The sequence below is a fragment of the Phocoena sinus genome, chromosome 13, assembly GCF_008692025.1.
Source record: "Phocoena sinus isolate mPhoSin1 chromosome 13, mPhoSin1.pri, whole genome shotgun sequence".
In the NCBI taxonomy this organism is placed as follows: Eukaryota; Metazoa; Chordata; class Mammalia; order Artiodactyla; family Phocoenidae; genus Phocoena; species Phocoena sinus.
The window spans coordinates 33,725,251-33,797,339 of NC_045775.1; positions in this window are offsets into that span (position 1 = coordinate 33,725,251).

Consider the following 72,089-nt stretch of genomic DNA (forward strand, 5'->3'; position numbering starts at 1 on the left):
AAGGCCTGAGACCCAGGAGAGCCGATGGTGTAGCTCTAGTCCTAAGGCCAACAGGCTCAAGACGCAGGAAGAGCCTACTTTTCAACTAGACTACAAAATTAGGGAAAAACCCTCCAATGTCCAAGCTTAAGGCAGTCAGACAGGAAGAGTTTCCCTTTTACTGTCAGGAGAATCATCAGCCTTCAACTGATTGAATGGGGCCCACCCACACTGAGGTGGGCAATCTGCTTTACTTAGTCTAACAATTTAAATGTTAATTTCACCCCAAAACACCCTCACAGACACCTTCAGAATAATGTTTGACCAACTATCTGGGCACCCTGTGGCCCAGTCAAGTTAACACATAAAATTAACCATGACACAAAATAACAGATAATTAGTAGCAGATCTGAGAACAGAATTTAAGCCTTCAGGTTCAGTTCCAAAATGTACATTTGCTCTGCTCTTCAAAATAAGAGGTGGTAGGTCATTTGTCCAGCTGGTTTTCGATAAAAATGCTACTTAGTCTTGAATAGATTATACATGTACATGGTAGAAAATTCAAAACACACTGAATAGCACACAGTGAAAAAGAAGCCTCCATTCACCTTTGAACCCAGCCATCCAGGTCCCTTCTACAGACACAATCACTGTTATTAGTTTCTTGTGTATCCTACTGGAAAGAACCTAAGCATATTAAATAGCATATAAAATATTTCTTTTTGTACAAACAGCAGCATATCTTACATGTCGTTCTGCTGTATGTTTTTGTTTTAGACGTTTTTCAAACTCAACAAAATATCCTGGAGATTTTCCCTTAATGATACACATAAAGTTCTTAGCATTCATTGTATGCTGATGGAGCTATTTATTTAACTAATGTCCTGCTACAAAGAATATTACTATATATAATTTTTGACATGACAGCATATCTATAATACCTATTATATAAATAGGATACACATTAAATACATAACACAGAAGTGGAATTACTGGATCGAATTATATTTCTTTTTGCGAGACATAATGTCTAATTGCTTTCAATAGTAGTTGTACCAATTTACTTTTCCATAAACAATGGGAAGCATCTGTTTTCCCAAACCTTTGCCAACATAGTTTGTAATCAGGCATTCTTTGCTACTCTAATAAATTCTTATTGTTATCATTGTCATTTTGATTTATATTTGTCTTATTCAGAACTTGAATGTTACTTCAAATGTTTTAAAGACATTTTTATTTCCTCTTCTCTGAATTATGTAAACACATCACTTGTCCATTTTTTCTTAAACATTTATAGTAGTTCTCTATGAGTGAAGGAAATTAACTTTTGGATGTGCAAAGAAATAAATGCATTATTAAATTCTAGTATCTCTTTTAACTCAGTATTTCTAGACTTCAAAGTGGTAACACTAGAAGCAGAGTTTGGTAGTTTTTGCTCTGCAGAGAAGGAACCAAAGTGCAGTTCTGAGCACAGGGGGAATCTGGTGGGAGTCAGGAATTAATCCATTGGCCACATTTCCAGGAAACCAATACTGTACGGGGACTGAGCACATTCCTCTCCTGTCACCAGAACTCTCTTATCTAGAAAATTCTGTCAAGAAAATTCCACTTGCTTGGCTCCTACCCATCACCTGGTTAAAGAACACCCCTTCCTAAGGTGAGGACTTAGGGGATCCACATTATAGTGAAATTGCTAAGGGCACAGGCTCTGTAACCAGGTTGTTTGAGAAACTCAGGGAGACACTACCTAATCCCAGCCATCATGGTTGCCAAGTTGCTGTCATGCACTTTCTCATAGGTTGAAATGAGAATGGCACTTAACCTTTGTGGCATTCTTCCCCCAAATCCATAAACCCAGCCTAATGAGACAAATCCCAATTGAGAGATGTTCTAAAAAATACCCAGCCACTACCCTTCAAAAGTGTCGAGGTCTTGAGAAACAGGAAAGACTGAGAAACTTGCACAGATCGGCAGGGCCTAAGGAGACATTACAACTAAATGCAATGTGGAATCAGGACTGCATTCTGGAAAAGAAAAAGGACATGCACCTTAAGGTTCATAGCAGCACTATTTACAATAGCCAAGACATGGAAGCAAACTAAATGTCCATCAACAGATGAATGGGTAAACAAGATGAGGTATATTTATATGATGGAATATTAGCCATAAAACAGAATGAAATAATGCCATTTGCATAAACATGGATGAACCTAGAGATTATCATACAAAGTGAAGTAAGCCAGAAAGAAAAAGACAAGCATCATATTACATCGCATATATGTGGAATCTAAAAAAAAAACCAAAAAACAAAAAACATACAAATGAACTTACTTACAAAACATAAACAGACTCACAGACATAGAAGACAAATCTATGGTTACCAAAGGGGAAGAGGGAGGATAAATTAGGAGTTTGGGATTAACATATACACTCTACAATTTATATAATAGATAACCAACAAGGACCTACTGTATAGCACACAGACTATACTCAGTAATTTCTAATAACCTGTAAGGAAAAAGAATCTGAAAAAGAATACATATATAACTGAATCACTGAGCTGTACACCTGAAATTAACACATCATTGTAAATCAACTATACTTCAATTAAAAGAAAACAAGAAAAAGGACAGTAGCAGAAAATCTGGTGAAATCAGAATAAAATGTATAGTTTACTTTTAAAAAGGAACAAAATCACTTGTGTATCCTTCTAGACACTTTTAGATTCATACTGCTTTTTAAGGTGCTTTTTCATTAATATATGAATATCTACATCAATAATCTCCTCCATTATTTTAATATTTCAGTAGAATTTCATTTTCTGTACTATATGTATAATATTTTTAACATCTATATTGGAGTATAATTGCTTTACAATAGTGTGTTAGTTTCTGCTTTATAACAAAGTGAATCAGCTATACATATACATATATCCCCATATCTCCTCCCTCTTCTATCTCCCTCCCACCCTCCCTATCCCACCCCTCTAGGTGGTCACAAAGCACTGAGCTGATCTCCCTGTGCTATAAACTGCCTCCCACTAGCTATGTATCTTACATTTGGTAGTGTATATATGTCCATGTCACTCTCTCACTTCATCCCAGCTTACCCTCCCCTCCCCATGTCCTCAAGTCCATTCTCTACGTCTGCGTCTTTATTCCTGTCCTGCCCCTAGGTTCTTCACAACGATTTTTGTTCTTTTCAGATTCCATATATATATGTGTTAGCATATGGTATTGGTTTTTCTCTTTCTGACTTACTTTACTCTCTATGACAGACTCTAGGTCCATCCACCTCACTACAAATAACTCAATTTCATTTCTTTTTATGGCTGAGTAATATTCCATTGTACATATGTGCCACATCTTTATCCATTCATCTGTTGATGGACACTTAGGTTGCTTCCATGTCCTGGCTATTGTAAATAGAGCTTCAATGAACATCATGTTACATGACTCATTTTGAATTATGGTTTTCTCAGAGTATATGCCCAGTAGTGGGATTGCTGGGTCATATGACAGTTTTATTTTTAGTTTTTTAAGGAATCTCCATACTATTCTCCATAGTGGCAGTATCCATTTACATTCCCACCAACAGTGTATGAGGGTTCCCTTTTCTCCACACCTTCTCCACTATTTGTCTGTAGATTTTTTGATGATGGCCATTCTGACTGGAGTGAGGTGATACCTCATTGTAGTTTGATTTGCATTTCTCTAATGATTAGTGATGTTGAGAATTCTTTCATGTGTTTGTTGGTAATCTGTGTATCTTCTTTGGAGAAATGTCTATTTAGGTCTTCTGCCCATTTTTGGATTGGGTTGTTTGTTTTTTTGATATTGAGCTGCATGAGGTGCTTGTAAATTTGGGGGATTAATACTTTGTCAGTTGCTTCATTTGCAAATATTTTCACCCATTCTGAGGGTTGTCTTTTCGTCTTGTTTACGGTTTCCTTTGCTGTACAAAAGCTTTTAAGTTTCATTAGGTCCCATTCGTTTTTTGTTTCTTTTTATTTCCATTTCTCTAGGAGGTGGGTCAGAAAGGATTTTGCTGTGATTTATGTCATAGAGTGTTCTGCCTATGTTTTCCTCTAAGAGTTTGATAGTGTCTGGCCTTACATTTAGGTCTTTAATCCATTTTGAGTTTATTTTTGTGTATGGTGTTAGGGAGTGTTCTAATTTCATTCTCTTAAATGTAGCTGTCCAGTTTTCCCAGCACCACTTATTGAAGAGGCTGTCTTTTCTACATTGTATATTCTTGCCTCCTTTATCAAAAATAAGGTAACCATATGGTGCATGGGTCTATCTCTGGGCTTTCTATCCTGTTCCATTGATCGATATTTCTGTTTTTGTGCCAGTACCATACTGTCCTGATTACTGTAGCTTTGTAGTATATTCTGAAGGCTGAGAGCCTGATTCCTCCAGCTCCGTTTTTCTTTCTCAAGATTACATTGGCTATTTGGGGTCTTTTGTGTTGCCATAAAATTGTGAAATTTTTTGTTCTAGTTCTGTGAAAAATGCCATTGGTAGTTTGATAGGGATTGCACTGCATCTGTAGGTTGCTTTGGGTAGTATAGTTATTTTCACAATGTTGATTCTTCCAATCCAAGATCATGGTATATCTCTCCATCTGTTTGTATCGTCTTTAATTTCTTTCATCAGTGTCTTATAGTTTTGTGCATACAGGTCTTTTGTCTCCTTAGGTAGGTTTATTCCTAGGTATTTGATTCTTTTTATTGCAATTGTAAATGGAAGTGTTTCCTTAATTTCTCTTTCAGATTTTTCATCATTAGTGTATAGGAATGCAAGAGATTTCTGTGCATTAACTTTGTATCCTGCTACTTCACAAAATTCATCGATTAGCTCTAGTAGTTTTCTGGTAACATCTTTAGGATTCTCTATGTATAGTACCATGTCACTGGCAAACAGTGACAGCTTTACTTCTTTTCAGAGTTGGATTCCACTTATTTCTTTTTCTTCTCTGATTGTTGTGGCTAAAACTTTCAAAACTATGTTGAATAATAGTGGTGAGTGGACAACCTTGTCTTGTTCCTGATCTTAGAGGAAATGGTTTCAGTTTTTCACCACTGAGAATGATGTTGGCTGTGGGTTTGTCAAATATGGCCTTTATTATGTTGAGGTAAGTTCCCTCTATGCCTACTTTCTGGAGAGTCTTTACCATAAATGGGTGTTGAATTTTGTCAAAAGCTTTTTCTGCATCTTTTGAGATGATCATATGGTTTTTCTCTTTCAATTTGTTAATATGGTTTATCACATTGATTTATTTGCGTTTATTGAAAATCCTTGCATTCCTGGGATAAACCCTACTTGATCATGGTGTGTGATCCTTTTAATGTGCTGTTGGATCCTGTTTGCTAGTATTTTGTTGAGGACTTTTGCATCTATGTTCATCAGTGATATTAGCCTGCAGTTTTCTTTTTTTGTGACATCTATGTCTGGTTTTGTTATCAGGGTGATGTTGTGGCCTCATAGAATGAGTTTGGGAGTGTTCCTCCCTCCGCTATATTTTGGAAGAGTTTCAGAAGGATAGGTGTTAGAGCTTCTCCAAATGTTTGATAGAATTTGCCTGTGAAGTCATCTGGGCTTTTGTTTGTTGGAAGATTTTCATTCATAGTCTTAATTTCAGTGCTTGGGATTGGTCTGTTTATATTTTCTATTTCTTTCTGGTCGAGTCTTGGAAGGTTGTGCTTTTCTAAGAATTTGTCCATTTCTTCCCAGTTGTCCATTTTATTGGCATATCGTTGCTTCTAGTAATCTCTCATGATCCTTTGTATTTCTGCAGTGTCAGTTGCTACTTCTCCTTTTTCATTTCTAATTCTATTGGTTTTAGTCTTCTCCCTTTTTTGCCTGATGAGTCTGGCTAATGGTTTATCAATTTTGTTTATCTTCTCAAAGAACCAGTTTTAGTTTTATTGATCTTTGCTATTGTTTCCTTCATTTCTTTTTCATTTATTTCTGATCTGATCTTTATGATTTCTTTCCTTCTGCTAACGTTGGGGTTTTTTGTTCTTCTTTCTCTAATTGCTTTAGTTGTAAGGTTAGGTTGTTTATTTGAGATGTTTCTTGTTTCTTGAGGTAGGGTTGTATTGCAATAAACCTCCCTCTTAGAACTGCTTTTGCTACATCCCATAGGTTTTGGGTCATTGTGTTTTCATTGTCATTTGTTTCTAGGTATTTTCTTATTTCCTCTTTGATTTCTTCAGTGATCTCTTGGTTATTTAGTAGTGTACTGTTTAGCCCTCATGTGTTTGTATTTTTTACACATTTTTTCCTGTAATTGATATCTAGTCTCATAGCGTTGTGGTTTCAAAAGATACTTGATACGATTTCAATTTTCTGAAATTTACCAAGGCTTGATTTGTGATCAAAGATACGACCTATCCTGTAAAATGTTCCATGAGCACTTGAGAAGGAAGTGTATTCTGTTGTTTTTGGATGGAATGTCTTATAAATATCAATTAAGTCCATCTTGTTTAATGTATCATTTAAAGCTTGTGTTTTGTTATTTATTTTCATTTTGGATGATCTGTCCCTTGGTGAAAGTGAGGTGTGAAAGTCCTCTACTATGATTGTGTTACTGTCGATTCCCCCCTTTTGGCTGTTAGCATTTGCCTTATGTATTGAGGTGCTACTATGTTGGGTGCATAAATATTTACAATTGTTATATCTTCTTCTTGGATTGATCCCTTGATCATTATTTAGTGTCCTTCTTTGTCTCTTGTAATAGTCTTTATTTTAAAGTCAATTTTGTCTGATATGAAATTGCTACTCCAGCTTTCTTTTGAGTTTCATTTGCATGGAATATCTTTTTCCATCCCCTCACTTTCAGTCTGTACATGTCCCTAGGTCTGATGTGGGTCTCTTGTAGACAGCAATATATATGGGTCTTGTTTTTGTACCCATTCAACCAGTCTATGTCTTTTGTTGCCAGCATTTAATCCATTTACATTTAAGGTAATCATCAATATGTATGCTCCTATATGTATAATATTATATCAGAATTTAGTCAGTCTCTACCACAGGACAAGCTATTTGTATTTTTCAGTAATAAAACAAATAATATAATGAAAATCCTTGTGATGAAATCTTGTTGCAAATCCTTATTTCTTCAGGATAAATTCCTAAATTCCTCTAAGAGGTCTTTCTGAGTCTGAGATTAGGCACATTTCTGAAGCGTTTGCTAGTACTGCCAAATTACCATTTAGATTGGTTTGAGAGTGCACATTTCCCTCAACAACTATCAGTATTTTTATTTTTGCCTTTACCAAAATAGTAGGCTTTAAAAAAAGCCTTTAATTTTTATTTATGCGATTAATAATGAGCTAGTAAACTGCTTTTTGATGATGCCAATGACTTCCCTAAAACTTTATTTTTCTTATTCAGCTATTGTTCTCTCTTCTGAATATTTTCCATTTCTTGCTTTCAAAGTTATTGTAACTTTAGTGTCAGTGTCTATGAAAGGTTCCCTCAAAGAAATCCCTGCTATGTCTCTAAAAATAACAAGAGGCACATTCCTAAGTTTCCTTAAATAATGATGTCAGATATTGTATAGAAAACTCTGACAAGAAGCTTCTAACTTAGCAAAGAATGTACATCTGCAATCCAACCTCATTTATCACTGAGCACTTGGAAGCACAGGGCACTTATTTTTAAAGATAAATCAAGACTCTTTTTTGTGAGTGAAAAAAAACAGGTTTACAGATGGAATTATAAATGTTTGGGGGAAAAGATGTATTTAGGCTGAGAGGTCACCTCTGGTGGGCATATTTGCCCTCTCAAACAGCTCCTCACATTGAGGTAGGTGTGAGTTGCTTATTAAGTGAATATAACGATACTTAAAGGCACAAATGTTAGCTAAACCTTTTTTTATTTTGGACCCTAGCAGACTGGCTGGGAGCCTCATACCATCTATTTTGCTAAGCCCAGGAATGCTGTAGAACAAACCAAGCTTCTTCCTTCAGCTGTTAACTTGGTATCACTTCCATTCCCATCACTGGTAAAAAGCCCAGTGTTAGGTGGTTAGATATGGATGACCTGGCCCAAATAATGTGCAAACACTTTATCTGAGGCTTAGATCCAGTACTTTCTTTTAATGCTAATCAGTTGTATACCATATCTCCCTTTTCTTATTGTTCTTCTAGAACTTCCTATTAGAAATAACTTGTATCCCCAACTATATGTAAAAAGCAACCTTATATTGATGGAATGCCATTCAGAAACTTTCCTTCTCATTTCCCTGGACTCAAACAAGAGTGAAACACTTTCCAATGAACACAATGAACACAAACTATTTCATACATGTAATAATAAAACTTGATTCAATAATGGTTTACACTTACTTTGCAAAGAGCTCTGGTCATATTATTGTGTATAAATAGAATGTTAATGAACTTCATTCCTAAAGAAGTGCTGCAGCTACTGCTTAGACTAGAATCCAGGAGGACCTTTGGATTCAACATCCAGTAAGACTCAGATTGAAGCCAAGATTCATTTCAGCAGAGCCAGTAGGAAGTGGTGGCTAGGAAGGAAATTGATCCCCTCGGTAATCTTCATCAACTCTTTCAATGCCATCTCCAATCAGCATGAAATCTAAATTAATAATACAGCTTAAGAGGGTGTTCCCTAAACATGCTTAACCAGATTGTCACTCTGAAGCCCCTCCTATTTAGAAGTTGCAGAGCTTCCTTTGATCACAGCCAAAGGCAATCCAGTGGGTATCCCTCAGGGACTCTCTGAGAAGCCAAGGAACATCTTGACAACTGTTACTTATACGACATGCTTAAACAACATCGGGAATTTGCGTGTTTCCCATAATTCACCAGATCAGGACTTTAACTGCCATGATCACAGCTCTCCAGGAAGCCTTTAAAATTAATGGAGGGGCTTCCCTGGTGGCACAGTGGTTGAGAGTCCACCTGCCGATGCAGGGGACGCGGGTTCGTGCCCCGGTCCGGGAAAATCCCACATGCCACGGAGCGGCTGGGCCCGTGAGCCATGGCCACTGAGCCTGCGTGTCCCGAGCCTGTGCTCCGCAACAGAAGAGGCCACAAGAGTAAGAGGCCCGCGTACCGCAAAAAATAAATAAATAAATAAAATTAATGGAGACTTATCAACTGTTCTAAAGGACCAAAAACTCAAGTCTACAATTAGAATGATTGAAAGGCATCATCTGATGCATATGCCCCACCTCCCAATTTAACTAGAGATTTCTCAGAACATTTTCAGAATTTTCTAGGGTTCCTTAGCACAAGACATAAGGTCAGAAGACTTTATTGATGTGACATGGCCCCCAAACTAGCTGAGCGATCCAGAGACTATCAATACCTCATCCCAAAAAAAGGAAAGGAAAGGAAAAAAAAATAGAAAAAGCTGGGCTTGATCACTTCTAAGTTCGTTTTGACTCTATATTTCTGTGAATCTACAAATCTATAAATCACTTAACTTTAATGTCAGCTTTTGCTTCTGAGAAGAAAAACAGAAGGATCCAGCCCTTGCTAAATTCAGGGGTTTGAGTTGTAATTATTAACTTAGAGTTGTAATTATTAATTTAGAGCTGTAATTATTAATTAATTGTCTTCTCCTAGGACAACTGCAAGATTGATTTCGTCATCAAAGAAAACAGAGCTTACACAACCCCAGGACTTACACAATAAAGGAGGTTAACTTTCTTTGAAGAATGAGAAAGTTTATTTCCAAAGGTTCCCCAGTTTCTAGTGGACCTGTGAATTAAAATACTGGGGTTCTTTTGGTTGCTTTATGTGGCATGTTGGGGTAATAACGTGTAGAATGATCCTAATGTGACCAAACAGAAAATTTGGTTCAACATTTCAAGCTATCATGGGTCAAAGTACTTGAACAATAGTGGATTGAAATAGTCCAAAGAACAATCTCTTTTGTTTTCTCAAGGAAATATTTATAGAAGGACTTTTTTGATGAAGAAAGACACCATGTAAGATTAATCATTTCATCACTAATATTTTACCACTGAGTCCTCAAAGATTCAGTGTCTCCACGGTTATTTTTCTTCATCCAGCTCTCAAAGTTTCTTTTTAATTAAAGTGATCCTATCAAATAGTAAAAATGTACTTATCATTGCAATGCGATTGTTCATTGGAAGAGCTCAGTATTGAGAAAACTGAAAACTGGTAGGCCAACTTTGTGAGCTTCTCAATCACCGAGCTGAACCGAGAACACTAAAGCTTGTATATGGTTATAGCTCTTCCTGAGTATTAAGTTAAACCACATGAAATTGTCAATACACACCCATCTCTGAAATAAAAATTTTTATCTGTTATCATAATTTATATTTTTCTTCGTGGAGAAAATAAAGTCAACTATGAAATTTCTGAACAGCAAATACACACACAGCTAAGCTAGCATATAATCTAGTAGATAAACTTGCAGAATCATAACATATTCCACTACAAACTTATTTTTAAAAACAAACAAAATTTACCTTTTTAGGACCATCAGAACCAAACTAAGGAGCACAAATGGCAAACAGTTTAAGACAAGAAAGTCCGGCGGACCTTGAAGATGGCGGAAGAGTAAGACGCGGAGATCGCCTTCCTCCCCACGGATACACCAGAAATACATCCACACGTGGAACAACTCCTACAGAACTCCTACTGAAGGCTGGCAGAAGACCTCAGACCTCCCAAAAGGCAAGAAATTCCCCACGTAACTGGGTAGGGCAAAAGAAAAAACAGAGACAAAAGAATAAGGACGGCACCTGCACCAGTGGGAGGGAGCTGTGAAGGAGGAAAAGTTTCCACACACTAGGAAGCCCCTCCGCGGGCGGAGACTGCGGGAGGCAGAGGGGGGAGTTTCGGGACCGCGGAGTAGTGCACAGCGACGGGTGCGGAGGGCAAAGCGGGGAGATTCCTGCACAGACGATCGGTGCCGACCGGCACTCACCAACCCGAGAGGCTTGCTGCTCACCCGCCGGGGCAGGCGGGGCTGCGAGCTGAGGCTCGGGTTTTGGTTTTGGACGGAGCTCAGGGAGAGGACTGGGGTTGGCGGCTTGAACATAGCCTGAAGGGGTTAGTGCACCACGACTAGCCGGGAGGGAGTTCGGGGAAAAGCCTGCACCGGCCGAAGAGGCAAGAGACTTTTTCTTCCCTCTTTGTCTCCTGGTGCGCGAGGAGAGGGGTCTAAGAGCGCTGCTTAAAGGAACTCCAGAGACGGGCGCGAGCCGCGGCTAAAAGCGCGAACCCCAGAGACGGGCGCGAGCCGCGGCTGAGGGCGCGAGCCCCCGAGACGGGCGCGAGCCGCGGCTGAAAGCGCAAACCCCAGAGACGGGCGCGAGCCGCGGCTGAGGGCGCGAGCCCCCGAGACGGGCGCGAGCCGCGGCTGAAAGCGCAAACCCCAGAGACGGGCGCAAGCCGCGGCTGAAAGCGCAAACCCCACAGGCGGGCGCGAGCCGCGGCTAAAACCGCGGACCCCAGAGACGGGCGGGAGACGCTAAGGCTGCTGCTGCCGCCACCAAGGGGCCTGTGTGCGAGCACAGGTCACTCTCCACACCCCTCTTCCGCGGAGCCTGTGCAGCCCGCCACTGCCAGGTTCCCGGGATCCAGGGACAACTTCCCCGGGACAGCGCACGGCGGGCCTCAGGCTGGTGCAACGTCACGCCGGCCTCTGCCGCAACGTCACGCTGCCTCTGCCGCCGCAGGCCGGCCCCGCACGCAGTGCCCCTCCTTCCCCCATCCCCCAACCCCCGGCCTGAGTGAGCCGGAGGCCCCGAATCGGCGGCTCCTTTAACCCCGTCCTGTCTGAGCGAAAAAACAGACGCCCTCCAGCGACCTACACGCAGAGGCAGGGCCAAATCCAAAGCTGAGCTCCTGTGAGCTGTGAGAACAAAGAAGAGAAAGGGAAATCTCTCCCAGCAGCCACAGAAGCAGCGGATTAAAGCTCCACAATCAACTTGATATACCCTGCATCTGTGGAATACCTGAATAGACAAGGAATGATCCCAAATTGAAGAGGTGGAATTTAGGAGCGAAATCTATGATTTTTTTCCCTTTTCCTCTTTTTGTGAAGGTGTACGTGTATGCTCCTGTGTGACATCTAGTCTGTATACTCTAGCTTCCACCATTTGTCCTAGGGCTCTATCCGTCCATGACTTTTTTTTAAAAATTCTTTTTCTTAATAATTAAGTTTAATTGTAATAACTTTATTATACTTTACCTTCGTTCTTTCTTTCTTTCCTTCCTTCCCTCCCTCCTTTAGACAACGAATCACCCCAAATTGAGGAGGTGGTCTCAGGGAGCAGGATTTATGATTTTTCCCCCTTTACCTCTTTTTGTGAAGGTGTATGTGTATGCTTCTGTGTAAGATTTTCTCTGTATAGCTTTGCTTCCAACATTTGTCCTAAGGTTCTATCCGTCCCTTTTTTTTTTTTCTAAATATTGTTTAATTCAATAACTATATTATACTTTATTTTATTTTTACTGTATCATCTTTCTTTCTGTCTTTTTTTCCTTCTTTCCCTCCTTCCTTCCTTCCTCCCTCCCTCCCTCCCTCCCTCCTTTCTTTCCTTCTTTGCTTCTTTCTTCCTTCCTTCCTTTCCTCCTTTCCTTCTTTCTTTCCTCATACCTCTACTAATTCTCTCTACTTTTTCTCCCTTTTATTCTGAGCCGTGTGGATGAAAGGCTCGTGGTGCTCCAGCCAGGAGTCAGGGCTCTGCCTCTGAGGTAGGAGAGCCAACTTCAGGTCACTGGTCAACAAGAGACCTCCCAGCTCCACATAATATTAAACAGCGGAAATCTCCCAGAGACCTCCATCTTAACACCAGCACCCAGCTTCACTCAACGACCAGCAAGCCACAGTGCTGGACAACCTATGCCAAACAACTAGCAAAACAGGAACACAACCCCACCCATTAGCAGAGAGGCTGCCTAAAATCATAATAAGGCCACAGACACCCCAAAACACCACCAGACGTGAACCTGCCCACTAGAGAGACAAGATCCAGCCTCATCCAGCACAACACAGGCACTAGTCCCCTCCACCAGGAAGCCTACACAACCCACTGAAACAACATTAGCCACTGGAGACAGACATCAAAAACAACGGGAACTACGAACCTGCAGCCTGCAAAAAGGAGACCCCAAACACAGTAAGATAAGCAAAATGAGAAGACAGAAAAACACACAGCAGATGAAGGAGCAAGATAAAAACCCACCAGACCTAACAAATGAAGAGGAAATAGGCAATCTACCTGAAAAAGAATTCAGAATAATGATAGTAAGGATGATCCGAAATCTTGGAAGTAGAATGGACAAAATGCAAGAAACAGTTAACAAGGACCTACAAGAACTAAAGATGAAACAAGCAACGATGAACAATGCAATAAATGAAATTAAAATCACTCTAGATAGGATCAATAGCAGAATAACTGAGGCAGAAGAACGGATAAGTGACCTGGAAGATAAAGTAGTGGAAATAACTACTGCAGAGCAGAATAAAGAAAAAAGAATGAAAAGAACTGAGGACAGTCTCAGAGACCTCTGGGACAACATGAAACGCACCAATATTCGAATTATAGGGGTTCCAGAAGAAGAAGAAAGAAAGAAAGGGACTGAGAAAATATTTGAAGAGATTATAGTTGAAAACTTCCCTAATATGGGAAAGGAAATAGTTAATCAAGTCCAGGAAGCACAGAGGGTCCCATACAGGATAAATACAAGGAGAAACACGCCAAGACACATATTAATCAAACTGTCAAAAATTAAACACAAAGAAAGCATATTAAGAGCAGCAAGGGAAAAACAACAAATAACACACAAGGGAATCCCCATAAGGTTAACAGCTGATCTCTCAGCAGAAACCCTACAAGCCAGAAGGGAGTGGCAGGACATACTGAAAGTGATGAAGGAGAATAGCCTGCAACCAAGACTACTCTACCCAGCAAGGATCTCATTCACATTTGATGGAGAAATTAAAACCTTTACAGACAAGCAAAAGCTGAGAGAGTTCAGCACCACCAAACCAGCTTTACAACAAATGCTAAAGGAACTTCTCTAGACGCGAAACACAAGAGAAGGAAATGACCTATAGTAGCGAACCCAAAACAATATATAAAATGGAAATAGGAACATACATATCAATAATTACCTTAAATGTAAATGGACTAAATGCTCCCACCAAAAGACAGAGATTGGCTGAATGGATACAAAAACAAGACCCTTATATATGCTGTCTACAAGAGACCCACTTCAGAACTAGAGACACATACAGACTGAAAGTAAGGGGATGGAAAAAGATATTCCATGCAAATGGAAACCAAAAGAAAGCTGGAGTAGCAATTCTCATATCAGACAAAATAGACTTTAAAATAAGGACTATTAAAAGAGACAAAGAAGGACACTACATAATGATCAAGGGATCGATCCAAGAAGAAGATATAACAATTGTAAATATTTATGCACCCAACATAGGAGCACCTCAATACATAAGGCAAATACTAACAACCATAAAAGGGGAGATCAACAGTAACACATTCATAGTAGGGGACTTTAACACCCCACTTTCACCCATGGACAGATCATCCAAAATGAAAATAAATAAGGAAACACAAGCTTTAAATGATACATTAAACAAGATGGACTTAATTGATATTTATAGGACACTCCATCCAAAAACAACAGAATACACATTTTTCTCAAGTGCTCATGGAACATTCTCCAGGATAGATCATATCTTGGGTCACAAATCAAGCCTTGGTAAATTTAAGAAAACTGAAATTGTATCAAGTATCTTTTCCGACCACAACGCCATGAGACTAGATATCAATTACAGGAAAAGATCTGTAAAAAATACAAACACATGGAGGCTAAACAATACACTACTTAATAATGAAGTGATCACTGAAGAAATCAAAGAGGAAATAAAAAAATACCTAGAAACAAATGACAATGGAGACACAACGACCCAAAACCTATGGGATGCAGCAAAAGCAGTTCTAAGGGGGAAGTTTATAGCAATACAAGCCCACCTTAAGAAGCAGGAAACATCTCGAATAAACAACCTAACCTTGCACCTCAAGCAATTAGAGAAAGAAGAACAAAAATCCCCAAAGCTAGCAGAAGGAAAGAAATCATAAAAATCAGATCAGAAATAAATGAAAAAGAAATGAAGGAAACAATAGCAAAGATCAATAAAACTAAAAGCTGGTTCTTTGAGAAGATAAACAAAATAGATAAACCACTAGCCAGACTCATCAGGAAAAAAAGGGAGAAGACTCAAATCAATAGAATTAGAAATGAAAAAGGAGAAGTAACAACTGACACTGCAGAAATAAAAAAAATCATGAGAGATTACTACAAGCAACTCTATGCCAATAAAATGGACAATCTGGAAGAAATGGACAAATTCTTAGAAATGCACAACCTGCCAAGACTGAATCAGGAAGAAATAGAAAATATGAACAGACCAATCACAAGCACTGAAATTGAAACTGTGATTAAAAACCTTCCAACAAACAAAAGCCCAGGACCAGATGGCTTCACAGGTGAATTCTATCAAACGTTTAGAGAAGAGCTAACACCTATCCTTCTCGAACTCTTCCAAAATATAGCAGAGGGAGGAACACTCCCAAATTCCTTCTACGAAGCCACCATCACCTTGATACCAAAACCAGACAAGGATGTCACAAAGAAAGAAAACTACAGGCCAATATCACTGATGAACATAGATGCAAAAATCCTCAACAAAATACTAGCAAACAGAATCCAACAGCACATTAAAAGGATCATACACCATGATCAAGTGGGGTTTATTCCAGGAATGCAAGGATTCTTCAATATACGCAAATCTATCAATGTGATAAACCATATTAACAAATTGAAGGAGAAAAACCATATGATCATCTCAATAGATGCAGAGAAAGCTTTCGACAAAATTCAACACCCATTTATGATAAAAACCCTCCAGAAAGTAGGCATAGAGGGAACTTTCCTAAACATAATAAAAGCCATATATGACAAGCCCACAGCAAACATCATCCTCAATGGTGAAAAACTGAAAGCATTTCCACTAAGATCAGGAACAAGACAAGGTTGCCCACTCTCACCACTCTTATTCAACATAGTTTTGGAAGTTTTAGCCACAGCAATCAGAGAAGAAAAGGAAATAAAAGGAATCCAAATCGGAAAAGAAGAAGTAAAGCTGTCACTGTTTGCAGATGACATGATACTATACATAGAGAATCCTAAAGATGCTACCAGAAAACTACTAGAGCTAATCAATGAATTTGGTAAAGTAGCAGGATACAAAATTAATGCACAGAAATCTCTGGCATTCCTATATACTAATTATGAAAAATCTGAAAGTGAAATCAAGAAAACACTCCCATTTACCATTGCAACAAAAAGAATAAAATATCTAGGAATAAACCTACCTAAGGATACGAAAGACCTGTATGCAGAAAATTATAAGACACTGATGAAAGAAATTAAAGATGATACAAATAGATGGAGAGATATACCATGTTCTTGGATGGGAAGAATCAACATTGTGAAAATGACTCTACTACCCAAAGCAATCTACAGATTCAATGCAATCCCTATCAAACTACCACTGGCATTTTTCACAGAACTAGAACAAAAAATTTCGCAATTTGTATGGAAACACAAAAGACCCCGAATAGCCAAAGCAATCTTGAGAACGAAAAAAGGAGCTGGAGGAATAAGGCTCCCTGACTTCAGACTATATTACAAAGCAACAGTAATCAAGACAGTATGGTACTGGCACAAAAACAGAAAGATAGATCAGTGGAACAGGATAGAAAGCCCAGAGATAAACCCACGCACATATGGACACCTCATCTTTGATAAAGGAGGCAGGAATGTACAGTGGAGAAAGGACAGCCTCTTCAATAAATGGTGCTGGGAAAACTGGACAGGTACATGTAAAAGTATGAGATTAGATCACTCCCTAACACCATACACAAAAATAAGCTCAAAATGGATTAAAGACCTAAATGTAAGGCCAGAAACTATCAAACTCTTAGAAGAAAACATAGGAAGAACACTCTATGACATAAATCACAGCAAGATCCTTTCTGACCCACCTCCTAGAGTAATGGAAATAAAAACAAAAATAAACAAATGGGACCTAATGAAACTTCAACGCTTTTGCACAGCAAAGGAAACCATAACCAAGACCAAAAGACAACCCTCAGAATGGGAGAAAACATTTGCAAATGAAGCAACTGACAAAGGATTAATCTCCAAAATTTACAAGCAGCTCATGCAGCTCAATAACAAAAAAACAAACAACCCCATCCAAAAATGGGCAGAAGACCTAAATAGACATTTCTCCAAAGAAGATATACAGAATGCCAACAAACACATGAAAGAATGCTCAACATCATTAATCATTAGAGAAATGCAAATCAAAACTACAATGAGATATCATCTCACACCAGTCAGAATGGCCATCATCAAAAAATCAAGAAACAATAAATGCTGGAGAGGGTGTGGAGAAAAGGGGACACTCTTGCACTGCTGGTGGGAATGTGAATTGGTTCAGCCACTGTGGAGAACAGTATGGAGGTTCCTTAAAAAACTACAAATAGAATTACCATATGACCCAGCAATCCCACTACTTGGCATATACCCTGAGAAAACCAAAATTCAAAGAGAGTCATGTACCAAAATGTTCATTGCAGCTCTATTTACAATAGCCAGGACATGGAAACAACCTAAGCGCCCATCATCGGATGAATGGATAAAGAAGATGTGGCACATATACACAATGGAATATTACTCAGCCTTAAAAAGAAATGAAATTGAGCTATTTGTAATGAGATGGATAGACCTAGAATCTGTCATACAGAGTGAAGTAAGTCAGAAAGAAAAAGACAAATACCGTATGCTAACACATATATATGGAATTTAAGGGAAAAAAATGTCATGAAGAACCTAGGGGTAAGATAGGAATAAAGACGCAGACCTACTGGAGAACGGACTTGAGGATATGGGGAGGGGGAAGGGTGAGTTTTGACAGGGCGAGAGAGAGTCATGGACATATACACACTAACAAACGTAGTAAGGTAGATAGCTGGGGGGAAGCAGCCGCAAGGCACAGGGATATTAGCTCGGTGCTTTGTGACAGCCTGGAAGGGTGGGATGGGGAGAGTGGGAGGGAGGGAGACGCAAGAGGGAAGACATATGGGAACATATGTATATGTATAGCTGATTCACTTTGTTGTAAAGCAGAAACTAACACACCATTGTAAAGCAATTATACCCCAATAAAGATGTTTAAAAAAAAAAAAAAAAAAAAAAAAAAGAAAGTCCCCCAAAATTGTGCAACAGCTGTTGATGTGTTCTGGGTGTGCAGTAGCTTTTTTTTTTTTTTTTGCAGTAGCCTTTTATAAAGGTTTTCTCTTCCATAATTTTACACACAACAGGTATAGCCAAAACTGTGTCCATCCTCAAGTATCTTTTTCCCTAATCAATCACATTCACGGTGAAAATTCACATATCTTATTGGACAATTCTTTGCAATTTATTTATATTATCACCAAGCAGGTGGCAAACTAATATGCCTTGAATAGATAAGTAAAATACCAACAAAACAATAATGTGACCACGCTATTACCGAAAGCTTTAAAACCAGTTTTAAACCAAATCTCTCAACCACTTAGATGTTAAAGCATGACTTTTCAATGCATTAGGATGCAATGATTAATTATTTCATTCTATATGGAACCCTTTTACCTCCTAGCTGCCTATTTCTATAAAACGAATTTCCCAGATATACAATTCTGTACATTACAAGATTATTTTCTATTATAAGAGACTTACTTTCTGAGTTAATTCTAAGAATGACCTTAAAAGAACCACAAATATTTTCTATTTGCTTTTTGACTGTAATTTTTTTGGTTTTATTGTTTTGCTCTCCCTAGTGAACCATTTCCTTTTTCTCATTGCAATTTCTGTTGAATTCACTTTAAAGTCTGCATGCTTAGAATTTAAATGTCACTAAGAGAATTATAATAGTACCTAACATTTATGAATAGTTTTCTCCACACTAGAACTGTGTTAAGGACAAAAATATATTATTTCAACTAAACAAATGCTGGGTTCATGCTTTATATTTTCTCATATAATAGCAAAGTTTAATTTAAACTCATTTGGAGAATCAAGTCAAGCTCACATTATAAAAAAATTCTAAGCACAAGTATACCCTACGCTTCTCAGTCATTTAATTTTTTTTTTTTTTTTTTTTTTTTTTTTTTTTTTAATGCGTTACGCGGGCCTCTCACTGTTGTGGCCTCTCCCGTTGCGGAGGACAGGCTCCGGACGCGCAGGCCCAGCGGCCATGGCTCACGGGCCCAGCCGCTCCGCGGCATGTGGGATCCTCCCAGACCGGGGCACGAACCCGTGTCCCCTGCATCGGCAGGCGGACTCTCAACCACTGCGCCACCAGGGAAGCCCTCATTTAAGTTTTTATTAGAATTGTACTAAGTCTGTATATTGCTTTGGAAATAACACTTTTGTAATATGAACTTTCTCCAAGCAAGCCCACTAAATTTATTTATTTATTCATAAAATGTTTTGTAACTTCCTTCTCACACATTTCTTGTAATGTCTACCTGGGTGTCTTATACTTACTGCTATTGCTATATGTAATGGATTCACCTATCATATTTTCTAAATATATTATTATTAATAAAACATCACAGTTTTTGAACTCCACACACTGTACTAAGGACCTTGGAGTAATTATCTCATTTTGCCTTACAAAAACCAAATGTGGGATGTATTATTATTAGCCTTGCTTAACAACTAAAGAAACCAAAACTTAGAAAATTCAAATAACTTTAGAAGGTCATAAAACTAAGACTGGCAGATTCAGTCTCTGGATACTCTTAATTTTAGCTTAAATTTTCTTAAATTTCTCAAATTTTCCTAAATTTAGCTTAGCAATGTCAAAAAATAATAATTCAACAAGTTTGCAAAAGTCAATCATTTGAGGAGCCTTATATCTGTGACAAAATTCTAGGTATATTCTATCTTTGAGGAAGTAGACTTTGCTTTCACATCAGTCATTTTACTTTAGCCACATGGACAAGGCAGATACCCAGTAATACAGACGTATCATAAAGCTTACGGTCTGAAGAAGCTGAAACATTTTCAAGTACTATTTATATCATCAAGAACTAGGATTTTCTTCTAAAACTGTGTCTTCTTTTTTTTAACATAAAATTTAATAGGGGAAAGCCATGACACCACTCACAGCTGGTAGCACACAATGGATGCTCAATGAATATTTGTGGACTTATCTCTATATTTAACAAATTTAATTACAAAAAAGCCACTAACCATATAAGGCATTTTTGTGATTTAGTTAAGTTTGTATTGGAGAGAAATATGCTTTTCCAAAATATATTTTAGCTTCCTTTGGTTGTGGGGGAAGAGGGAGATGAAATAAAAGACTGGCGAGGAGAGGATATAAGTGAACCAGAGTAAGAGGTCAAGGGAGGAACAGGTATGTTTAAATGTAATGAAGAGGATTCCAGGGCAGGATGATGGGGTCAGGAAAGAAAGGTGGATGGGAAGAAGAGGCAGGAGGGTCTTAAAAAGTTAGAAAAAGAACAAGATAAACTAAAATAGACAAGGAAGAGAAAAATGGAACCGTTTTCCCATTTATATCTCTAGGTGCTTACTGCTAGAACAAAGTAAATTATGCATATTTATTTTCTATCCAGCCATTGCACTAAATCTCATATTAATTTTTTAAATAGACTTTTTAAAGAGCAGTTTTAGGTTCACAGCAAAATTGAGTGGAAGGTAGAGAGATTTCTCATATGCCCTCTCCTCCCATATATGCACAGCCTCCCACACTATCAAATTTCCTCCCCAGAGTGATACATTTGTACTACTGATGAACCTACATTGACACATCATTATCACCCGTATTTCATAATTTATCTTAGGGTTCACTCTTGGTATCATACATTCTAAGTGTTTGGACAAGTGTATCCACCATTATAGTATCATACGGAGTATTTTCACTGCCCTAAAAATCCTCTGTGCTCCGCCTATTTATCCCTCCCTTCCTCCAACCTCTGGCAACCACTGATCCTTTTACTGCCTCCATACTTTTGTCTCTCCAAAATGTCATGCAGTTCGAATTTCACAGTATACTACCTTCTTGGATTGGCTTCTTTCACCTAGTAATATGCATTTAAAGTTCCTCCAAGTCTTTTCATAGCTTGGTAGCTCATTTCTGTGAGCACTGAATAATATTCTATTGCCTTAATGTACCAAAATTTATTTATCCATTCACCTACTGAAGGACATCTTGGTTGTTCCCAACTTTTGGCAGTTACAAATAAAGCTGTTATAAACATCCACATGCAAGATTTTGTATGGACATAAGTTTTCAACTCATTTGGGTAAATACCAAGGAACACAACTGCTGTATATATGGTAAAAGTGTGTTCAGTTTTATAAAAATAACCACCAATTTGCATTCCCCCCAGCAATGAATAAGAGTTCCTGCTATGCCACATCCTTGCCAGCGCCCGGGGTCGGTTTTCCAGATTTTGGCCACTCTCATAGGTGTGCAGTGAACTTCATTGTTGTTTTAATTTGCAATTCTGTAACGACACAAAGTTCAGCATCTTATCACATGCCTTCTATACATCTTATTTGATGAGGAGTCCTTTCAGGTCCTTTGTGTGACTTAATTTTCAAAGAAAAATTCTGTAGTTCTTCAAACTCTGTGACTTTACTGAAACTTAGAGAACTTGACTGTAAAGAAAGCAATCTTTATTGTCATTGGCTCAATTTCTGTCTGTTTGGACTCTGAATTTCTGCACATTCTGGAACTGAACAGTGTTCCAGATTTTTGTTGTGATCACCAGCTTAGTAAGTACATACGGCTTATCATAGTATAAAAGCATCATCTTGCAAACAACAAGAGACCTAACGATTTTAGTCACCCAGAATCTTATCATTCCAGTATCTTGAGTTTAAGAAAGCATCTCAGCAAACAGTCACTCCCTTGTTACATATGCACAATTTTCAATTAGGCTAACCTCCACATTTTGGCTAAATTTTTTCCAAATAACCCATAAACTGACCATCATAAATAAATAAACAAACAAACAAACAGGAAGGAAGAAGAGGAAGAGGAAGGACATTCACATGTGTGATCCTTGTTTCTACTGTATTTTACCAAAAGCGTATTTCACAACAAGACCTTTTCATATGAATACTGCAGCAAAAGCAGAGCCTACCACCCTTTCTACTCTAGCTTGAATGACTCTTGGAATACTTTTAGCCTTCTTCATTTGTTGGTTTTGTTTTGTATTGCTACCACACTACACATTATAGTTAAAAATAGATTTTTTTAAGTACCAATAAAATTCCATGTATAAATTGCCCATGATTACCACATTGAGTCTATATAATTCCCATTTCTGCCTCGTTGGTGTCTTTCAGTAATGCATCACACTCCCGTGCATACTCCTGCAGCGCGGCCCCTTAACCTCCTCAAAGTGGGCAAGGTGGACACGCGACCTTGGGCTTGCCGGTCAAAGTGAAGAAGATTCCCCTGGTTCTGACAGTGTTTCTTCAACATGCTCTCCGGGGGGGTCAAGGAGAGGCCCCGCAGCCTGGGGGCTGCACCTCTGGAAAGGATGGCTCCGTCTTCTCCACTCCAATATGAGGCCCAGGTGCTGGAAGCTTCCAGGGGACACCTTCACAGTTGTTCTCCCGAGCACACTGAGGTTGCTCTATTTTCACCTTCAGGTGCCTCTCTTCCTCAGGTGTGTCTTCGTCCTTTTCCAGAGGATAACTGCAAGCAGGTGGCTGCATCTTTAATGTGGAAGAGCAGAGTGCAGAAACTGTTGCAAATAAGGAGAAGGAGCCATGTGGCTTACAGGATTTTGGTGCTCCGGTTGGGTGTCAGGCCTGTGCCTCTGAAGTGGGAGAGCCGAGTTCAGGACATTGGTCCACCAGACGCCTCCCGGCTCCATGTAATATCAAACAGCAAAAGCTCTCCCAGAGATCTCCATCTCAACACCAAGACCCAGCTTCACTCAACGACCAGCCAACTACAGTGCTAGACACCCTATGCCAAACAACTAGCAAGAGAGGAACACAACCACACCCATTAGCAAACAGGCTGCCTAAATTCATAATAAGGTCACAGACACCCCCAAAACACACCACCAGACGTGGTCCTGCCCACCAGAAAGACAAGATCCAGCTTCATCCACCAGAACACAGGCACTAGTCCCCTCAACCAGGAAGCCTATACAACCCACTGAACCAACCTTGGCCACTGGGGGCACACACCAAAAACCACGGGACTGCGAAACGGAGACCCCAAACACAGTAAGTTAAGCAAAGTAAGAAGACAGAGAAACACAAGGCAGATGAAGGAGCAAGGTAAAAACCCACCAGACCAAATAAATGGAGAGGAAATAGGCAGTCCACCTGAAAAAAAGTTCATAGGAATGATAGTAAAGATGATCCAAAATCTTGGAAATAGAATGGAAAAAATACAAGAAACATTTAACAAGGACCTACTAAAGAGCAAACAAACAATGATGAACTACACAATAAATGAAATTAACAATTCTCTAGAAGGGATCAATAGCAGAATAACTGAGGCAGAAGAACAGATAAGTGACCTGGAAGATAAAACAGTGGAAATAATTACTTCAGACCAGAAAAAAGAATGAAAAGGATTGTGGACAGTCTCAGAGAAATCTGGGAGAACATTAAACACACCAACATTCGAACTATAGGGGTCCCAGAAGAATAAGAGAAAAAAAAGGGACTGAGAAAATATGTGAAGAGATTATAGTTGAAAACTTCACTAATGTGGGAAAGGAAATAGTCAATAAAGTGCAAGAAGCACAGAGAGTCACATACAGGATAAATCCAAGGAGAAACACACCAAGACACATATTAATCAAACTATCAAAAATTAAATACAAAGAAAAAATATTAAAAGCAGCAAGGGAAAAACAACAAACAACATATAAGGGAATCCCCATAATGTTAACAGCTGATCATTCAGCAGAAACTCTGTAAGCCACAAGGGAGTGGCAAGACATACTTAAAGTGATGAAGGAGAAAAACCTACAACCAAGATTACTCTACCCAGCAAGTATCTCATTCAGATTCAACAGAGCAAATAAAACCTTTACAGACAAGCAAAAGCTAAGAGATTTCAGCACCACCAAACTAGCTTTACAACAAATGCTAAAGGAATTTCTCAAGGCAGGAAACACAAGAGAAGGAAAAGATAAAAGATCTACAAAAAAAACCTCAAAACAATTAAGAAAATGGTAATAGGAACATACATATCGATAATTCCCTTAATTGTAAATGGATTAAATGCTCCCACCAAAAGACATACACTGGCTGAATAGATACAAAAACAAGACATGTATATATGCTGTCTGCAAGAGACCCACTTCAGACCTACGGATACATACAGACTGAAAGTGAGGGGATGGAAAAAGATATTCCATGCAAATGGAAATCAAAAGAAAACTGGAGTAGCAATTCTCATATCAGACAAAATAGACTTTAAAATAAAGACTATTACAAGAGACAAAGAAGGACACTACATAATGATCAAGGGATCGATCCAAGAAGAACTTATAAAAATTGTAAATATTTATGCACCCAACATAGGAGCACCGCAATACATAAGGTAAATGCTAACAGCCATAAAAGGGGAAATCAACTGTAAAACAATCACAGTAGGGGACGTTAACATCCCACTCTCACCAAGGGACAGATCATCCAAAATGAAAATAAATAACGAAACACAAGCTTTAAATGATACATTAAACAAGATGGACTTAATTGATATTTATAGGACATTCCATTAAAAACAACAGAATACACTTTCTTCTCAAGTGCTCATGGAACATTTTCCAGGATAGATCATATCCTGGGTCAAAAAATGAGCCTTAGGAAATTTAAGAAAATTGAAATCATATCAAGTATCTTTTCCAACCACAATGCTATGAGACTACATATCAATAACAGGAAACAATCTGTAAAAAATACAAACAAATGGAGGTTAAACAATACACTACTTAATAACCAAGAGACCGCTGAAGAAATCAAAGAGGAAATCAAAAAATGCCTAAAAACAAATGAAAATGAAAACAGGATGACCCAAAACCTATGGGATGCAGCAAAAGCAGTTCTAAGAGGGAAGTTTATAGCAATACAACCCTACCTCAAGAAACAAGAAACATCTCAAATAAACAACCTAAACTTACACCTAAAGCAATTAGAGAAAGAAGAACAACAACAAAAAAAAAACCAAAGTTAGCAGAAGGAAAGAAATTATAAAGATCAGATCAGGAATAAATGAAAAAGAAATGAAGGAAACTATAGCAGAGATCAATAAAACTAAAAGCTGGTTCTTTGAGAAGATAAACAAAATTTATAAAACCATTAGCCAGACTCATCAAGAAAAAAAGAGTGAAGACTCAAATCAACAGAATTAGAAATGAAAAAGAAGTAACAACTGACACTGCAGAAATACAAAGGATCATGAGAGATTACTACAAGCAACTCTATGCCAACAAACTGGACAACCTGGAAGAAAAGGAGAAATTCTTAGAAAAGCACAACCTTCTGAGACTGAACCAGGAAGAAATAGAAAATATAAACAGATCACAACACTGAAATTGAGACGGTGAATAAAAGTCTTCCAACAAACAAAAGCCCAGGACCAGATGGCTTCACAGGCAAATTCTATCAAACATTTAGAGAAGAGCTAACGCCTCTCCTCAAACTCTTCCAAAATATAGCAGAGGGAGGAATACTCCCTAACTCATCCTATGAGGCCACCATCACCCTGATACCTAAACCAGACAAAGATGCCATAAAGAAAGAAAACTACATGCCAATATCACTGATGAACATAGATGCAAAAATCCTCAACAAAAAACTAGCAAACAGAATCCAACAGCACATTAAAAGGATCATACACCATGATCAAGTGGGGTTTATCCCAGGAATGCAAGGATTCTTCAGTATATGCAAATCAAGCAATGTGATACACCATATTAACAAACTGAAGGAGAAAAACCACATGATCATCTCAGTAGTTGTAGAAAAAGCTTTTGACAAAATTCAACACCCATTTATGATAAAAACCCTCCAGAAAAGAGGCATAGAGGGAACTTACCTCAACATAATAAAGGCCATACACAACAAACACACTGCCAAAATTGTTCTCAATGGTGAAAAACTGAAACCATCTCCACTAAGATCAGGAATAAGAAAAAGTTGTTCATTGTCACCACTGTCACTCAACATAGTTTTGGAAGTTTTAGCCACAGCAATCAGAGAAGAAAAAGAAATAAAAGAAATCCAAATTGTAAAAGAAGAAGTAAAGCTGTCACTGATTGTAGATGACATGATACTATACATCAAAAATACTAAAGATGCCATCAGAAAACTACTAGAGGTAAGCAATGAATATGGCAAAGTAGCAGGATACATAATTAATGCACAGAAATCTGTTGCATTCCTATACACTAGTGATGAAAAATATGAAAGAGAAGTATAGGAATAACTCCCATTTACCATTGCAACCAAAAGCATCAAACACCTAGGAATAAACCTACCTAAGGAGATAAAAGACCTGTATGCAGAAAACTGTAAGACACTGATGAAAGAAATTAAAGATGATGCAAACAGATGAAGAGATATACCATGTTCTTGGATTGGAAGAATTACATTGTGAAAGTGACTATACTCCCCAAAGAAATCGACAGATTCAATGCAATCCCTATCAAACTACCAATGGCATTTTTCACAAAACTAGAACAAAAAATTTCACAATTTGTACGGAAACACAAAAGACCGCAAATAGACAAAGCAGTCTTGAGGGGAAAAAATGGAGCTGGAGGAATCAGACTCCCTGACTTCTGACTATACTACAAAGCTACAGTAATCAAAACAATATGGTACTGGCACAAAAACAGAGACATAGATCAATGTAAAAAGATACAAAGCCCAGAGATAAACCCACAGATCCATGGTCAACTAATCTATGACAAAGAAGGCAAGGATATACAAGGAGAAAAGACAGTCTCTTCAAAGTGGTGCTGGGAAAACTGGACAGCTACATGTAAAAGAATGAAATTAGAACACTCCCTAACACCATACACAAAAATAAACTCAAAATGGATTAGAGACCTAAGTGTGAGACCGGACACTATAAAACTCTTAGAGAAAAACATAGGAAGAACACTCTTTGACATAAATCACAGCAAGATCTTTCTTGAATACACCTCCTGGAGTAATGGAAATAAAAACAAAAATAAACAAATGGGACCTAATGAAACTTCAAAGCTTTTGCACAGCAAAGGAAACCATAAACAAGACCAAAAGACAACCCTCAGAATGGGAAAAAAATATTTGCAAACGAATCAACAGACAAAGGATTAATCTCCAAAGTATATAAACATCTCATTTCTCCATAGAAGACATACAGATGGCCAAGAAGCACATTAAAAGCTGCTCAACATCACTAATTATTAGAGAAATGCAAATCAAAACTACAGTGAGGTACCACCTCACACCAGTTAGAATGGGTATCATCAGAAAATCTACAAACAACAAATGCTGGAGAGGGTGTGGAGGAAAGGGAACCCTCTTGCACTGTTGGTGGGAATGTAAATTGATACAGCCACTATGGAGAACAGTATGGAGGTTCCTTAAATAACTAAAAGTAAAATTACCATATGATCCAGCAATCCCACTACTGGGCATATACCCTGAGAAAACTATAATTCGAAAAGACACATGCACCCCAATGTTCACTGCAGCACTATTTACAATAGCCAGGTCATGGAAGCAACCTAAATGCCCATCGACAGACGAATGGATAAAGAAGATGTGGTACATATATACAATGGAATATTACTCAGCCATAGAAAGGAATGAAATTGGGTCATTTGTTGAGATGTGGCTGGATCTAGAGACTGTCATACAGAGTGAAGTAAGTCAGAAAGAGAAAAACAAATATCATATATTAATGCATATATGTGGAAGCCAGAAAAATGGTACAGATGAACCAGTATGCAGGGCAGAAATTGAGAGACAGATGTAGAGAACAAACGTATGGTCACCAAGGGGGGAAAGCGGCAGGGGGGTGAGGGTAGTGGTGTGATGAACTGGGCTATTGGAATTGACATATATACACTGGTGTGTATAAAACTGATGACTAATAAGAACCTGCTGTATAAAAAAATAAAATTTAAAAATAAAAAATAAGAAAGCCCAGAGATAAACCCACGCACATATGGTCACCTTATCTTTGATAAAGGAGGCAAGAATATACAATGGAGAAAACACAGCCTCTTCAGTAAGTGATGCTGGGAAAACTGGACAGCTACATATTAGAGAATGAAATTAGAACACTCCCTAACACCAAACACAAAAATAAACTCAAAATGGATTAAAGACCTAAATGTAAGGCCAGACACTATAAAACTCTTAGAGGAAAACATAGGCAGAACACTCTATGACATAAATCACAGCAAGATCCTTTTGACCCATCTCCTAGAGAAATGGAAATAAAAACAAAAATAAATAAATGGGACCTAATGAAACTTAAAAGCTTTTGCACAGCAAAAAACAAGATGAAAAGACAACCCTCAGAATGGGAGAAAATATTTGCAAATGAAGCAACTGACAAAGGATTAATCTCCAAAATTAACAAGCAACTCATGCAGCTCAATATCAAAAAAGCAAACAACCCAATCCAAAAATGGGCAGAAGACCTGAATAAACATTTCTCCAAAGAAGATATACAGATTGCCAACAAACACATGAAAGAATGCTGAACGTCATTAATCATTAGAGAAATGCAAATCAAAACTACAAGGAGATATCACCTCACACCAGTCAGAATGGCCATCGTCAAAAATCTATAAACAATAAATACTGGAGAGGGTGTGGAGAAAAGGAAACCCTCTTGCACTGTTGGTGGGAACGTAAATTGATACAGCCACTATGGAGAACAGTATGGAGGTTCCTTAAAAATCTAAAAACAGAACTACCATACGACCCAGCAATCCCACTACTGGGCATATACCCTGAGAAAACCATAATTGAAAAAGAGTCATGTACTACAATGTTCACTGCAGCTCTGCTTACAATAGCCAGGACATGGAAGCAACCTAAGTGTCCATCAACAGATGAATGGATAAAGAAGATGTGGCATATATATACAATAAAGAAGATGTGGCAAAAATATAAAAAGAAACAAAATTGAGTTATTTGTTGTGAGGTGGATGGACCTAGAGTCTGTCCTACAGAGTGAAGTCAGTCAGAAAAAGAAAAACAAATACCATATGCTAACATATATATATGGAATCTAAAACAAAAATTTTAAAATGGTCATAAAGAACCTAGGGGCAGGATGGAAATAAAGACGCAGACCTACTAGAGAATGGAACTGAGGACATGGAGAGCGGGAAGTGTAAGCTGGGAGAAAGTGAGAGAGTGGCATGGACATATATACACTACCAAATGTAAAATCGATAGGTAGTGGGAAGCAGCCACATAGCACAGGGAGATCAGCTCAGTGCTTTGTGTCCACCTAGAGGGGTGGGATGGCGAGGGTGGGAGGGAGATGCAAGAGGGAGGAGATATTGGGTATATATATATATGTGTATAGCTGATTCACTCTGTTATAAAGCAGAAACTAACACACCATTGTAAAGCAATTATACTCCATTAAAGATGTTAAAAAATAACAATAATGCATCACACACACAAACCAATGGGCTGCAGAACGATCATTAGGTGAGTAATCATCCCACACATTGGTGAGTTGCCCATGCCTTCAGCAGCAATATATATTGCAGGCCTGGAAACTACAAGCTTTTCCTTTCCTTCCATTATATATAATACAAAGGAGCTTATTTTAATCATTCAAAAGAATAATGTTCTTCTCCCTTGGAAGCTTTTTCTGTTTTATAGCATAAGCTAGCCTTTTTTCAGAATAAAATGACTGCTTTTTTAAATGGCACGTCTTAAAAGTTCTTCTCTCAGCAGGTCACTGATGGTGGGAAAATATCCCTCTGTTCGTATCAAGGTTTGAAAAAAACAAAGTTGTTTGAAATACAGTTTCTCTTAAACCTCTTTACGCCCAAGAAGGGCATATGGAGAAATAGCTCTTCACACGGTTCCCACTGCTTATATAGTTAATACACCACAGATTTATATTAGTTAAGGGCCAGGATATGAGAAATGCCGACAAAAACAATAATGGGATAATGGAAGGTTAAAATTGGAATAAGGACAAGAAACTATTGAGTAGTGGTAACTACAGAAGAGAAGAGGAAATGGGTGGAGTAGAATGGGAGAAAAGGTGATGAGGGTTATGATACGTCTATAGTAAGTTTGGGAGAAAATTCTTAAGTATTACAGTACTTTGCCGCAAAGAAATGAGAAGCAAAAGATTTTTTTCTACTCGAAGGTTCTGTAGTCTTAAAACCTTGATTTCCTGCTCTTACCAAATGAATCTTTAGTTGAATCTTTGCCTGATTGATTATCTAAGCAGTAAGAGTCCTATGAATTTTTTTGCCTACAGGTCACTATTTTAAAAAGGAAAAGAATGCCAAGATGTTCTTTAAATTTCTAATTAGACACAAGGAAATAGGAAAGAGATAGAATTGAGAATAGGAAACTAAGCAGGGCAAGAAGCCCTTTCTCTATTATCTGTAAGCTAGCTGTTGACCTGTGTTATCATGGAATTTTAAAGAGTTTATTGTATCAATTTGCCCTTAAATTCTCAAAAACAAGAACCAGAATCTCAGTCTACAGAAAAGCTTTTGACTGACTTATGACATATTTCTTCTGCTCAAGACGAAGAGGAAACTCGGTTAGTTTAAGCATCAAGGTGCTTAACTATGTCATAGATTTACTTCATTATACCCTCACTCTAAAATGTGTGTATCATTTAAATAAAGAGATCTTTAATATTCTATGTTTCCACCTGGCTGCTTTATAAAGACCTACATCTAGATTGAAAAGAATTTAATTGGAGAGAAATTTAAGGGTAGTGTGAATAAAGTAGTAAGCAATGAAGGAAGGCAAAACCTTAGATTTAAATAGCATATAAAGAAGATATTAAAAAAAAAGGAGACATAGGCAGGTACCATATCTATAGGGGATGAATGAGAAGTCAGAGATCAATAATTGGGATCAAACCTGTGGCAACAAGCCTGCAACCTGTAGTAAGAAGGTATTAAACTAAAATGACTAAAATCAGAATTAGGTTATGGATGTGTATACAAGGTCCAAGTCAGAAATACAGGTTTCAGAAACAGAAGACATCAATGAATCCACCAAGAGACAATCCATTAAGGCCTCAAAGCAAAACTAGTCATGATATTGTCTGCTGACACCAGGAATTTCCTAGGCTTTCTAAGTGGGTTGGGTCATTCTGAAGGTTAATTATGAAATCAGTTGCTTTTCCAAGTCCTGACAAGGTCAAGAAATATCAAGCCTTATTCATGACTCTGCTCCATGCTTAATCAAGTTCTACCCTGAATAGATACAGAAAGCTTTTCTGAAGGAAGTTCACAGGTTAGGCTATCCCAGGAAAAGTCTCAGAACCTACATTCCCACTGAAGCAAGGCTCTTTGAGTCAGAACTCAAAACTTTTTACATATGGTTCCTGGCCCCGGAAATAGTTTCAAGGTCCTAAGTGGTATTCATATACACATCATTTCTTCTTCAGAAACAGGATCCACCAGATGGGTCCAGTCACTCTCTTACTCCAATAGTGTTATAGGCACAAAAGTTGTCATGAAGGTAGCCAGGGTCCTGTGCACCTCCAGCTTCTATTTCACAGTCCAGCCTAAATAGGCGAGCCCCCTACCTCCTTTACTTTACTGTGGTGCTCCATGCCTAGACCAAAGCAGACATGAATTGATTGATGCTCAAGGTAGCTGTATTGTCAGCCTCTTTCCCCAGTCTCTACCCCAAGCTTAGAGTCAGTACCTGAATGATAGAGTTAAAAAAAAGAAGAATAGTGAGTAACTTGAAGCTTTCCCTTTAAGAACAAGTACCCGGCAAGGATGTCCCAGCCCACCACTCTTTCTGATACAGTGCTAAAAGTTCTTGATAATGCAATAGGCAGGAAAGGGAAATAAAAGATACAGATTGAGATACAGACTGAGAAGGAAGATATAAAACTGCCTTCATTCACAGATGGTATGATCATCCATGTAGAATATTTTTTAAAAATCAACAAAAGAACTCCTGAAACTAATAAGTGATGGCAAGGTTGCATGCCACAAGGTTAACATACAAAAGTCAATAGTCTTTCTATACACCAACAATGAACAAGTGGAATTTGAAATTAAAAGCACAATACTATTTACATTAACACCCCCCTCAAAAAATAAAATACTTAGGCACAAATCTAACAAAATATGAGCAACATCTATATGAGGAAAACCATAAAACTCTGATGAACAACATCAAGAACCAATTAAGAGGACAGTTTATGTTCATGGATAAGAAGACTCAATATTGTCAAGATATTAGTACCTCCCAATCGGATTACAATCCAAGTTCCAGCAGGTTATTTATTGATATCAACAAGCTAATTCTAAAGTTCATATGGAGAGGCAAAAGACCAGAACAGCCAACACAATAGTGAAGGAGAAGAATAAAACTGGAGGACTGAAGCTACCCAATTTCAATACTTAGTATAAAGCTACAGTAACTATGACAGTGTACCGTTAGGAAAGGAATAGACAAGTAGATCAGTAGAACAGAATATAGTACACAGTAATAGACCCCCATAAATACCATCAACTGATCTTTGACAAAGGGGCAAAGATAATACAATGTAGCAAAGATAGTCTCTTCAACAAATGGTTTGGAAACCTTGACACTCACATGCAAAAAAATAGATCCACACACAGATCTTACACCTTTCACAAAAATTAACTCAAAATGGATCATGGACCTAACTATAAAATGCAAAATTATAAAACTGCTACAAGATAACATAGGAGAAAACCTAGATGATTTGGGTATTGTGATAGCTTTTTAGATACAACACCAAAGGACTGATCCATGAAAGAAATAATGAATAAGCAGGACTTCATTAAAATTTAAAACTTCTCTGTAAAAAAAAAAAAAAAAAAGCAATATCAAGAGAATTAGAAGACAAGTCACAAACTGGCAGAAATATCTCTAAAAGACACATCTGATAAAGGACTGCTATCCAAAATATACAAAGAACTCTTAAATCTCAACATTAAGAAAACAAACAACTTGATTTCAAAATGGGCCAAAGACCTTAACAGACACCTCACCAAAGAAGATATACAGATGGAAAATAAACATATGAAAAAGTTCTGTAAATCATATGTCATTAGGGAATTGCAAATTTAAACAGCAGTGAGATACCACTATACACTTATTAGAATGGCCAAAACCCAGAACACTGACAACATCAAATGCTGGTGAGGACTTAGAGCAACAGGAACTCTAATACACTGTTGGTGGGAATACAAAGTAGTACACTTTGGAAGACAGTAGTAGTTTCTTACAAATCTAAACATACTCTTATCATATGTACCAATAATCACGCTCCTTGCTATTTAACCAAAGGAGATGCAAAGTTATGTCCACACAAACGCCTGCACATTTATGTTTACAGTAGCTTTATTTATAACTGCCAAAAGTTGGAAGCAACCAAGACATCTTCAGTAGGTGAACGGAGAAGTAAACTATGGTAGTTCAGACAATGGAATATTATTCAATGCTAAAAGAAATGAGCTACCAAGCAATGAAAGGACACAGAGGAACCTTAAATGCATATTACCAAGTGAAAAGCACCAATCTGAGAAGTCTATATACTATAGGATTCAAACTATATTACATTCTGGAAAAGGCAAAACTGTGGAGACAGTAAAAAGATCAGCAGTTGTCAAGGATTGGGGATGTGTGGAGGTATGGACAGGCAGAGCCCAGAGGACACTTAGGGTCGTGTATATACTCTGCATGATACCACAATGTTGGATACACGTCATTATACATTTGTCTGAACCCAACGAATGTACAAAACCAAGAGTGAACCCTTAAGTAAACTACGGGCTTTGAGTGATTAAACTGTGCCAAGATAGGATCATTCCTGGTTAAAAAATAAAGAAAGTACCATTCGGTATGTTATGTTGAAAATGGGGGAGGCTATGCATATGCATGTGTGGGGAATTTGGGTATAAGTCAATCTCTGTATTTCCCCTCAATTTTACTGTAAACTTAAAATTGCTCTGAAAAATAAAGATTTTAAAATAAACCTGGAAAAAACACAGACCTAAGAAACAGAAGCACAGAATTTCAGAGAAGGCATTCGACTAGCATCCAGAGAAAACTGGAATAGGCACAGCTTGTATTCACATATACAAGAACAGGTTTGTGTCCAGAGCATGAGAAGATCAGCTTGGAAGGCAATTTTGACAAGGAAATGAGGAGCTATACTTTTTTCATTTCTTATAATAGATTAGATCTGCATTACAGTGCCAGTAGTGTTCTACCATTGTTCCTGAGATCAAGGTTGTTGCTTTTAGACATCCTTCTTGATATTAACGGCTAAGTGCTAATAGACGTGTTAAGAAAATGTGGAAGCAACAAACTATGTACTCTTTGCTCTATTTAAATCTATCCATGGGCACTCTAAACATCTGAATCACATGTCATATTGAGGACTGTCTTCCCTAAGTTAAGCACCAGTTCCTTTAACTACTTGATATTATTTAAAAGCCCTTCATTTTCTTGATCAACTCCTCCTTTTTAATCATAATTTGACTTCCTTTTTCCCAGCGGTAAATTCTTCAAGGCCTTCTGGCTGTCAAGGGGAATTTGAAGATGGGAATTTGGGAGGGGAAAGGGGGCCAAAGACTCAGAGACTGACTTGTTCTGCCCTGGTATGGCTCTGTCCTTCAGGCCTTGAAGGATATGTCTATGATATTAGGTTCCACTTCTATTCTTACCCCTCTTCCTCTAAAATGCTTCTAACATTTTGCTATTCTTCCTAGTCTCACAGATACACAAGATCTATAATGACATTAACCACACTATAGGAGATGCCACTGGTTTTCTTGGGCTGGTTTTTAATTTAATTTAGTTATAGCTTTAATGCAATAATTGCTGCTTGTCTCCTCCCTCCATTCTGATATTGATTTTGTGAAATTTGTGAACAAATTTCTCAGAGGAAATTCATTTTTAATGACATTAAAAATATTTAAGGAAATTCAAACCAATATCTATCAAAATTAAAACTACATATAATCTTTTCCAGAAATTTCACTTCTAGGAAATTATTCTTGTGTGAAGTGATATAATACAAAGATACTCATTGAAGCTTTAGTTTCAAAAATGAAAGGAAAATGCAGCAATCTAAATGTTGATCAGTCATTTGCTGACATTAAGTAACTTCTCTGCTCCTCAACATGTATATGCATGTGTGTATTTGCATATATATACATTACATATATGTGTATATATATATATAATATAATATATATACGGATATACAAGCAGAAACCTTGCAGAGCTATGATGACCAAATAAAATACTGAATGCCAAGTGCCAAGTACCTGTTACAGCATATCTGGGTCACAGCAAATGCTCAATAAATTATATTACTATCATCATTTAAATTCTAGCTCTTTCACTAGATTTAGAATCACTCATTACATCAATCTTGCTAAAGAGTGTTTCTAGTTATGTAATAATATAGGTAAGTATGCTGGCGAAAATTATACCAGCTAAAAAAAAAAGCTATTGGCAGTCTAGTTAGGTATTTAATTCACCTGCAAGGCTGCACTATAAGATTGGCAAATAGTGTCTGTCACCTGTTGAGTTTTTATACAATAGTCACAAAGAAAGCCATTAATCAACTCATTGAATCAGACTGACACTTAAATATTTGATCTTTCAGATTCACATTGAAAATATTGATACAATTCTGCACTACTTTTAGTAGTTAGTAAGTTCATCACACTTGGATGTATAGTCTGGAGGAGTTCCTTTTCCCTACTTATTCTGAGCATTCTTAAAGGAAATTGGAGACTCAAGAGGGAGCAAAGGGACTTACCTGTGATCACTGTTAAGTGTTCATTATTTTTCTCTCCCTGTCTTTGGTGATGGTGGTAGCTACGAACAAACTCTACAGTTTATCTGAGATACATTTAGTGATCCAATTGGTAACATTAAAACTCATTATGTCTAAAAATTGTGCTGGATATTATGGGCTTATAAATATAAAACCAGTAGGGACTCTGTCCTCAAGGAGCTTATAATTCACCACAGAGGATATATTATGAACATAAATATAACACAGAAAGTATGGATGAAATGAGAGTAAGAAAATAATCTACTCAGATTATACAGCAGCAGTATTCACAATAGCCAAAAGGTGGAAACAACCCAAACATTCATCAACAAATGAATGAGTAAACAAAATGTGGTATATACATATACAATAGAATAGTATTCAGCCTTAAAAAGGAATGAATTCTGACACATGCAACAACATGGATGAACAGTGAAGAAATTATGCTAAGTGAAATAAACCAATCACAAAAGGACAAGTACTGTATGATTCACTTTTATGAGGTACCTAGAGCAGTCAGATTCATAGAGACTGAAAGGAGAATGGTGATTTCCAGGGGTCAGGGCAAGGAGGTATGGAGAGTTCATGTCTAATGGGTTCAGAGTTCAATATGGGATGATGAAAAGTTTCTGGATATGGATGGTGATGATGACTGTACAACACTGAATGAACTCAATGCCACTGAGCTGTAGACATTAAAATGGTTAAAATGCTGAATTTTATGCTATGTATATTTTACAGTAATAAAAAGAAAATAAATAACAGGCAGTTTGATATAAATTTAAATTTTGATATATTCAATATATTTCCTAGAAAAAGAGGGATAATCTTGACCTAACCCAGGTGCTTCGTATCCAGAGACATCCTGAAAATGCACAGAAGAAGAATAATTGTATCTGTATGCTACAGACCAGAATGCTATTAAATATTAATAGGATAAGTGATATGAAAATAAAACTATATGTAATCCTTGCATGCACATAAAGAAGAGTATCAAAAAATGATTACTTGTTGAGACAAAAAATGGCCGGACTTTCTTATATGACAGAAGTTATGTTCCAGGGAGACTATTCTCTACTGACTCCACCAAGTGCATTAATTTTGTTTGCTCTTTGATATGTCCTAATAGCAGTAAGTCTTTACTATAATTCTTTTTAACAAGCTTTTATATTTGAAAGCTATGTTCCAACGCAACTAGTCATTTCCTTCAACTATATGTGTGAACGTAATCATTGGTGCCTTTTAAATATAGTTTAAGTAGAACATTTGACTCATTCAGGGAACTGAGTTTCCGGAAGGGAGCACTGTCTTTCCATAACTTAATCACAGGGTATTTATAGCAGTTTGAAAGCTGGTCCTGTTTCCAGCGAAGTGAATGAAGTTTGATAAATGGCAGACTATTGGTTTCTCATTCTGGATGCCCTTGCTATTTGTACATGAGACAATGAATCATACTGCTTAAAAAAGCTAACAGTGTATTTATGTATAGGAATAGCATCTAAGATTCTGCTTATATACTGACAGTCTTGTGTTGATGGTAATAAAGCCTACTATTATCTTGCCAGCATATCTAATGCTGGAGAGTCCTTCTGGTTTAAGAAAGAGACTTTTAAAAATACTAACTGCTCTCAGCGGCATCTAGTACAACCTGTGAGAGGCTGTTTTTCTGATGCATTTATAACTGCGAGGAATATAATGGTATCCCTTGAAAGTGAATCCAGAATGTTCAACATGTTAGTGAAATTTATCAATGCAACAATTATTTAAGAACTCTATTATGATGTATGGAGCTCTGACAATATGCTCTTCGAGATGGTGCATAACTCCGTGGCCAGCTAAACATAAGCAAGAATTTGTTTCTTCCTTCAGAAGCTCAAAAAACTATGTTCAAAGGTATTATTAAATAACCATTAGACATATGCAAGTTAAAATATATTTTCCAATTTTTTCTGTCACTGTTTCCCTTTCCCACTGTCTCCCCTGGATTATGCAGATTAATTTTCCTTTTGGAATATAGTTAATACCCTAAAATGCACACAGTAGCCCTCCTTATCCATGGCAAACACGTTCCTAAGACTTCCAGCAAGTGCCTGAAACCATGGATGGTACTGCACCCTATATATACCATGTTTTTTCCTATACTAACAGGCAGGGTAGAGATGGCATGAATGCACTGGACAAAGGGATGATTCACATCCCATGTGAGAAGGAATGGGGCAGTGGGAGATTTCATCATGCTACTCAGAACAGCAAACAAGTTAAAACCTGTGAATTGTTCATGTCTGGTATTTTCCATTTCATATTTTCAGACTGCAGTTGACTACAGGTAACTGAAACTGGAAAAGGAGAAACTGCAAACAAGGAGAGGATACTCTACTGAGTATGTAAGGCTTTCCGCCTGAAAAGAGAAAAAAACAGGTCGTATGTTCCTACTGCCCTGAGGAAACTTGGGCAATGTTGACAGTAATCAACACTTCCTTGAATTCGTCTCTGAATTTACTAGACACCCCTCCTGATTTATGATCATGGGCAATGAGTGAAGTTAAAATAAATTTAAGTATCCAGAGATGTATTTCCATATATCTCTGATAACTAAACTCAATTACAAAGTGTGCCTAAAAGGAGGGATTCACATAAGATTTTCTTTCTATCAAATGAGATGATGATCTATGAAACCATACATACAGTGCACTCATCATTAAAAGAAACTACTTAATATACTGAGGGTAGGAAAGGCATTCAGAGGTTTGATAAATACTTAGATGTGTCCAATCCAGTCTTAGAAGTAGCCCTATATAGCATTATTCACCAGCAGAACAATATTTCATAGTTTAGGAGGACAATTTTATGCAATCAGTTATTAGTTTCTGCATATTACATTCATATATTGCCTTAGTGACATACTCTACTGCATTCCTGTAAGTGATATCAAGAGGCTATTATACCCAAAGAGCTATCCTTACTGTGTTTATTCAATTACCCATACTTCTTCGTCATTTTCACATTTATCCTTAAAAACTCCTTGTAACTTGCCTTACTCTTATTCCATCATCAAATGCCTTCAGATATTAGAAAAAACATTTAAAATGATATTATATTTATGGATCTGAATAAAAATGTATCCCAATTGTGTGAACAAAATTCCATCACTTTTTTTTTTTAAGAAATAGTCTCCTTGACTGAAGAATATCTGGACGTATTAGGAATGTGAGCTGTCTGGAAGAAACAGACAATGCAGGTAGGTTTGATTTCTCTCAGGGAGTTAGAAAACCTCTCTTCAATGAAGGAGGATAAAGCTATAATGATTCTTCACAAGGAAGCCTGATCATGAGCAACTAAATGAGCCACTTTTATGGCCATTAATGATTTGGGCAGAAATGAAAAAAAAAAGACTCACTGGTTACTTGCTCCTGTGAGTCAAACATAAAAACACAACACAGTGAAGCATATTGTTTACCTGAATTTTAGAGGAAACACTGAAGATATTTTCCAAAGTAAATAAATTGATCACTGTTCTAAATCCAATAACTAGTCTTCTTTTGTTTTTGTCTCCTGGTCTACTTTCCTTATATAGTAGCTATGTAGCCCAGATTTTTTTATATATATACAATATATTTTTACAGTACTCACAAGGTATCTGCACAAAAGAGACTGAGTTGATATCTATACATGGAAAGCTAATGGGACCCTGTGAACCTGGATATTGACACCCTCACCCTCTGCCATCAATCTAGAACACTGCATAATAAACATTATCATCACAACTGTGCAATACACGAGAATTAATCATGACCAAAAATATGACAGAACCCCCCCGTTTAGTGTACTGTTATATGTAATTGTCCGTAACCATAGTTACAAGAAACTTTGGCAATAACAGTATGTACAAAAGTTGGAAATGTAGTACTGTTTTTAATGAGTAATAGAGTCTTCCATGAAGATGATGAGAATGGTAAACACATCCTTTTCTTCCTAAATTGTGTTTGCTTAGAAAGGCCAAGTCTAATGGAACCATGTAAGCCTTCATTTGTTGAAAACAGGAATGTGAACTCTGGTCTACAAAAACTATGAGACATCAGGAATACACCTAGTGGAATAAACAAATACAGCAGAAACCCATGACAATGAATTTATATAAGTATTCCTTTATCTGAAAACTAGGGCTTTTTTTTTTAAAAGGAGGATATGGGGACAATTTTTCAGATAGAAAAAATAAGTGTATAGTTTACCTGCTATCTTAAAGGATTCTGCTAATTTTCATGTTAAAGCCATTATTTATTTAAAATGATGATAGAATCCAACTAAAGTTCTGAATACTCTTTCAGTCTCTGAGATTGCATGAGTCAGGATTTTTTATGCACCATTGCCTGCTTCAGAAATTCTTAACAGGCCACTCAAGAAAGATAAAAAGCCATAGGTTGTATATACAATACATGACTATGACCATAAAAGTAGTTCATCTCTTACAGGCTCATTGAGTTTGCAAGTCATCTGTGAATGAAAAAATTCTTAACTTTTCCAGTCATAAAGCTGTGATTAGCTCAACTGTTCTGCTATAAAAGAACCAAATGATTCCATTAATGGATTTTATGAATAAGAAGCTTAGGGCTTTATATTTTTCCTCATACTCCTCACCTTGTATTCTAAAACTGTACTTATACACAGAAAGCCAAGTGTCATACAGTGATAAGGTGTAAAATAAAATGTATGAGTTTAATTTTTATGTTTAATCAAAGGAAAATATCAAATAATTGATATTTTAAAGTATACTATAATTGTAACTACATACAAAATAAGGAGGAAGAAAGTTCTTAATCAACACATCAAAAGGTTAAGTAATCTAGAAGATTCACTGAATCCTATCTTGAGGCATAAATTTCAATAAGGTTCTCCAATCTGCTCTTTCAGTTGGTAGTTGAGAGCCTAGATAACTTCCACTCCTCTCCCACCCTACCTATGTTACAAAAGAAAATGGAGGTTTTATTATTGAATGAAGTTTTATTATTATATGAATTCTTGCTCCAACTGCTCTACTACCATGACTTTTATTCCTTTTACTTATTAATCTCATAGAAAAATCCCACAGAATAATTTAAGAAACCTCAGTTTTTAAAAAAATCATCAAAATTCTGAAAATAGACCCATTGGAGTCTCTGTGTCATGAATAGTTAGTTGTTAGGGACTCTTATATGATTTAAAGGATTTCAATCAATTGATTGGTAATTCACTTTATTTTTTACTCTCATTTCTCCTTAAACAGAGAGGATATTTCAATTCTCTCCCAATATTTAAGAGCCACCTACTTGAAATGACCAGGATGTTTTCTTTTAAGAACACAAAAAGCAAATCCTTGAAAATTCTTAGTTTAAATGGGTGACTTATCTGATGTGATATTACCTGGATTGTATTGATGTTTCCTTGTAAGACAGAAAACCTCTAAATATTCTAAACTTAAGGCTCATGAACCTTTCCAACATTGTGGCAAATCTTCTAGGAGGTATTAATTACACACAACCAGAAAGTTTCATCCCTGTCACTATGGCAAGAGGATTTTAATAAGTATAGTTACACCTATATGCTCAGTATCATTTATATTTCAAACCAAATAATACTATCAAAACAACTCCATTTGTGGAGGAAAGGTTTAATTTAGTCTTACTTATCCAGCAATATGATAGATTAAAAATTAAATGTATATGAAAACAGATAACCAGGAATAAGAGTCAGAAGAAACTACCAACAAGAGATTTAGATGGCCAAAGAGTTCAGATGTTTCAATGATCAGATACAGAATATAAGAAAAAAATAGATATATAAAGATATATAAAGAAATAAAATATGAATAAAATAAACAAGCCACTAAAAATTTTTAAATACCAAAAATATATGAAAAACAGAATTTTAGAACTGAATTTTAGAGAATTTTAGAACTGAAAAGTATAATTCTTGAAATTAAAAAAAAAAACCTGAATGAACAGATTATGCAATAGATTAGACAGTTAAAGAGAGATTTACTGAACATTGTGCTAAACCTGTATTATTATCCAGAAGACAGCACAGGGAGAAAAGAAAATGGAAGAGATCAAAGAGAAAACAAGAGACATGGAGGATAAAATAAGAAGATATAAAATATGTTTAATCCTAGTCCCATCAGAAAAAAAATAGAATAGAGGAGAGAAGATATTCAAAGATACAATAGTTGGCAATTGTCTAGAACTGATAAAAGCTGGATTCACAAATAAAGGAAGTACAATGTATAAGAAGACAGGCAAAAAGCAAAAACAAAAACCCTCCATCTAGATATATTGTGGTAAAATTATAAACTACCAAAGAAAACAACAAAATATTAAAAGAAAATAGAAAGTACAGTTGTCTCCAAGTATCCATGGAAGATTGGTTTCAGGACCCCTCCCACCCCAAAGATACTGAAATCTGGATGTTCAAGTCTCTTATATAAATTGATGTTATATTTACATATATCCTACGCAAATCCTCCCCTATATTTTAAATAATCTCTAAATTACCTATAATACTAAATATAAGGTAAATAATCCATAAATAGTTGTAAATACAATGTAAATGCTATGTAAACATTTGCTATCACATGGCAAATTCAAGTTTTGCTTTTGGGAACTTTCTGAAATTTTTTAATACTTTCAATTTGGTTGAATCTGCAGATGCAGAACCCATGGATACAAAGGGTCAGCTGTAAAGACAGATCTCCAAAACAGTTGGGAAAAAAAAAAAAGAATAACAGCAGACTTTTCAAAAGCAACAATGAAGAATGAAATCAGTGATGTTATCTTCAATGGGCTGATGTTATTTACAAAATAAATGCATAAATTAAAGACACAAAAAGGTCAGAAGTAAAAGATGGAAGTATATATTAATAAATTCTAACTAAAACAAAGCTAAGACAGCTATATTAATATAACATTAGAACTTAGGACCAGTGTGTTATTATACAATGAAAATTTTTATTTGATCAGAGAAATATAATTCTAAACTTGTATGCATTAAATAATAGCCTTGAAACGTAAAGAAAAAATTAATAGAATTTAGAAGTACACTGCAAATAACTTTGCTATTATAGTAGGAGATTCTGTCCTCCTGATACATAAAGTAGACAAAAAATTAAGGCTATAAAATAATTAGATAACCAAATTTTCAAATTTTACTTATAAGGCTAATATATGACTCTGCTCTCAACAGAGAATATACAATCTTCTCAAAAGTATGTGAAACAGATATTTTTAATTGACCATATATTAAGCCAATAAAGCAAGTCTCAACAAAATATGAAGACTCAATATCATATGACCATGTTCTTTAACATAATGTCGTTTCATTAGGAGTCAATATTAAGAAGATTATTAAAAGTTTTCACACATCAGGACATATAAACACACACAATCTAAATAACATAAGGGGAAAAGTAAACCTCAAAAGAAACTTTAAATATTTGGAACTGACTGATAATGAAAGCACAAAACTTTGGGAAGATGCCATGAAAAAGTATTTAGACAGAAAATATTATCCTCAAATAATTATATTAGAAAATAAGAGATTAAAAGTAAGCAAAAGCATCCAGATTAAAAAATTAGAAAAATAACAAAATAAACCAAGTAAACATTTTAAAAGAAATGTTTTTTCTATTTCTTTAATTTTGTATCCATATGAGAAGATGAATACATATCTACAAGGCATTCCAACCAAAAACAACAGAATACACATTCTTTTCAAGTGCACATGGAACATTTTCCAGGATAGATCATATGCTAAGCCACAAAAAAAAGTCTCAATACATTTAAGAGGACAGAAATTATATCAAGATTTTTTTCCAACCACAATTAAAAATCAACTACAGGGAGAAAAATGGAAAAAACACAAACATGTGGAAACTATACAATATGCTACAAAACAAACAAACAAACAAAAAGGGTCAATGAAGAAATCAAAGAGGATATCAGAAAATACCTTGAGACAAATGAAAATAAAGACACAACTTCTCAAAATCTATGGGATGAAGCAAAAGAAGTTCTCAGAAGGAAGTTTATAGCAATACAGGCCTACCTCAAGAAACAAGTAAAAGCTCAAATAAGCAACCTAAATGTAAAGAAAAATAAACAAAGCCCAAAGTCAGAAGGAAGTAAATAATAAAGGTCACAGAGGAAATAAATAGAAAAAAAAAATATAGAAAATATCAATGAAACTAAGAGCTGGTTTTTTGAAAAGATTGATCAACAAAATTGATAAGCTTTAGCCAGGCTCATTAAGAAAAAAAGAGAGAGGACCCAAATAAACAAAATAAGAAATGAAAGAGAATAAATTACAACTGATATTACAGAGATATAAAAAAATCATGAGAGAATACTATGAACAGTTATATGCCAACAAATTGGACAACCTAGAAGAAATGGACAAATTTCTGTAAACATACAATCTTCCAACACTAAATCAGGAAAAATTAGACAATCTGGCCAAATTGATCACTAATTGTAAAATCGAGTTAGTAATCAAACAACACTCCCAGCAAACAAAAGCCCAGGACTGGACAGCTTCACAGGGGAATTATACCAAACATATAAAGAAAAGCTTAATACCTACCCTTCTCAAACTATTCAAGAAAACTGAAGAGGAGGGAACTCCCACATTCATTCTATGAGGCCATTATTATGAAGATACCAAAACCAGACAAAGGCGCAACAAGAAAAGAAAGTTACAGGCCAATAGCTATGATGAACATAGATGCAAAAATCCTCAAGAAAACATTAGCAAACCAAATTCAACAATACATAAAAAGGATCGTACACCATGATCAAGTAGGATTTATTCCAGGGATGCAAAGATAGTTCAATATTCACAAATCAATGTATGTTATACATTGCATTAACAAATTGAAGCATTAAAATCACAGGATCATCTCAATAGACAGAGAAAAAGCATTTGACAAAATTCAATATCCATTCTAAAATAAGATTTGATATACATGTATACATTGGAATATTGCTCAGCAATAAAAAAAAGATTCTGCAATTTTCAACAATGTGTATAAAGTTAAAGAGTATTATGTTTAGTAAGATAGGTCAAAGAAATACACATACTGTATGTTATCACTTATATGTGTAATCTAAAAAATAAAACAAACAAGTGTATATAACAAAACAGAAACAGATTCACAGATATAGAAAACAAACTAGTGGACGCCAGCAGGGAAAGGGAAAGAGGGAGGGGAAAGATTGAGTGTAGGGTTAAGAGGTACAAACAACTATGGATAAGATACATAAGCAACAAGGATACATTCTATAGCACAGGGAAATATAGTGGGGTTTTTTGCAACAACTTTAAATGGAGTATATAAAAATGTTGAATCACTGTGTTATACAACTGAAACTAATGATGTAAATCAACTATACTGCAATATTTAAAAATTCAACATCCATTCATGATAAAAACTCTCAAAGTTAACACAGAGGAAACATATCTCAAAGTAATAATGGCCATTTATGACAAACCCACAGCTAACATTATACTCAATGGTGAAAAGCTAGAAGCTTTTCCTCTAAAATCAGAAACAAGACAAGGATGCCCACTCTTGCCACTACTATTTAATATAGTATTGGAAGTCCTAGCCACAGCAATCAGACCAAAAAAAAAAAAAAAAAGGAAGAAAGAAAGAAAGAAAAGGCATCCAAATTCAAAGGGAAGAAGTAAAACTCTTCTATTTGCAGATGACATAATACTAGATACAGAAAACCTTGACATCTCCACCAAAAAACTATTAGAATAAATGAATTCAGTAAAATCTGCAGGATACAAGATTAACACAGAGAAGTCCACTGCTTTTCAATACACTAGTAATGAACTATCAGAAAGAGAAAAGCAAGAAAACAATAACATTTAAAATCACATCGAAAAGACTAAAATACCCAGGAATAAGCTTAACCAAGAAGGTAAAAGACCTATACTCTGAAAATTACAAAAAAATGATGAAAAATATTGAAGATGATACAAATAAATGGAAAGATATCCCATGTTCATGGATTGAAAGAATATTGTCAAAATGTCCATACTATCCAAAGAAATCTAAGATTTAATGCAATTTCTATCAAAATACCCATGACATTTTTCACAGAACTACAACAAATAAATCTAAAATTTATATGGAATCATGAAGTCCCCAGATAGCCAAAGAAATCTGGAGACAAAAGAACAAAGCTGAAGGTGTCATGCTCCCAAACTCCTGTCTATACTACAAAGCTACAGTAATCAAAATGGTATGGTACTGGCACAAAAAACAGACACACAGACCAATGGAACAGAATAGAGCGCCCAGAAATAAACCCACTCTCATATAGTCAATTAATATGCAACAGAGACAAGAATATACAGTGGGAAAAAGATAGTCTCTTTAATAGCAGTGCTGGGAAAACTAAACAGCTATATGTAAAAGAATAAAATTAGAACATTTTCTCACACCATATACGAAAATAAACTCAAAATGGATTGAAGACATAAATGTAAGACCTTAAACCATAAAACTCCTAGAAGAAACCATAGGCAGAATACTCTTTGACATAAACAGTAGCAATATTTTTTGGATCTGTTCCTGCAAGGAAAAACAACCAAAATTAAACAAACAGAACCTAATTAAACTACAAAGCTTTGCACAGCAAAGGAAACCACTGACAAAATAAAGAGACAACCTACTGAATGGGAGAAAATATTTGCAAATGATATGTCTGATAAGATGTTAATATTCAAAATATAAAAACAGCTCATACAGCTCAATATCAATAAAACTAACAACCTGGTTAAAAGATGGGCAGAAGACTTGAACGTTTTTTTCAAAAAAGACATCTAGATAGACAACAGGCACATGAAAAGATGCTCAACATCACTAATAATCAGAGAACTACTAATCAAAACCAAAATAAGATATTATCTCATACTTTTCAGAATGGCCAGCATCAAAAAGACTGCAAAATAACAAATGCTGGTGAGGATGTGGAGAAAAGGGAACCCTGGTACATTGAGGTGGGAATGTAAATTGGTGCCGCCACTATGCAAAACAATATGGAGGCTTTTCAAACAACTAAAAAGAGAACTACCATATGATCCAGCAATTCCACTCCTGGGAATATATCAAAAGAAAATGAAAACATTAATTCGAAAAGATACATGCACCCCAATGTATATAGCAGCATTGTTTACAATAGCCAAGATATGGAAGCAACCTAAGTGTCCATCAAGAGAGGAATGGATAAAGAAGATGTGGGATATATCAATATATACAATGGAATATTACTCAGCCATTAAACAGAATGAAATTTTCCTATTTGCAGCAACATGGATGGACCTGGAAGTACTATGCTTAGTGAAATAAGTCAGATAGAGAAAGATAAATACTCTATGTTATCAGTTATATGTGGACTCTAAAAATAAAACACAGGAATACAGTATAACAAAACAGAAAGAGGCTTACAGATAGAGAGCAAACTCATGGTTACCAGGGAGAGGAAAGAGGGGCAAGACATTGGTAGGGGATTAGCGGTAGAAATTACTATGTATAAAGTAAATAAGCTACAAGGATATATTGTATAGCACAGGAAATACAGACAATATTTTGCAATAACTTTAAATGGAGTATAATCTATAAAAATATAGAGTAACTACGTTGTACACTTGAAACTAGTATATTAAAAATCAATCATATTTCAGTTAAAAAATGTTTCATGATAAGATATTAAAAAAATTATGATTAACTTAATGCCAATAAATCTGAAGAAACTTTGGATGAAATTTAAGAATCTCTAAAAATAAAATGTATCAAAATCAACCTAATGTATCTAAGGAGCCTCAATGGTCTTATAATCATAAAAAATAAATTTAATTTGTAATTAAAAATATTTTCACAAGGAACATCTCACATATGGATAATTATAAAGATTAGTTCTACCATGTTCTCTAGATCATAGGAAAGAAAGATTTTTTTTTAAAACCTATGATAAGTCTAGTAAAACTAATGAAAACTGAAAAGAGATGCATGGGAAAGGTAAGCTATAGTCCAATCTTGTAAAGATATATGAATACAAATAGATGCAAATATCCTAAATATATTGGTCAAGGTGAGTAGACTGAAATTAAAAATAATTCATAGTTGTGTTGGCATTCCTTTCTAAATCTAAACAGGGTACCTGCTCATTGGAAATAGTTAAAATTGATTACAGTTGGGAGAGGGACTTGTGTGTTGAGGGGATAAGGCAACCTTAATTTTTCATTTTGCAACTTTCTGTGTAGTCATTTTCTAGCCTTTTATATGTATTACTTTTTTTCTTTTTTTTTTAATATAAGAGGTTATCTGGCTTGAGATATCAGGGCCGCTTTTCATTTCATTTTGCTTTCTCTTTAGTCTCTCTATGCTAAAATCAATAAATATTTTAAAATATTATCTACAATTTCATTGCATTAAATTGAAAAAAAATTTAGATGAGATGGATGATAAATTTAGAAAATACAAATGAAATTAACTCAAGAAACAACTAGAATAGGCTGCTAACTACAGAAGAAATTGAAGAATGACATGCAAAAATGGTGCCAGGACAATTTCATCAGTAAACTTTTATCAAACTTCAAGAAACAGGTAATTTCTGTCTTTTACAACCTGTGCCAGATCATAGGAAAAGATTAAAGCTCTCCAAATTACTTACAAAGTTGGTATTAGCTGAATACTAAGTCTGATAATTGCATAATAATACAATGGAAGAAAATTTCATACCAATTTCATCTCCAAGCATAGATGTATTAGTAATGCCTATTGAAATAATTCAGGCCAAAGATGACAGTGGGTTGGACTAAAGTGACAGTGCAAGAGACAGTAAGAAATGAGCGGATTATCATTTCTTTTAGTAGAGCAAACAGAATTTGTTGATGGAGTGGATATGAGAGAAAGAGGGAGAGTAAAGTTTTTGGTCTAAGCAACAGGAAAAAATTACATTTCATTTACTGAAGCTGAGAAGATCATAGAAGGAGCTAGTTTTCAGGGTGGGTATGTGGGTAGGAAACATGTGTTGAACTTACTAAATTTGGGACACATACTGTACATCCAAGTGCAGCCGCCAAGAAGTCAGTCAGAATAATAAGTCTTGAGTTCAAGAGACTTTCCAACATGTAGATGAATTTGTTCACTGAATGAATGAATTTGGGGGTCAACTCTAAAGGCTATTTACAGCCCAGAGATGTGACACCACTATTGTTATGACTTCATTAAATTAACATTTAAAGGGAGCAAAGGGTGCTGTATGGTGAGCTGCAGCTCAACAACAGACAACAGGAGAAATTGAAATAGAGAAGTTTATTACTCACAGGTCCTGGAGGAAGTACACAGCACACCTCAACGGACCACACTACAGAGTGCAGACAGAGAGGATGATAGGACTTAGGGCACATGCCTTTATTACAGTCTGTGGGTGGAGTGTTTTGGGATTCCTAGACTATAGGTCAATTCAAACCAAAAGAGTGGGATTCTGGTAAGCCGCACAGGGGTCTTATCTAAGGGGTACACAAGGGGAAAACCTTGGGATTCAAGAGAAATTGATGTTTGCCACCAGGGCTATTGTGAAACTCACATCAGGAACTTACATTTACTTGTGACTCTGTGGGCTGTTATCTAGGGCAGGCAATTGTATGAAGGGCTAGCGTCAGGTCAAGGTTCCTGCTGGCCACACCTGGCCAAAGAAAATGAGTGCCAAGACAGCAACACCACGGAGTCACTAGGCTAAGCCCTTGACGATGACCAATGAATGAAGTGTAACTGGGCAGAAAGGAAGTTCTGGGTTAGTGAGAAGGAATCAGGAAAAAAGACTGAGAAGAGGCAGTTAGGGTAAAGTTAGGAGGGAAACAGGAGAGAGTAACGGCCTGGAAGTCAAGAGAAAAAAGTGCTTCAAGCAAAAGGGAGTAAACTGCCATATCAAAGGTGTCTAGTAAGTCAAATAAGATGAGGGCTGAGAGAGAACCAGCAATTGAATTGAGGTGTGTGAAAGTCATTGTAGATGTTGATAAAAATCTGTTTCAGGCAAGTTTTGAGGATAAAATCCTGATATAAGCGAGGTCAAGAGAAAAGCGTATGTGAGGAAGTGGAAGCAAAAATGAGGATTGTGCCTAGAGGAGGAGTGAGGGTCAAAGAAAGCTATGGTGGTGCTGGTGGTAGTGGTGAAGCTGCTGCTCTTGTTAAAACAGGAGAAAAAACAGTGTGTTTTCATGAGAATGATCCAGAAGACGGGGAAGAAAACCAATTTTCATAATAGAAAGAAGACAAAAGCCATATAAATATCTTACCTCTAACAGTAACAGAGATTCCAGCTACACGGTTTTTCTTACTGGCTTTCTATTCCTAATTGCAGTCATAAAAATCGGTAGGAGGTTTGACTATCCTATGGAACTTTCTGTAAATGCCCTAGATGGCTTTGATTGCCTTTGCTGCTCTGGTAGAATGAGTTTCATAATCCAACACTTTCTGGTTGAGCATTGCCCAGAGGACCCCATCCCAATTCTAAAACACCTTTGTCCCTACGGTTGTTTCAGTGTCTCACTGAAATAGTCTGTCTTCCCAGGCTGGACCCCTGATTTTCCCAGTGAAATGTCAATATCCAACACACATACACACCCAATCCCTTTAACGACCCAATTTGCCCCTTAAAAGTAGCTCACGCTGTTACGGCCTTCTTAGGGCACTGTACTTGAACTAACTTATTGCATTGCGCCAGCACCAGAAGGAAGTTCAAACTCCCTTTACACAGAATGCAAGTGCCACATACTTCAAAGCTCCATGCACTGCTCAAAGTCTCTTGACGTTATTTTTGCCTGAAAAGGGTATTTGAAATCATCATTCTTACTATGATGCACATAATTTTACAGGTATTCTTACCATTACATAATATTATTTTATTGTTTATATTTTCTAAGAGCTGAAACTAGCAGTACTAACAAACATTCCTGAAATGAAAAACTGTTTTCATGTGTTAGCTACCTCTGCCATTTCAAGAAAACCTTTACTCAAAAATTTGGAAGAGAAGGTGCTGCGAATGTTAGATTTTAACCTACTCATTTGCACCATGAAAATATTACTCTACATCTTTACAATGAGTTCTTATCTTCTAAATCACTATAATTGTCTTCCATGCCAATATAATCCTGTCAGTTATTCTGAGAAGAAGCACTTTGTTTATCAATATGATTAAAGGCAACGCACTGAAGAAAGTGCACTCAGCTGTTCCTCAAAGGCCGATCTCCAGATTGGGAAATCTATTCACCACTGGTCAAGCTTTAACATTAGAAGTTAATGGTCATATGCTTCCTGTGAAGCTACTGCTACAACCAGATTCAGTCTGATTCAGACAAAAGTCAAAGATAGAACACCAAGGAGAATAAGGAGTCTTGGATCAGATGAATGGATTCAAGGGAGAATAAAAAGTCAGGTTTGGGGCGAAGGAGACAGAAACCAGGAATCATATCCAGGAAACAAATCAGCTCCAGGTCAGGCTGCTAAACAAGCCAGGAATGTCAACAGTCAGACTCTCACTGACTCATTTAAAAAAATCATTTGTTCATTCAGCATTTATTGATTCATTCATTCTACAAGGTGTCAGGCACTATGTGCTAAGTCACAAAGTTAAACAAAATAGTCAGAATGTCTGTTCTCAGATAGCTTATAGTCCAGTAGAGGAAATGGAAAAAAAAAATATTTAAATCATATAAACATAAAACATAATAGCACATTGAAATTAATCCTAGGGAAAAAAATAAAGCCAGATATGGTGATAGAGGGTGAAAAAGGTGCTATTTTGGATAAGAGAATTAGGAAAGGCTTAATTGAAAAGTGTTGCCTTTAGAGACCTGAATTACATGAGATAGTAAGCATGCAAGTACCTGGGGAAAATCTTTCAAGCTGAGGAAACAGCGATAGAAAAGACCTTGAGATAAGGACATGCTTGACTTGTTCAAGGAACAGAAAAACGGCCAATGAGGAAGTAGGATAGTAAACAAGAAGAGCGACGGGCTGAGAACAGAAACACAACCAGGAGCCAAATCATACAAGGTTTTGCGGACTGTGGCAAAGACTTTGGATTTTATTTTCAATTTGGTGGAGCATGGTAGCACCATACAGACAGACCACCAACCAATGGCAAAAACTGAAGGACAAACGTAGAGGTTTTAAATACATAGTTGCAGATAATAATGTGCTCTCTCTGTCATCACTTCTGAAGTTCTGATCAAGCAGAAAAGGTTAGTATATATGTAGGGGGTACAGGGGTTGGGATCTGAGCCAACCACAAGTTCTGGCATCAGAATTCAGTCTCCTGACCTAGCACTCCACTAAAAAGGTTAGGAGATATGACATCAGTAGAAACAGTAAGTGCTGAGAGCAAAAGGCATAGGGGAGAAGAAGATCCAAAAATCAAGTGGAGTTATGTCCTCATAGGTGGGAAGGGTACAGAGACAGAAATCTAAGGGCACCAATGATCCAAGAAAAGCAGGCACACTGTGGGCACCAGGGAGAACTGCAAGTGAATAGCATGGTTATGGTCCCACCTGCTGAGTGGGTTCTATCCTGAAGGGGGCGCTGAAAAAGCCAACCCCTAACCCGATTAGGATCCAAAGTTTCTGTCGAGAGGTCAGAACTGGGCCAAATGGGCAATGTGGCACCCGGAGAAGAATGGCAGCTCTGTGGTTAGAAATGTGTATTAGGGTTCTCCAAGATATAGAACCAACATGAGATATAGATAGATAGTAGATAGATATCTGAGATTTATTATAGGAATTGGGTCATGCAATTATAAAGGCCAAGAAGTTCTGAATCTGCTGCCTGCAAACTGGAGAATGAGCAAAGCCGGTGGTACAATTCAGACTGAGGATCGGCTGATAACGCAGGTCCTGGCCTGAGTCTGAAGAACGAGTGCCAATGCCTAAGGGCAGATGTATGTCCCAGCTCAAGCAGAGAGCAAATTCACTCTTCCTCCATCTTTTTGTTCTATTCAGGCCCTTAACAGATTGAATAATGCCCCCTCGAATTAGTGACATAATCTTCTTTACTCAGTCTACCCATTTAAGTGATAATCTCCTCTGGAAACAGCTTCACAGACACATCCAGAAATGTTTTTCAAACAATCTGGGCATCCCATAGCCCAGTCAAATTGACACATAAATTAACCATCACAAAGTGAAAGCCTGTAATGGCAAGACAAGCTTCTACAGCAAAAGCCTGAATGGGAGCTGACGAATCATCTCCTGCCTCAGGTGAGAAGTACTGCTGGGAACTGAGTTGAGCCCATAGATGGCAGCCAGCCAGCCTTCCTCGTGGAGTAAAGGAGATAGAAGAATGTTAGGATTCAGGCTGGGCTCATCGGTCCTCTCAATGTTGGCTTGAAGATAACACTGAACATCCAGCCTATCTGGTTCCCTTCTGAGTCCCAATGTTGACTTTCAGAAATAAATCTAGAATCTAATAGATCTAACATCACTAATTATATCCATCTCATTATCTAGAAGAACCATTAGGTCAATTTATCTGTCATGGGAAGTTTCTGCTTATCGTCAAAGGAATTTACTGAAAGGAAAAATCTTTCTTTCAAGACAAATGGCTAAAGGTGTTTAACATAAAAGTGATACTTCTTCATGGATTGGATTGGCAAAACAAACATAATTATCCTACCAAATGGGGGATATTCTGTCACTCAGGATCTATATCCAGCATCCATCAACTCACGGTGCTTAACATTAACTGACAAATAGTTTAAGCTACTGGAAGAATAAAACGGGATCACTCACTTTTAAACACATATATGTGTTTAAAAAAAAAACCAAAAAACACAACAGGACATGATATCTATCCTCTTAAATTTTTAGTGTATAACACAGTATTGTTAACTATATGCACACTATTTCAGAAAAGATCTCTAGAAGTTTTTCATCTTGCATGACAAACTCTATACTTGAACAGCAACTCTCCATGTCTGCTCCTTCCCTCCCCCTGAGCTCCTGGCAACCACCATTCTACTTTCTGCTTCTGCTGGATCAAGTTTGCTGTTGGACTCCTCTAATGAATGTTTCCATTTATTTATTCTATTTTTCGGTTGCAAAATTCGTTTGATTTCCTGTTGTTTATCACTGTGATATTCTCATTTTGTTCATATATTGTATTCCTAAACTTATTGATCATCTTTATGATTGCTAACTTGAATGCTTTGTCAGTTCATCCATATAACTCTTTTCTTTAAGGGTCAGTTTCTGGAGATTTATTTGGTTCCTTTGATCGAGCCACGTTTCCTTGTTTCTTTGTATCCCTTGTAGCTTTTTGTTGAGATACCTGCATCTGAAAAAATAGCCACCTCTCCTAATCTTTAAAGACTGACTTCATACAGGGAAAACCTTCACCAATTAGCCCAGCTAGACATTCTGGGGGCCTTTCAAATCTTTTCCCAGGCTACGTCTTCTCTGGGCTTGTGCTTGTAAATTCCAAATTAGAAGGATTTGCTGGGTTTATTTTCAGTAGCCTGTCATCTCTTGCTCCCTCTGGTATGACTGCAGTACTGCAAGTTTCTGGAGCTGTCACCAGTCACCCAGTTCTCTTCTGTTTTCAGCAGCCCAGACTTCTAGAGGATGACTGATCTCATCAACACTCTGAGTCAAAAGAGACAGAAACCAGTACCTCAAACAGCTACGCAAAAAGTCACTGGACAAAGGTTCCAACTCTTTCCCTCCCCAGGGAGAAGCCAGGAGTTGGGTGTTTTTCTCCCACTCATTCTGTGCTTAGCTGGGGGGAGTGAGTATAACTAGTGCTCCAAACCATCTTCTTTATTTTCAAGGGCTCCCAACCTGACATCTTTTCCTGTCTGTCAGCACGTTGATTCAGGCAAGACAGAAACCAGTCCCTCAGGCAGCTTCCAAAGAAGTCTCAATGTTGAAAGTATGTCACAGTCTTGTCTTTCCCTCCCCCCAAGGGAGAACCGAGGGCCTGGGAGTCTTCTCCTGATTGGGCTGCACTGAGCCAGTGGGAGGAGCTATGGGGAGTGAGTGCAGCTGGTTTTGTAATCGGGTGCAGGACTCTCAACTGTTTTCAGGATTTCTCACAAAGGAAACTAGACTGTGTACTTTTTTTTGAGTCAGTGTCTCCGTGGGTGGTGGAAGGAGTGTCTGGGCCTTTGTATTCCACCATCTTACGGACATCACTCCCTGGGCTCACTTTTTAACTTTCAAAACAGCTAAGGATCATACTCTCCCCTACAAGCCTGTAAACACATTTAAAGCAACTCTCATTACCCAGCTCAGAGCCCAGCACACGGCACATGCTTATTAAGTATTTATTTAACTAAAGTAAAAGGTTGTACAAGACATTGGCAGGATTTGAACTTATGGGCTGTGGCATTGTCACCCTTTCATAAATGGCTTTCCTGTGGTTCTCTACTCAAACTTTCAAGAGTGCCTAAGAATTTAATTAGTAACTATGACAGAGAGAATTCAGGTTCAGGGTAGCAGTGGAGTATATAAGAAAGAGCATAGAAGACTTGGTGTCGAAGACCTGAGTTTGAATCAAAGTCCTTCAAATCTTCCTAGTTACTTTCAGCCCTAGATGTTCTTCAGGTTCATCTGGGGAGCCTTGGAAACATAGATTCCCAATACTCACCCTATTGAATCAGAGCTTCCAGGAATGGGCAGATACCATTTACACAGATTCACAAGGTTGAAAAATGCAGTTCTCGCTCTTTCTTAAAAGGCATGCCCCAAACTTTCAGAACCATAACAAGCTCAACTATCTGTAAAAGGGGCTATCGGTTCCTCCATCGCTGACCTCACAGGGATACTGTGAGGGTCTAGTCACAGTGGGCATACATGTGAAATCAATGTAAACAGTAAACCATGGTAATAATGTAAGATAACTTTACATATCAGGTTAATTTGAATATCCAACAAGCGTTTAAAGGAAACAAAAACACATCAATCCCTATAGACATGTTCTATATAAAGAACCATATTATTCTCTTTCTAAAGTTATAATATTATACCTCCCTTATTATAGTTGTGTTTCTGTGAAGTGGTTTCCAAATCAGATTCTATTTTAAGCACATTAAGGGAACTAGCTATTTAAAGTAACTCCCTGTTGAACACTTTATGAAGAATACTTCTAAAATGCAAATAGACAATCACTAACTAATTGTTATTTAAAGCCTGGGTTTTGTATATGATGTTATCTGCAAGTGGGACACAGCTGTACTGCTGTCAGCAACATCTGGTACTTTCCCTGGAAACCGTTCATGCCTTTCCTGGGTTAGCCTCATGACAGCAACACCACTGGCCTCAGAGGAAGCACGAGAGACCTTAGGCCTTTTCTCTCACCCACTAAATGCTGAGAAACAAACACAGGTGTTACCTCTTAGATTCCAACCATAGCTGGACTCCCCTGTTTCCCACAGTAAAGCCTTAGATCAAGCTGAGGACTTCCCACAAAAACGACTCTTAGTGATATATACCCCGTATCCCTGATGCTCCGGGCTGATTTATTACACTCCTAAAAACCACACTTCCTCTCAAATAGTTCAAAAATCTCACGTGAGGATTTTCTTTAAAAATTCCCTCCATTACTTAGCTTCAACTGGGCAGATAATATTTCAGGTGTTAAAAAGAAAAGGCTTCCATACAATTTGGTTTCTGAGAAGAAACTCAGGGGAAAAATGAGTTTCTTCACAATGAATTTCCTTTCAGAAGAAGAAAGTTATGGCAGTTCGAGCTTCATATTCAGGGCTTCCCTGGTGGCACAGTGGTTAAGAATCTGCCTGCCAATGAAGGGGACACGGGTTTGCGCCCTGGTCCAGGAAGATCCCACATGCCGTGGAGCAACTAAGCCCGCGAGCCACAACTACTGAAGCCCACGAGCCACAACTACTGAAGCCCACGTGCCTAGAGCCCGTGCTCCGCAACAAGAGAAGTCACCACAATGAGAAGCCCACGCACGGCAACGAAGAGTAGTCCCCACTCACCGTAACTAGAGAAAGTCCGCATGCAGCCAAAAATAAATAAAATAAATAAATTTTTTTAAAAAGAAAGATTAATATTCAAGTCACTTCCCCTTTGAATCAAATCTGTTTCAGAACTCACTTTTGCTAAGGCCAAGTCTACGATTGTGTTGATTGGCTGCCAGTGTGAATGTTAGCCATTAAAGGGTTTGGAAGGGTAAACGAGAGGTGATTGAGTTCTTCAAGCATGGGATTTCTAGAACTTTTCATTTAACAGATAAGAACTGCCCAAAGAGAATCTTCTGAAAGGTTTGAGTGTTTTTGACTGGGAACTTACAAGGTTAACCAAGGGACTTGGTGAGATCTTTCATCATTCATCCAAATGTATTTCATGATTAATCTGGCAGAACAAACCTCAAAGCACTGGTAAGTAAGGAAAAGAAAGATCTCTCAAACCACAAATTAAGAACTTGAGAGTTATAAGGACTTAGGCAAGGGTAGTAATTCATAATGAAGAATACTGTGATCAAGAGCATGGATTCTGGAGCCATACTGGGTGCCAAGGGCAATTTAAACACTTACTAGCTGCGTAAGTTTAAACAATTAGCCTTTGTAGACCTCATTTTTCTTATCCATAAACAGCGATGACAGTAGTATCTACCTACAATATAGGGGTTGTTATAAAGGTAGATAAGTTAATATGTGCAAAGTTCTTAGGACAGTGCCTGCGATATAGTAAATACTATATAAGGTTCTTAAAGGAAAAATTAAAAACAATGTAGATTAGGTTAAAAAAAATCTGGTACTGTAAGGAAACTTAGAGATGAGAAAGTAAGGTATACAGAGGTTGCAAAAACCACACTACGTGGTCCATCAGTGAGACACACTTAGTAGCTCTGACAACCCATCTCCATTGTGCTACCAGCTTATTGATGATTGAGATAGTCATTGAGATCGTTACTGCCAAAGCAGAATGATAATAACACTGAGCTTTGTATTAGAGATGTGAGAAAAAAATGAACAATAAGAAACACTTATGACTGTTTTGCAAGTGGAAAAACACCAAACACAGAGTTTCAGAGCATATTCTCATTTCCCAGAAGTAAATGACAGCTTTTAATCACACTTTCTGGGGCTGGTGTCTATAGAGAGATGTAGACTATAGCCAGAGGGCCTGCTGAAATAGAGGTTTTTAATAACAGAAAATGAAGCACTCTGAAAATTGCATTAGGCTTTAGAAATGCATGTAGACTGATTTATTAAAGAGTCCTCTAAATAAGAAGTGAACACTCAAGCACTTGACTGCTACTCACATCATGCGGGACCTTGGGAAATTTACTGAATCTCTCTAAATGTCATGTTCCTCACAGTTGAGAGAGAGAAGTCTTGTTGCATCCCTAATGATGATTATGTTGATGATGAATGAAGGGTAAGGCCCTTCCCAATTTTTAAAAAAATTTTGGATGAAAGACAGGGCACTTTACAATTGATAATATCAAATTTATCTCCTTTAGCACACGAATTGTCCCATGTGGATATCAATCAGAGTGAAAATATCAGTTCTAGAACTTAATATTAGTGTGTGAGTGATTTAGCAATCTGATGAGCCCCAGCTTAGCAAAGGACCAGAATGAAGGTTTACCTAGCTCTCCCATGGCACCACATAAAGGGTAGGCTTAGATCCCTTTGTGAAATTCTGTGATATTCTGAGAGTTTATACGTACCAATAAGGAAACCATGGCTCAGGAAAAACATTACAGAATGGGTCAAAATCTGACACTTTTTGGGGTCCATTGGAGATTGACTTAGCTTTTCAGTCATTTCAACAGACCCCAAGGAGAGACAACAAGAAAACAAATGATTACTGCAACAGGTGTCAATCGACCCCAAGTGTAGGATACCACATGCCTTGTTAATTGAGGAAATATACCTTTTCCAACATGGATTTAAACAGTATTGTTTGAAATTAAATGTATCCTACGCTCTAAGTTTTCCAACAGGTCAATCCGTTAAAGAACATTCAAGCCCACAGCTCCCACTGGTGGAAATACTGAAGAGCAAAGTCAAGTTGAAGGGCTTACGAGACCAGACAATGAACAGAACTGCTGCCTGCTGAGCGAAGCCCATACCATTTCCCAAGCCTTCAGGACACTGTAAGGGACAGAGAAAGGACAAGGATACAAATGGGTACAAAGGAGTGAGGTATCTTTTCGTTTAGGGTGAGAGATGTCAGAGAGATGCTTGGAAAGCGTGATGTAAAATTCAGATCAAGAGAGCGAGGTTAACACTGGACAGAAGGGCCCACTTTCGTTGTGAAGGTGCAGTCATTAAGTACCTTTCTATGGCTATTCGAGGAAATATTTCAATTTTGCTAGAACTTTTAACCTTTTCCCTCCCAGTTGGCATTCCTTTCTGAAAGTACCCTAACCCTCTAAGGAAGATCCTTCATCAGTTTTGCGTGCTAGTTTAGAGGAAACTGACAGTATAACATGGCAAAGAGGAAAGAGAACAATATGCTACCTTCTATTTTCCCAGATTCAGTGGAGACAAAGTGTCAGCATTTTTGAATGAACTTAGATTCATGTTTCTAGGTGACTGTCAGCAGACCTAGGAGGCGCACTGTCATAATGGCTTAGGGACTCTATGTTATAGACCAGAATGTTATGGACAGGGCAAATGCTACTGAACTTGAATTATCTTCACAGGTTACAGAAGGTGGTATCCTGCAGGAAGAAAGAGATTGGAGAACTTCTGGTTTACAGTGAGAATCCGCTCTGTTGACTTGAAGAAGGTCACCTCATTTTGGGTCAACAGACAGCCTGGTACTTTTTATTTAGAAAGGATTCATGATAACCCAAGCAAAAGTATGTAAGGACTTTGGGAAAAGGAATCAGAAAGAAGGGGGAGGAATCTGAGACCCAGCAGGAAGAAGTATGAGGAGGAAGCACTCTGGGTAAAGAAGCCTTTTTACTCAAAGTGCAGTCCCTGGACAAGTAGCATCAGCTGAACTACAGGCCCCACCCTAGACCTAGTGATCAGAATCTTCACTGCAACAAGATCTCCGTGGGTTTCATGTGCATATTTCAGTTTGAGAAGCATCAGTGTAGAGGGCAGCCCTGGGAGAGCAAGGAAGACTCAAATGGGGATTAGAATCACTAATGATATCTTGGGTGCGTTAGAGAGTCACCCAGAAGGTAAGATACCACAATGGACAGACAGTCAATATCACATCTGATTGGCAATGACATCGTGGCCGCAAGGATGAATTTACAGCAGTGGTGGAGGATGAAGCAAGTACTCCCTCCTGTGGGTCCAGCCCTCCACAGGAGCTGGTCACAGCTACTACTACAGTTACCAGAACATCAAGCATGGAGAATGGGGTTAAAGAAAAGGCTCTAGTCCCTTTAAGGAACAGGAGTGCCTTTAAGGAACACAAGGTCATCCAAGGCAGAAGCAGACTGATCACTAGCACAGCAATACCTCAGTCTCCTCACAGCAGAACTACTGCAAATCCCACCGGCCATGGAATGAGGTTCCTGTGAGGATGTACAGGCATTCAGGTAGTGGAATTTGAGTTTTCATACTAATGTGTTTTCGTTTGTCCCTATAGTCTGGTGGGGCTTTGGGGATATTTTATGACACAACAAAGTCCCAAGTTTGCTGAAGGTAAACTGCTTTTGCCTGGAACCCAATTCTAAGAGGAGTATTTTTCACAAAGCTTTTAAAGATTAGGAAAATAAAGACTTTAATTAAATCTGTAAATTCAAAGCCACCGTATTTTCAGAAAAGGCATTTTACATAAAAAGATATTTATGTCTTAAATAACTCAGATTAACTGGTTTTCATCAAATTTGCACCAGTCCTGTCAGCTCCCTGCAGCCCTCAGTCCCCTCTAACCGAAACCACTGCTGTAGTTCATGAGGTCACCCAACCAGGGCAGGGAATACGTTGCCCTGTTTGGGTAGCCTCTTAGAGAACATTCCTGCCAAGTGCCTGGGAGATGTCTCACAGCACATACATAGTCTGTGCTCACCAGGCACTGCCATTCACCCACCAGGCCTCAGCATGGCATCCAGTATATATGGGGGCATCTGCCATGCCCCACCAGGCATCAAGCTCTCCTCCATGCTCTGCATTGTTCATCAGGGGATTATCACTTTGCCCAGTGTGCCGTGTCCTGGGATGCACGAATCAGAAAACGCACAGGACACTCAAGACGGGATGATGACCTTTCAGTTCTGATGGTGCCCAAACTAGGATGTACTATATTTAAAGCAGAACCAGAGAGAAAGAGATGCAGACTTAGTCCAACACAACCCTTGTGGAACTCTAGAGAACACAGCTCTCTCTAGGCAGCTCTCTCTAGTGTTCTCTTTCTACCTTGGATACCTGTACACAAAATTTCTATCCTCACAGACTCTCTTCCCCAAATTATTTATGCAAATATATACTGGCAGGTGTGTGTGTGTGTGTGTACACAGATGGGGCTGGTGTGGTTCTTTGGCCCTAGAAGATAAGTTTTCACTTAGACCCAGCAAGGACCAGTCTGCTATTTTTGTACAAAAATCCAAAATATTGACATCCATCATCTAAAAAACAAAAGAGTGATTTTTCTCTCCCAAACAGAGTATTTAATGGATATCTGGCTCCAAAGGAGACTAAGCATGTTAGATATCAGATCAGAATATAGGTCTATACTTTTAGTTTGCAGAAAGGTGAAAAAAGACTTTTTTAAGGCATGTTAATACAATTCGTCTTTTTAAGAACACTCTCCGGGCTTCCCTGGTGGCGCAGTAGTTGAGAGTCCACCTGTCGATTCAGGGGACGCGGGTTCGTGCCCCGGTCCGGGAACATCCCACATGCCGCGGAGCGGCTGGGCCCGTGAGCCATGGCCGCTGAGTCTGCGCGTCCGGAGCCTGTGCTCCACAACGGGAGAGGCCACAACAGTGAGAGGCCCGCGTACCGCAAAAAAAAAAAAAAACAACACTCTCCTACTAATCTTACCAACTAAGAGGAGCTTTCTTTTTTAAATTGTACTTGCCTTGGCACATAAAATGGTATGTGACTTATCACACTTGATTGTCAAAGTGCCCAAGAGAAATACTACAGCATTCTCCTCACATAGCTCACTGCTCTGTTGTCAGCCAACCAAGAAAGAAACTCTTACACAGCTTGATTTAATGTCTGACAACACACAGCAGTCACCTTCTGTAGTATATGTATGTTAAGCCTGTTAATCTTTAGCCTTTTTTTTACTTTAAGATCTGTGTTCTTAATGATGGAAAGTAACAAATATCTGCAGGTAGAAGAAAAGGTAAATCAATGATGTGGGTTGGGAATTAAACAGTAAAAACTCAGGACTTCCTTCAGTAAAGAAGTCAGTGTTTTCTGGCAAGGGTGAATGAAAAGCATCTTTTATGGAGAGTTGGATTTTGGAGGGTTTTTTTTAATATGAAGTGAGCTGCAGGCTAAGAGATAATTAAGTGATTTTAGAATTAAGCAGTTTTTAAATTTTTTTTTCCTTCAGGGACCATTCTGGTGCTCTCCTTGATTTAACAAAAAAGGTCCCAAATTCTGCAACAGAGAATGATCCCCTTTGCAGAGAAAACAGATTTGATATGTCACACGTATTACAGAATAGTTGGAGGTGCTGAAAGGTGCAAGAGGAGTGGTGGAGTGGGAAAGGGCAGGGGCAGTGGAGTCCAGGAGAGAAAGGTTGAAAATAAATTCTCCAAGCATTTGAAAGAAAGGGAGCTAATCCTAAGCATGTAGAAGATACAACTTTAAATTTTAAGACTGTAAGCTATAAAGCACCGATGTTATGTGTCTTCATAAGTTTTATGGAGACCCACTCATGAGAATGATGACTTAGCACATAGTTGGTGCAAAAATTATAACTGTCCAAAAGATGAATGGAGGTCAGTAGATCCTTTGCCCTCTGAGAGCCACAAGATATAGCTCTTGCAAGGCCAAGTTAATAGCAGCTCTCTTTCCTGTTATTTTTCTATTGAATAGAAGTGAAATTTTTCAGTTTAAAGCCCAGACTGCATTAAACCAATTAATTTATTTGTAGGTGTTTATATTATACAAATAATTACAGGGGTTTTAATGGCAAAGGCATTAGATCTCTCAAAATGCAATGTCCTCTCCTTTGTCCTGGCCATCTTTAGATTCAAAGGCACTTTTTAAAATCAGCCACATTAAAATTATCACAATTACCACTGGATACAAAGGAGTCAGGGGATTTCCCTGGTGGTCCAGTGGGTAAGACTCTGCACTCCCAATGCAGGGGGCCGGGGTTCGATCCCTGGTCAGGGAACTAGATCCTGCATGCATGCCGTAACTAAGAGTTCACACGCCACAACTAAGAAGTCCGCATGCCACAACTAAGACCTGGCACAGCCAAAATAAATAAATTAAAAAAAAATAAGAAGGCAGAGAATCAGTCTGATACAGATATGAAATAAACCTGAAAAAATAAGTAGCACGAGCCACAGTCCCTGCCTATGCAATTTGGTTTTATTTTTTATGGGACTCAGCTGAAAAGGACACTGTTTTTGAGTATTCAAGTATAGTTTTTCCTTACCTCAGTGAGATAAGCTAGCTGACCTGAGGGCAGAAATGAATGCAACCATCTGAAACCCCACTTCACTCAGCTACATAATGCACGGGCTTCTTAGGACTCCAAGCATTTAAAACACTAGAAAAGTTGATTTAAGCATTCTAGAGAAAAACATTTGTTTTTCCTCCTTCTTCCTCATCGCATAGCCAGGAAAAGAAATTCTGCAACCACCATTGTGAATCAATTACCATAAAGAATAGAGTTATCACCAGCCTGTTCACAGATTCAGCAAATAAAAAATTGCAAGCTTGCTGTTTAACCTTGTCGCCAACACGTTTCTCTGACTAAAGTAGACATTTAATAATCAAGGGCGCTTTCACTCCCAGTGGGGTATTGAATTCTGTGGATGCAGATGACAGCTCATCTCGAAAACCTTTGATTCTTACATGGCTTTTCGATTACAGAAACAAAAGACTCCCCTAGGCTATTTGGCCTAAGCCAGTAAAATAAGTTTTCAATGTGACTTACTAGGCTGTATGGGACCACAGGAAGTTAGATTAAATATAAGATGATGGCATTAGAGCTGTCCACAGTGGTCCTATTGGCCTGACTGTCCTCCCCTTTGCTACCAAATGAAGAACTACTTTGTTCTACCTGATACGTGCATTCTGCATCCTTCCCTTAACTTCAGGAGTTATCTAGTCCCATCCTCCCACATATTTTCTTTGCAGGATTGGGATGCCCCATTGCTTCCTCCTGTGGAGGCTGCCTCCTCTGCTCTCCCCCAAATTCCACTGTCATCCATAAAACTATCCTCAGGCATTCTAACCACCATAGCTATTTTTACAGGTAAATGAAATATGTTTACAGCTACATTGAACCATGATATAGCTATATTATATATTACATAGCTATAAATGAAAATATGTTTTGATTTTTTATGTCTTGGCTTTTCTGTTTATCTAAATATTTACCTATCTATCCATCCATCTTTATAATCTAAGGGAAAAGCCCCCTCTAAGACTCTCTGTATCTCTGAATCCAGCATTCTATACACAGAGACTACTCAACAAGTCACGTGTGCCACGTTCAAAGAGTGGCACTCCATAGAGGGGGTAACAGAAAACAATGTCATTCTTTCTCCCGGCTTCCCAGCTCTGTGAAGCTAATTCTTCCTTACTCCTAAGATTAAACTGAGGGCAGATCTCATGACTTTTCTGGCCAGTCTCAGGAAATGAAATTTTCTGAGAACCTTGTCAATCAGAGTGAATCTCACATGAGAACAATGACCTTTCACTAACAAAACTCTAAATGTCACTTCAAGTAAAACTGTATCCCTTCTACAGCTTGTTTCTGCTCCACAGTGTTGCCTACAGTGAGAAAAGAGGTCTGTTTCTCCACATCCCCACCTACTCTTTGACTCCTGTCCTACCCCACCCCTACCTAGGCTGCATTCTGACTCCTCTGGGATGAAGGGGGTATGGAGAAGGGAATGGAGGTAATGGGCAGGAAATGGCTTATTCTACTGTTATGATTTGGACATGGTCAGCTACTAACTAGCTACATGAATTGGGCAATTTATTTAACTTTGCTGTGCTTTAATTTCCCCATGCAGTGAGAACTAAGTTAATACAAATAAGGCATTCTGTAGTTCCTGAGACAGAGGTAGACGCTCAATATGTGTCAGGCATTGTTTCTACTCAAACCGAGTGTCTCTCGTGGGGTACTTCTGTATTATTTTAGACAATCCCCATTAGAAATACCGGGGCACTTTCTTTGAGGCAGGCAATGTCTCTCTTCACGTAGGACTCTACCGCAAGCTTGTGTATCTAAGAGTTCACCTCCAAACTCTGCCTGAAGATCTCATGGGTGATGACCCCTTTTTTCCCCTTCCTGTTTTATTGAGATATAATTGATATACAGCACTGTATAAGTCTAAGGTATACAGCATAATGATTTGGCTTATATACATTATGAAATGATTACCACAGTAAGTTTAGTGAACATCCATCATTTCAGATAGATACAAAATAAAAGGAAAAAACACTATTTTCCTGTGATGAGAACTCTTAGGATTTGCTCTCTCTACAATGTTCATATATAACACAGAGCAGTGGTCATTATATTTATCATGTTGTACATTACATCCCTGGTACTTATTTATCTTATAACTGGATGTTTGTACCTTCTCACCACCATCCTATAATTCTAACCACTGCCACCTCTGGTAACCACAAATCTGATCTATTTTCCTATGCGTTCGTATAATCGACCTACAACACCATGTTAGTTCCTGGTTCTCAACATAGCGATTCTATATTTCTATACATTTCAAATGATCACTGTGGTAAGTCTATTTACCATCTGTTACCATAAAAGATACTACATTCTTACTGACTAATAAGTTCCCTACACTGTACATTTCATACCTGTGACTCATTTATTTTGTAATGGGGGATGACCCCTTTTATTTTTTTTCCCTCCAAGTTATTTTTTTTAACATCTTTATTGGAGTATAATTGCTTTACAATGGTGTGTTAGTTTCTGCTTTATAACGAAGTGAATCAGCTATACATGTACATGTATCCCCATATCTCCTCCCACTTGTGTCTCCCTCCCAGCCTCCCTATCCCACCCCTCTAGGTGGTCACAAAGCACCAGCTGATCTCCCTGTGCTATGCGGCAGCTTCCCACTAGCTATCTATTTTACATTTGGTAGTGTATATTTGTCAATGCCACTCTCTCACTTCGTCCCAGCTTACCCTCCCCACACCCCATGTCCTCAAGTCAAAACCACAATGAGGTATCACCTCACACCAGTCAGAATGGCCATCATCAAAAAAATCTACAAACAATGAATGCTGGAGAGGGTGTGGAGAAAAGGGAACCCTCTTGCACTGTTGGTGGGAATGTAAACTGATACAGCCACTATGGAGAACAGTATGGAGGTTCCTCAACAAACTACAAATAGAACTACCATAGGACCCAGCAATCCCACTACTGGGCATATACCTTGAGAAAACCAGAATTCAAAAAGAGTCATGTACCAGAATGTTCACTGGAGCTCTATTTACAATAGCCAGGACATGGAAGCAACCTAAGTGTCCATCGACAGATGAATGGATAAAGAAGATGTGGCACATATATACAATGGAATATTACTCAGCCATACAAAGAAACGAAATTGAGTTATTTGTAGTGAGGTCGATGGACCTAGAGTCTGTCATACAGAGTGAAGTAAGTCAGAAAGAGAAAAACAAATACCATATGCTAACACATATATATGGAATCTAAAAAAATGGTTCTGAAGAACCTAGGGGCAGGACAGGAATAAAGACGCAGACATAGAGAATGGACCTGAGGACACGGGGAGTAGGAAGGGTAAGCTGGGATGAAGTGAGAGAGTGGCATGGACATATATACACTACCAAATGTAAAATAGCTAGCTAGTGGGAAGCAGCTGCATAGTACAGGGCGATCAGCTTGGTGCTCTGTGGCCACCTAGAGGGGTGGGATAGGGAGGGTGGGAGGGAGACACAAGTGGGAGGAGATATGGGGATATATGTACATGTATAGCTGATTCACTTCGTTATAAAGCAGAAACTAACACACCATTGTAAAGCAATTATACTACAATAAAGATGTTAAAAAAAACTATGTTTGAAAAAACTTTAATAATAATACAAAAAAATAAAATCAACAAAACCAAAAAATTCTATTTCCTAGCCAAGGGACCTTGGACATGCAGTAATCTTTCAAATCAAATGAGGTAATATGTGTGAAAGTACTTTGACTGAAAATGTGAGTTATTATTCTATTATGATTTGCCATTATCTGGGCCTATGAAACACTGTCTGTAGGGGTATAGAGCCAGCTCAAAGTCTTTCAATGCTAATTAAATATCCACAATCAGCTGAAATCTTCTATACACAGAAACAGTCAAATCAAATAAGCTCTCCTCATATATTCTATTTTTCTCCCAGTGTAGGGAAAACCCCAAATATTAGATGAATGAACTAATGAGTATATCACTGATGAGGCTTGAAATACAGCGATAATGATAACTCCACTTGATTTTTCCTATACTCCTTCCAAATATAAATTCCATATATATTTGCATGATCTGTGAAAGAAAAAACCAGAGGCAGGATTACTATTTTCTTTTCACTTACACTCACATGTTTATTTTAAATTTTTCTGACGTTTCACAAATAATAATAAAATATGCAATTCTGTGTATTACAAATTCCATGTAACCAAATGATTCTCACAGAATGCTTTCACTGAATTTTGCTGAACTCTTGTATCAGTAGCCAATTCATGGTTGCAGCTGGGACCCAGGATTACTATTATTTTTCACCTCTAGGGGGGAATTACTTTAAGATGACTGGAGGGATAGATCAGTGGTTCTCAACTGGGAGCAATTTATAATGTTAGCTCCAGGAGGCAGGAGGGGTGTACTATGGGCATCTGAGGGGGTGGAAGCCACAGATGCTGCTACATATCGTATAATGCAGAGGGCAGTTCTTCAACAAAGAATTATCCAGCCCAAACTGTCAACGGTGCCAGAGTTAAGAAACCCCATGTTATACTTAGAAGGACTGTATTTCCTTGCAAGCCTCCCAAAAGGCTTAATGCTTATATGACTGAAATGTCTTCATATCAGTCTCTGTTTGTTCACTGCAATTTTGATCCTGAAAGAACACACATGTAAAGAAAAGAAAAAATAAGTAAGTCAATGCATTATCAACTGTCACAAAAAATGGAACCTTAATTCTAAGGCCCACACACCTTAGCAAGGCAGATTGCTGAGTGATTATTGAAAAATTAGGTTAATCCTGCCACCCGGAGTTAACCATTTACTTCATGCATGCGTGAATAAACTATTAAGCCCAAATGTGCTATATATTATACTAGGTCCTATGGCGTATATGTTCCTTACACGCTTAGGATACTAACCTTCCATCCAAAAATGCACAGTTAGTAAGGGAGAGAAAACATTAAACTTTTTTTTTTTTAATCTCCGTATCTAGCGCCATCATGGTGCCTGACTCATAGTAATTCCTCTACAAATGCTGATTAAACAAAAGAATTCATCAATTGCAAGTCGTCTCCCTTTTTTTCACTCATTCAGCGAATCTTTATTAAGCACCTTCTCTGTGTCAGGTACCCTTTTAGGTGCTAGGGACACTTTGATGAACGAAACACAGAAACTTCCTGCTCTCACAGACCTTCATTCTAGTGTGGTGGTTTTCAAACTTACTGATCGTGACCTACGACAAGAAATTCATGGATCTTTGTGACCCAGACACACACATACTTAAATGACTGAAACAAAAGTTTCACAAACCAGTGTTTACTATTTTTACTTAAAAACACATTCAAATATTTTCTATTCTCTTTCATTTTTGTGCATGCTATATTATATTAATTTCACAATATATGATTAAGTCATACCTTTGGTTTGAACATTTATTTGTATATGTGTATGGGGGAATAAAATTTTTAAATGTTAATAAAATTTTAATAAAATTTTTAAATAGCACTGGGCAGACAGTAACTTAAGGTACTATGATAGACAGTGACAGCAGGGGATCACTTCTTAGATATAACTGTCATCAAGGTTTTCTGAGGAGAGAACCAACATCGGAACGATAATAATACCTTAACATCTATGTGGTGTATATGATGCACCATTCTGACTGCTTTACGTGTAATTACCCATGTAAACCCCACGACAACCCTATAAGGGAAGCGCTGTTATTATCCCTATTTACAGTTGTGGGAACTGAGACACAGCAAAGTTATGAATCTTGTGCCCCAAGTCACAGATATGTTAATGGATAAAATTGAGATTTAGAGGCATGTTCATGGAAGATTTCATGTTCTTAGTTATTATCCGATACTGCCTCTGATTGGAGAGAAACCAGCCACATAAAGCTGTTGGGAAGACTTTTCCTTGGAGCAAGTGCAAAGGCATGAGACAAAAATAAGCATGCCTTACTATGCCAACAGACATGTTTCTCTGAAAGATTCTTACCCTTCCATCCCTAAACAACCTTCCAGTCTTGCTGTGACAAGCATGTGACAGGCCTAGGCAATTGTTCTTCTATGATCAAACTCCAGGTCTCTATTAGGTCTTAGCCTAGATAAACTATTGACTCTTGTAATGGAATACAATCCTCTTTTTCTCCAAGGATTTTCTAAGAACTCACCTTCCCCAGGAACCAGTAACAGCAAAGAGCTAGGAACGGTGTCCATTTGAAAGCTCCTCTGCCAGGCCCCAAAGCCCCATGACAAGGAACTTTATGTGCAGAGATGGCCCTATGTATCTTTAGCCTGGGCCAAGATGACAGGCCTGAGTCTGGTCCTAGCATTTTCCTAAAAAAGCCTAAATCATCCCTCTCTAATGCAGGTTACAGAGTTAACAGAAGTGGCTTGCTTTGAGTGATAAGGCAGTAGCTGCTGCAATCATTGAAAAGTAGTAAGCAAAAGATAAGAGGTAGGAGCGAGGTAGGAGCAAGGTAGGAAGGGAATGATGGATTTGGGATTGATTCTCTCATGACCATGTCAAAGGAGACTGGAGGATGAATGGCCCGGTTACTCAGCATATTGAAGGCTGCTATTTATTGGTAGTTTCATAGTTCAGGGTGTTCAATAATGAATTCTATGGCTTAGGAACATCAAGAAAACACACATCAAATTTCCAAGGTATTTCCCTTAGGATATTATTTTCCCCTTCTAGGATATTTTATCAGTTAGGATTCGGTTTTAGGAAAAGGGAAATATCTCTAGCTATTCTAAGAGTAAAGAGATTCAGTACAGAGAACTCAGTGTGCTTATGCTCCAAAGTTGACACCCAGAACACCCCCAGAACTGGCCCAACAGGGAAATAGCTATCTGTGATTGCCAGAGAAGTGCAGAGGTTTTGCGTCATTGCACCAACTGCTGTTTCCAGCATCACACCGCCAAGGTCACAACCTGGATGTCCAGATGCTGCTACCAGAACTGCTGACTTCAATGCCATGCCCCTTATGCTACAGCAATGCCAGCAAAATGGATCCCTGCCTACCAACCACTGCCTTTTCCTCCATTTAATTCAGTTCTGATTTCACAATTCCATGTGTGCATCTCATTGGTAGAACCTAAATCACATCCAACATCTGGGCCACAGTGACATCTGAGAAATGATGGTTTTAGCTCTCCAACATGTGTACTATGGAAGGGAACACTACAAAGAGTTGGAATAGATGTGGAATGATCCAGGCTATCATATCTTCCACAGGTCTGTTCATCTGCTCTTCAAGAAGAAGAGTGTTTTTTAACTGGTCATCTTTTTTTTTTTAACAGCATGATCAGTAGATGTAATAACACTTTGCTCTACCAACAAATTTATCTAAGAAATAATGTCTGCCCAAATCAGATACAGGTATCTCCCATGGAATGCATGTATTCCTCAAAACACCTTTGTCAGTACATTTTTGTGGATTCAATACTACATTCTCATCGATTTATAGCCTTTTTTAAGATGACACTTTTTAATTGATATTCAAGTTTTAGTGGCCCTTATTTAAATTTTTGATTACCATCTTCAAGCAATTAGTGATTTGTTAGTAAACAATTTAAAAGACTAGGTTGGGGTGGGAGTGGGTAAAAGGAAAACAGAAAATTGTAAAATAGCGTACTACATACATTCTTTTAAATGTTTTCCACTTTTTTAAACCTAAGACACCCTGAAATTCACTCCAGATCAGTGTATAGGAATCTTCCATATTCTTTTGTAAAGCTGTGGAATACTCCATGTTGCAAATGGTGTATTTGTCTTAGACAAATTTAGATATTCTTTGTAAACCAATCTGAAAATATTTTCCTTTTAATTGGTGAGGTTTATCCCAGTTAGAATTAATGATATAACTAAAATATTTAGTCTCTACCCCATATTATTTTGTATTGTATTTAATGTACTTCTGCTAATATATTTTTAGGTATTCTACTCCCTTTGTCTTAAGCATTTATTTTTTGTATTTAGAAAATGTGATATTGTTGTTTTAATGGTGATATTTATACTAATACCTTTTGTCATGTTCCTAAGCCTGATTTCCCTTACTTAACCTTCGACTATAGCTTTAATTCTTCCTATTACCTATATGGTAATTAATGAGCTTATTCTACTTTCCCCTTCCTGTCTCATTTATTGTCACCCTTTTTTTTTAGTTGTGTTATTTCTATTTTATGAGAACATATAACATTCACATACTGCCCCCCTGCCTGCTTTGGTCTTAGATCTACAATTAAACATATTAAAATACTCAACACCATGCCTTTGACTGAGCTATCCCCAATCATCTCTTGATTTAATGAAGCTTA